The sequence below is a fragment of the Gracilinanus agilis genome, chromosome 1 (assembly GCF_016433145.1).
Source record: "Gracilinanus agilis isolate LMUSP501 chromosome 1, AgileGrace, whole genome shotgun sequence".
NCBI lineage: Eukaryota > Metazoa > Chordata > Mammalia > Didelphimorphia > Didelphidae > Gracilinanus > Gracilinanus agilis.
The window spans coordinates 87,755,012-87,827,100 of record NC_058130.1 but is presented as its reverse complement, the minus strand read 5'-3'; the positions used below and the strand labels follow the sequence as shown (position 1 = coordinate 87,827,100).

Sequence of the window (72,089 nt, the reverse complement as noted above, 5' to 3'; positions counted from 1 at the left end):
TTTTTGAAATGCATACTCCTTTGTAAAATTTTAAAACAAAAAAACAAACTCTTGCTAAAATATTTTTAAAGAAATAATGAAATCCAATGGAAGAGACTATTAGCTAATTTTAATAGAGCACAAATCTGTTTAATAGAACACTTAAAGCACTGTCAGTGACAATTGGGGATAGGTATCAGATGGAGAGTAACCAAGAAACTATGGCAAGTATATATTGATGGAGCAATATGACTGGACAAAAGATGTTCCCAAAAGTCTAAGTGTAGTTTTAAGATTGAACAACTACAGAACTATATAATGGGTTATATAAGGTGGCACAGTGGATAGCCTGCCAGAACTGGAGTCAGGAAGATTAGGTTCATATTTAGCCTCAGATATGTCCTGGCTGTGTAACGATGGGCAAGCTTGTTACTGAGACAGAAGGTAAGGTTTTTGTTTTTTAAACCAACTATATAAATGCAATATTTACAAAAAGCAACATTTAAAAGCTTAAATATTTAAAATACCAAATACATTGCTGCTTAGTGACAGAGATTGTATCTATAATCCTAACCTCAAGATCATCCAAAAGTATGAGGTATTTCTTTTTAACCCTTACTTTGCCTTAGAACCAATACCATGTATTGGTTTCCAAGGCAGAAGAGCAGTAAGGGCTAGATAATTAGGATTAAGTTACTTACCCAGAGTCACACAGCTAGGAACCGTTAAATTTGTTCTGATGTTAATAGGTCTGATGTTAAATTTGAACTCAGGTCCTCATGACTCCAGGTCTGGCTCTCTTCATTGAATCACCTAGCTGCCTCCAAAGAATGAGGACTTAATACATACATGACAGTTTTGATGTGACACCCTAGCCCCCCAATGAAAAAAAAAAAGTCTAATGGAAATAGGTCTAGATTGCATGAGTGAGATGGACACACAGAAGACCTCTTCCATCTATCTACCAGTTTGAGAAACTGTCATCCAAATACTGATGAAACACAAGTGTATGTGTCAGAAAAGAAGGAGTACCCCACTCTGTTAAAATGAAAAAAAACATTATTCAAAATTTGCAGAGCCAAATAAATATAAAACAAATATAAACAACTAAACTTTCAAATGATGTTTTTTGGAAATTTGTGGCATTTAGATTTTTGAAGTTACTAAAGCTTAAAGTTGAACTAAAAGCCTTTTGCATGCACCATAGAAATACACATTAGCTTCTGCTGTTGCAGTTTCATTCTAGAATGACTGTGATTATAAGAAATCCTGGTCTCTGTTATGTCACTGGCTTTACTTCCATGATTATAGACTCTCAAATTTCTTTATTCACTTAGAAGTGTGCTGGAACCAACTCAAACTGGTTTTTGAGAGCTGGTTGTTGACTTTATAGTGAGCATTTGCACCTCCAAATTTGACAAATGCTGCAAATCATGGTTTGGTGTATTTTTTTCTTCATTATCTAGACTTAAGAAAGCAATAGAGAAAATGTTAATGATGCAGATTAAACTTGAAAGTATGTCATGGGTACATTTTTTTCCCCTTGGGAGCCAGTTGCTAAATACTTACCAGCATACCCGTGCCTCTCTCCCCTGATAATTTCCTGTGCCGTTATTTCTGCTCTGGTTTGACTTTCACCCCCTTGTGAGTCTTGACCCTTTATTTGCCCAGTTCAACTCTATATTATGCTCTACTCTTAAATCTATTATTTCCTTGTCTTGACATATTCCTTCCAAACCTCAACCCTGGATTACTCCCATCGTCTTTTTCCTCCTGTGTTGATGAACCCAGCTAGAGAATTCAAATTTATATTCTCTATCCTCAATTGCAACAAGGTTATTTTACTTTTCTCTAGTGCTTTACCCCACTTTCCAGAGCAGCTATTTAAACTTGTCTCTTGCCTTCAGATTCCCTTAATATCTTCTACCCCACCCCCAACTAAAGATTAAAGATAAAACCTCATACTTTACTGAGAAAACAGAGACCTTTTATTATGAGTTTTGTCCTTTCTCTTCCTTTTATTTAACAACCCCTTGACATTGTCCCTCTTCTTTTCTCTTTTTTAAAAATTGATTTATTTTTCAGTTACATGTAGAAACAATTTTTGACAATTGTTTTCTGACATTTTAGGTTCTGTTTTTTCTCCTCTTCTTTCCCCTGCCCCTCCCAGAGGTGGCAAATAATCTAATATAATTTTTATCAGTACTTTCATGCAATGCATATTACCATATTGCTCATATGACATAAGACATATCACACATACAATAGAAATCTCTTGAAGGAATTAAAATGGAACATGGCAGGTTTTGATCTGGCTCAGACTCCAACAGTTCCTTATTTAGCTGTGAATAGCATTTTCTTTCTCTTTGTACAATTATTTAAAAAGGCAAAAGAGTTAGTCACAGAGCTAGGAAGTGTCTGAGGCCAGATATGAACCCAGGACCTCTCATCTCCAGGCTTCGTTTTCTATTTTGGATAGTATTTTCATCATGAGTCCCTTGTGACTATCTTGAAAGCTTTATTGATAATGGTTTAGTTCTATATCATTGATCATTTTATAATATTTTTGTTACTGTATACATTATTCTGCTTACTTCACTTTGCATCAGTTTATATAAATCTTTCCAGGTTTTTCTGAACTCATTCTGTTTGTCATTTCTTATGGCACAATAGTATTCCATTATGATCACATACCACAATTTGTTCATCCATTCTCCAGATAATGGATGATCCCTTAGTTTCTAATTCTTTGCCACTAAAAAAAGAGCTGCTAAAAATATTTTAGTACAGGTAGGTCCTTTCCCCTTGTCTCTTTGTGATACAGTCCCAGGAGCATTATTCGAGCATCAAAGGGTATGCATAGTTTTATGGCCCATTGATTCTGGTTCCTTATTTCTCCAGAATGGTGGTATCAGTTTACAGTACTACTAATGGTGTATTAGTGTCCCAGTTTTATCATATCCCCTCCAACATTTATCATTTCCAATCTGATGGGGGTGAAGTGGTATCTCAAAGTTGTTTTAATTTGCATTTCTCTAATCAATAGTGATTTGGAGCATTTTTTCGTATAATTTCTTCCTCTGAGAGCTATCTGTTCATATCCTTTGGCCATTTTCATATTGGAGAATGCATTGTATTCTTATAAATTTGACTCTATTCTCTCTATTTTGAGAAATGAGGCTTTCGTTAGACACTTGCTACAAATTATTTCCCCAAATGTGTTGATTCCCTTCTAATCTTGATTGCATTGGTTTATTTGTACAAAATCTTTTTAACTTAACATAATCAAAAAAACATCCAATTTTTCATAATGTTCCCTATGTCTTCTTTGGTCATAAATTCTTCCCTTATCCATAAGTCTGAGAGGTAATTTTTTCCATATTTCCCTAATTTGTTTATAGTGTTACCCTTTATTTCTAGATCAGGTATCCATTCTGATTTCATCCTGGTGTATAGTGTGAGATGTTGGTCTATGCCTAATTTCTGCCATATTTTTTCCCCCAGTTTTCCCAGCAGTTTTTGCCAGACACTGAGTTCTTTTCCCCAAAGTTTGGATCTTTGGGTTTATTGAATGCTAAGTTATAAGTGATGTTAAATGTCATGTTGTGATTACCTAATCTATTCCATTGATCCACTTCTCTATTTCTTAGCCAGTACCAGATTGATCATCACTGCTTTATAGTATAGTTTGGAGAATTGGTATGGCTAGGTCTCCTTCCTTCATATTAAAAAAAAAAATCTCTTGACATTCTTGGCTTTTTGTCAATAAAGGTGAATTTGGTTAGTTTTTCCTAGCTTTATGAAATAAACTTTTGGGTAGTTTGATTGGTATGGCACTAAATAGGTAAATTAATTTAGGTAAGATTGTCCTTTTTATTATATTGACTCATCCTATCCATTAGCAATTTTTTTAATTGTGTAGGTCTGATTTTATTTGTATCATTGCATAATTTCTAAGCGTTCTAAGGAACACAAATAAGATAAACAAAGTCTCCAAGTCATAAGGAAATAGGTTTATTGGGAGATGGCTAGTCTCACAATAAAGCCGAACTTCTGGTCAATATCGAAAGTCCCCAAGCCTTGTGAGAGGACTTCTTTTTTACCCCAAGAATCATTGGTAGAAGTCACTTGATGATGACTTGAAAGTCAGTTGATAGACAAGGGGGAAGAGAGGGAACCTGAACCCTACTTTCTAAGCCTAATGATGTCAAGGATGATGTATACACAAAAGCCTCATGATGTATACTAAGGTATATACAAAGGTGAAGGGGTGTCACCAGGCTTCTAACAGAGGCAAAAGTCTCTATGCTAATGAAGCCCCGGTCACAAGTTCAAGACCATAATTGCTGAGGGAGCAATTTAAAGGCTAAGGCTAAAACTGAGGCCTATGTTAACAATGACTAGCTATGTTAAAGCAGCTCTCTTACATAATTTTGAAACCTTAGAACTTATACTAAAATAGTCTCAAAAGGCATACTAAAATCATTACTTATGCTAACATTTAACTATCCTAAAATTATGATTATGATTGACTCAATAGTACTGCTAACATTAAAATCTAATCCTCATATATAGGAGGGTAGGGGATTTTTCACTCACACTATGAAGAGTGTTTTGTAATTATGTTCACATAGTTGTTGGGTTTGTTTTGGTAGGTATACCCTGAGGTATTTTAAATTGTCTTGAAGTTTTTTTAATTTGTAAAGATATTTTATTTTACCAATCATATGTAATATAACACATTTCTATAGAGGTTTTCTGAAGTTATATGATCCAAATTGTCTCTTTCTCTTCCCCACTGAGAGCCAACAAGTAATTGGATCTGGGTTATTTATTACATGTATTATCATGCAAAACATATTTCCATGTTGCTTATTTTTTGTTAAGAGAAAAATCATATAAAACCCAAACCCCCCAATAAAAGCTCAAACTGAAGTGAAAAGTAGTACGCTTTGTCCTGCATTCTGACTCTAACTGTTCTTTGGAGGTGGACAGCATTCTTTGTTATAAATCCCTCAGAACTGCCCTGGATCATTATATTGATGAAAGTAGCTATGTCTTGAGTTATTTCAAATGGAATTTCCTTTTCTGTCTCTTGCTGTTGGACTTTGTTGGTGGTAAATAGAAATGCTGGTGATGTATCCTGTGATTTTGCTAATGTTAATGATTTCTAAATGCCATCATATCATCTGCAAGGAGCGATAACTTTTGTTTCTTCATTGCTTATTCTAATTCCTTCTATTTCTTTTTCTGTTCCTTCTCCCTTCTGTAAAGGTGAGATTGTTTATTTGATTTAGAAAGAAGTGTCTAGTTCTCAAGTTCCAGTTCTATATTACTGCCTAGTAGACATTTGGCTGTCTGTCAGGCATCTCAAACTCAGTATGTCCAGGACAGACATCATTTCCCCTCCTCAAGGACACAATCATCTTTTTTTTTTAACCCTCACCTTCTGTCTTAGAACTGAGAGTATTAGTTCCAAGGTAAAAGAAAGGTAAGAGCTAGGTAGCTGGGTTTAAGTGATTTGCCCACACAGCTAGAAAGAAGTGTGAGGTCAAATTTGATTCCAGGACCTCCTGACTTCAGACCAGCACTCTAGCCATTATGTTACCTAACTGCCCCTGGGCAACATCATCCTTCCAATCACCAAGGTATGTAACTTTTGTTTTTCTTCTTAACTTCACTTATATTCCTCCCACACAGTTCATTTCAAATCTTCTCACTTCTTTCTCAAGCTTTTTTGCATCTGTCATCTCATGACTTTCACTGCCCCTACTCTAATTTAGATCCTTATCATTGCATTGTTCAGTCATTTCAGACATGTCTGACTCTTCATGACTTCTTTTGGGGTTTTCTTGGCAAAGATACCAGAATGTTTTGCCATTTCCTTCTCCCGTTTATTTTATGAATGAGGGTTAAGTGACTTGCCTAGGGTCACTCAGCTAGTGTCAGATAGGAACTGAAGAAGATGGGGCTTCCTGACTCCAGGCTTAGTGATCTATGTATTATGCCACCTAGCTACCCCTTCTCACTTTTAGCCTAGATTACTAGAATATTCTAATTGGTTTCTCCATCTCTAGCCTCACCCCACTCTTATCTTTCACACAGTTGCCAAAATAATTTTCCTAAAGTTTAGATCTGACCATTTCACTCATCTACTCAATAAATAGTAGTGGCTCACTATTCCTCCTTCCTTCCTCCTTCCTCCTCTATTACTTTCTATCTTAGTAACAATTGTAAGACAAAGGGCAAGGGCTAAGCAAACATGGTTAAGTGACTTGCCCAGGGTCACACAGCAAGGAAGTATCTGAGGTCAGTTTTTAATCTGGTTTCTCCCAACTCCAGGCCTGGTACTCTATCCACTGTGCCACCTGGCTGCCCAATTTATGATTACTTTTAAGATTAAATATAAACTACTTTGTTCGGCATTAAAAATCCTTTACAACCTGACTCCAACAATACTTTTCAAATCTTATTGCACAATATCTTCCTGAATACTGTTCTCCAGTCAAAGTGACCTTGTTTTTCCTTTAACACAAGGAGCATTTCCAGCTGGGCAGCAAGCACATGATTAAGTATTTGAATCACAATTACATAGACTATAGAGTTTGGAAACATCCATCTCTCAAGATTGCTTTTTGACTATCACCTGTGCCCAGGGAAAGAAGCAGAGCAGAAAAGGCATCCAGGGACTAGAGATCTGGTTTCATGCTCACCTTACAAACACATGTTTTCATTTCCATGTCTGTGTAGCTGCCATATCTGCTATGGAAGGATGAGCCATCCCTTCTCCCCATTGGGAAGTCCAAGAGAAAGTTGTTGGCATCCCAGGCCACACATTCAAAAGGAAGGAAGAAAGACAGAAACAGAGAGTTTGACTTTTCCTGCTGAGTGATGGCTTTTCTTGACCGGGTCACCAATCCTCTTTGTCATAACCCCATCTCACAGGGATCAAGTAATCAAGTGCTGGTAGAAAGATGATAATACATGTGTCATTCTCTTCATCTCTGTTACATTTATTAATATGTTGTATACTCCAGCTAAAAGCCTCAAGAGCTGGTTTTTGTTTTTGTCTTTGTATCTCTAGCACCTAGAACAATGTAGAGGGGCATAGAGTAGGTGCTTAGGAAATTATTTTTAATTGAATGTATTTATTTATTTAGAATCTGGAGGCCACGAAAGAACTAGAAGTGCTGAGTCCAAGCCTTGCTTCAGCTCCCTTTGGGCCCCCTTTCCCCACTGTTGAATTCCTCCTAGAACCTCCCATTTTATTTGTTTATTTTCTTTATTTTATTCTGGTAATAAGTTTACACATAAGTTTTCCAATTCGCATTGTTTCATTCGCCTCTTTTCTCCTCCCTCCTGGAGTTGACAAGCAATTCCAAATTATATATGTAATATACATGTATTTTCACTCAATCTATTTCCATATTATTCATTTTTGTAAGAGAGTAATCTTATAAAACCCAAACCCAAATCATATATCCAAATAAACAAGTGATAAATCATGTTCTTTCTCTATATGTAGATAGCATTCTTTTTCACATATTCCTCAGAATTATCCTGGATCATTGTAATGCTGTTAGTAGCCAAATCTATTACATTTGATTGTCCCACAATGTTTCAGTTACTCTGTATAACGTTCTCCTGCTTCTGCTTATTTCACTCTCCATCAGTATCAATTCATGTAGTTCTTTCTAGTTTTTTTCTCAAATCATCGGTTCCTCTTTCCTTATAGCACAAAAGTATTCCATCACCCTCATATATAACAATTTGTTCAGTCATTCCCCATTGCGGAATATCCCCTCAGTTTCTAATTTTTTGCCACCACAAAAAACACAGCTATAAATATTTTTGTACACACAGATCTATTCCCATTTTTCAAAAATCTCTTTGGGATATAGACCTAGTAGTGGTATTTCTGGATCAAAAGATATGCATTTTAAATGCCCTTTGGGCATAATTTCAAATTGCCTTCCAGAATGGTTGGATCAATTTACTGCTCCACCAGCAATTTCAGCCTTCCAGTGAATCTCTAGGTCCTCCTACTTTTCTCTCACTGCAATCCAGAAGAACGGAAAAGTTAAAAAAATAAAAATTAAAAGTATGTGAATGATCTCTTCACTTTCTTTTATAGACCATCATAGAAAGGCAGATTCTTCAATAAAAACCTGTCCTCTCTGGAATTCTAGCCAATGTGATCATCTTAGGCAACCCTGGTTCCTGAAACTTAAATAGGAGATATCCTCTTTTCTTAACCAGGTGCCATGAGCATGCCCACACTCTTCATTGGGAAATGATCATGGGATGCCTCAGAGGCTTACCACTTTGTAAGCTAATTAAGTTGACCCCCTCCCCCCCTAGGCTCAACCATCTTTTATGTTATTTACAAAGACAAAGTTGTGGGCAGCTAGGTGCTTCAGGAGATAGAGAGCTTCACCTGGAGATGAGAGGTCTTGGGTTCAAATATGACTTCAGACATGTCCTAGCTGTGTGACCCTGGGCAAGTCACTTAACCTCAATTGCCTAGCTCTTACTGTTCTTCTGTCTTGGAGATGATTCTTATATTGATTCTAAGACAGAAGGTAAGGGATTTTTAAAAGAGAGAGAAAAGAAGACATATTTGAATGAAACCTTTAATCAGAGATCATTAGCTTCTAATTGCTCAATTCTTGCCTTTAGGGACTGGTTTTCTTTTTCAATCTGATCATTTTTGGTCTTCAGTTGACTTGCCTCACTTTCCAGTTGTGAAATTCTGCCTTTTAAACTGTTATTTTCTTGCCAGATCTCTTCCATCTTTCTTATCATCTCAGATTTGAACTCTTCAATAGCTTGTGACCAGTTTTCATTATTTTGGGAAGGTTTGGATATGATTACTTGTTTGTTCTCTGTTGTCTGGATTTTCTCTGTGTAAAAGTTGTACAGAGTTCTTCTTGGTAGCCTTTCTCTTCTGGGGTTGTCGATTTTGGCTTGCCATTGTTGTTAGACCTGCGCCTTCTGCGCTTTATCCTCACACTCAGGGTCTGTCTGCGCTCTCTAGGCTCCTGAGGTCTCAAGTATGGTTGTTCTCGGGGTTGAGCCTCCTGACTGTCCCTGGTCTGCCCCTCTGCCCGAGGCTCCTTCAGCAGTCTCAGGGGCTGCTTCCACAGCTGTGCTCCCCTTTGCACAGGGTCCCCACTAGAGGTCCAAGCCTGCGCTGGAGATCCTAGTCACGCCTAGGGCAATGCCTTCACCCACGCTAGCGCTCAGGAAAGTCCTTGCGTGGTCTTTAGCCATTTGGGGTCCTAAGTCTTGCTGCTCTCAGGAACAAGCCCTGGAGCTGCCAGTGACTTAATGGGTGCCCCAAACCTGCTTTCACTCTTGTGCGCTGGCCGCTGAGTTGTACGTGGTGTGGGGGATGGGGGTGGGGCTTCTTCCTTTCCCGTTTTAGTGAGAGCTGTTTCACCCCTTTATAGTGTGGAAACGCCCCAATTCCATGTACCTTCAATGCTGCACCCTGTTGTGGGGTCCCTTTGTTCATGTGGATTTGTTTTTATGTCCCCTTGAGGAGTCCTGTATGCTTCGGTTAGGAGAGATCAAGCTCCTGCTCCTTACTCTGCCGCCATCTTAACCAGAAGTCCTGAAACCTTTAATCAGAATGGTGATGAAACATCAAAGCACTTTGATATAATAGCACCCAGTATAATATTCATTCAGTTCTCCCAGCTTTCAAGTTTATAAGTGACAGGCAGGGCAAATTTCCAGCAACTAGATGTTAATTCTTAATCACTCTCTCTTGCTTAGTCCATTAGAGGAAGCTCAATCAATTGCCAAATCTTGTAATTCCTTTATAATGTATCTCCTCTCTACTCACTTACTCACTACCCTAGTTCAAAACTCTTGCTTTTTTGCAATAGTCTTCTAATTGGTTTATCTCTGTCTCAAGTCTTCTTACCATTCCTTCTACTCTGGAGGCAAAGTAATTTAGGCCTGACTTTATCAATTCAATTTAATCAACTGCAGCAGGTCCCTATTGTGTCCAGAATCAAATACAAAGTCCTTTGGCATTGAAAGCTCTTTTACAACTGGTCCTTTCCTGTATTTCTGTGTTTAGAAGTTCTTCCAAACACTCTATATTTCAGCCATACTGACTTGAAGCTGTTCATTCACATCATTTCAAACCCTGTGTGCCTGAAATACATCCCTGTACTCTTTTTAAAACTCATTTCAAGTACTATTTCCTCCAGGAGGTCTCCCTCTCTTTCTGAGGTTACTTACTATCTATCCTGTATATTCTGATCTATACATGTTGCCTTTCCTATTAGAATGTAAACTCCATAAAGAAGGGACAGTTTGTACTTTTTCTTTTTATCTCCAGAATTTAGCAAAGTGTTTTGCACAGTAAGCATCAAATCCATGCTTGGTGATTGGTTCATTTCCTATGGTCCAATAATATGCCATTACATCCATATATTACAAATTGTTCAGCCTTACATCCACTTTGTTTCCAATTCTTTGCTACTTCAGAAATTTCTGTTATTCTGGTATAGAGGGGACCTTTTTTCCTCCACTAGGAATATGCCTAATTGTGAGATTTTTTTTTTTCCTTTTTTTTTTAGTCAATGGGTATTATCAGTATAATGACTTTATTCCCAAAATTCCAAAAGTTTTCTGGAAAAGTTGGAGACATGTATACCCCCCACCAAGAGAGTATTAGAATAGCTATCTTCTCATAAGTCCTCCAACATACACTATTTCCATTTTCCACTATATTTGCTAGTTACCTGTGGAAGGGACCCCTGAGTGATATTTTAATTTGTGTGTCTCCTTAAATTGTGATTTGGAACTTATTTTCATGTAGTGGCTAATAGATTACCATTATTCTCTTGAAAACTTCATATCCATTGATCATTTATTGGTGGAAAACTCTTGGTATATAGTCACACACATATACATGGTTATATAAGTCCAAGAGTTTTCACCAATAAGTGATTAGAGGCTATTATAGACAAACACTTGTGTACATATACACATAAAATGCACATATGTATACAATCATGCATGTGCGTATACACATATACAAATATTTTGCTAAGCCTCTTCTATGTATATATATGCAAATATGTGTTGAGTCTTAGTTTCTTGTTTGTGTGTATATATGCATATATACATAGCTTCAGTTTCCTGTGTGTATACATACACACATATATAAAAATATACTGCTGAGCCTGTTTTCTCCGTATATATATTTAATAAAGAAATATATGAATTATATATGTATAGTATACACATTGTATAGTCTCAATTTCCCCTGTGTGTATATATATACATATATGTGAATACACAAATGTAGAGAGACACCATGCCTCAGATTCTTGTATGTATATTTATAACTGAGCTTGTTTCCTCTCTCTGCATATATATGTATGTATATTTATATATACATAGATATCAAGAAGAGTCTGTTAACTCTTCATATATATTTTGTGTATATATAGACATATATGTAGAGATAGTTACTTCTTTGTGTACATACATATGAACACATAAACACATGTACACATACATACTGGGCACAGTTTCAGTTTCCTCTGTGTGTGTGTATATATACCCATCTATGCGTATCCTGAATAGATATCTATATGTACACCAACCACCTGTTTCCTGTGGGTATACATACATATGCCTATATATGTATCCTGCATACACACATATACATGGGAAAATGTTTCTTCTACATGCATGCATGCACACACAATACACATGTACATATATCTATGTATGTTTCCTATATAGACACATACATAATTAGATTAGGAGCCTTTTTCCTCTGTGTGTGTATATATAATCTGTATCCTGTATAGATTATACATATATACACAGAATTTCCATTTCTTCTGCATACATACACACACATACATTTGTGTATGGTGTATAGACATATACCGAATTATACGTGAAGCTTGTTTCCTCTGTGTGCATTTATTTTAATAAATATATATGTATAGACACACACGAGCAGGGCCTCTGGAGGTTCCTGGGCGGTGAGGTGGGTCTAGGGGCGTCCTTGGGACCCCCAAGTCCAGCAATGCGGGATATTGTTTGCGCCGCCGCCTCCTTCACCAAGGCCAGCCCGAGCCTGGATCGCTGCGCTGGGCACCAGAGAATAGGCTCGAGGCCCCGCACTGAGGCCGGCGCGGGGAGGCCGCCCCTCGGAGCCGGACTGCGCTGCTGCGCGTCCCCGGCCAGGCTGCTCCCTGGAGCCCTTGGAGCCCCCTCCTCCTCCCGTTCTCTCTGGGCCTCCCCCTCCTTTTCCTCCCCTTTTCTCCCCTGGCGGGGGAGCGCTGAGTTTTCTCAGCGGAACCTTCCTGTCGGAGGTTCCTGTTTCCCGCCCGGGGGGCCCTGGCGGTCACGCCGGCCAGGAGGGGGAAGCTTTCTGGCGCGGACCCCGAGCGGAGGCTGTGAGTGCCGCCGACTGAGGAGAGGCGCCGCGCGGCCAGAGGGAGCTAGCCAGCAGCGCCCGGGCCCGGCGGGCCTCCTCCCGCCGCTGCCGCCGCCGCCCCTCGCCGCCCTCCTCGGCCTGAGCAGCTCCGCGCGGCGCGGCCCGGCTCGGCCCGGCCCTGCCCGGCCCTGCCCAGCCCAGCCCGGCTTACCCGTCCCGGCCTGGTCCTTCGCGGCCCAGCCCGGCCGGGGACAGCTCAGCCCCGGCGCAGGGAGGTGAGATGGGGTCCGGACCACCCGGGCGAGGGGCGGGGGGCACCGCTGCGAGTCACCGGAGGCTGCAGGCGCCGGACACCTCAGCGGTTCTACCCGGGGCGGGGGTTCTGCCCGGGGCTCGGGTCCTCGGGACGCCTCCAGATCCCGGGGTCCAGGCGGGGAGACGAGGGGAGTGGGAGCTATGTCCGGGCTGCGCTGGCGGGTGGAGATTTGAGAGATTCGGCCAGGGCACGGGGACCCTAGCTGCTCCTACTTGAGAAGGGGACTTGGTTTCCAGGGACCCTGCGGACTTGAGACCTAGGGGTTGAGGGAAACTAGGGGTTGAGGGAAACGGAGAGGCAGGAATGAAGGCCACCGTGAATCCGTTGTGGAGAGAAAGGACTGAGTTGGAACCCAGAGAATGGTGGGTCCCAGAGCAAAGTTCTTGGGGGCTCCCCTAGGTCAAAGGAAAGTCAACTTGGCTTGAAGTGGTGGAGAGAGAGTAGGTATGGAAGCTGTGAAGGGAGACCATAGCCATCCTGCCAGGGAAAATAAGAATGGGGGAAATGTGAAGTTGTTTTTGTTTTGTGGGGTAGGGTGGGGAGGGCCATGCTAAGGCAGGTTGTGGAGGTTGGGGGTAGTCTGGGCGAAGGCCCAAGACCTAGGCAGGAGGAAATTTGCAGAATTAGCATCTTGGTATACTGAATTGACCTCAAAGTGAAGTAGATAATTCCAAACCTGTTGGAGTCACTGAAGCTCAGAAAACCACTTGGAGAAAAATCTATTGATGGATTGTTAGGGAAATGAATACTGAGGAACTGTAGATTGAAGTGTTACAGCTCTTGATGAGATGTAGAAGTAGAATGAATTGCTTATCATAAATTGGAGGATGAACTTGGGCTGAAAACAGGATGCTCTCCATTTAACTTTATGTCCCAAATTAAAGGTATTGATATTTGTATCATTTTTCGTAACTCATTTCTCTTATGGATTTGAAAGCCTCTTTCTGAGGATGGTATTTGGCTGTTTTCTTTCCTCCTTTGTTCTGGAGTTGAATGACTCATAATTTCTGTTCACTGATGCAGCCATTGTTTGTTATTGAAGGATGACGATCAAAACTGGTCACTGTGTATCCATGAATTCCAGGGAGTTCAGTCTCTACATGAATTTGTTTGATTCTTCAGAATCTAAACTTTAATTTAAAATCCTATCTTCACAGTAGCTGGGTGTCATTATTAAGTTTTTCTGGTCCTGGACTGGAGACAATCACTGTCAAAAAATTCTTTGCAGGCAGAAGGACTTGAAACTTCATTTTCCCATCAGTCATCTCTGGGATGGCAACTTTGAATCATGCTGATGATCATTTTAGTTCCACAGGGTAACTCTTTCACAGTAGGTTGTCAATACCAGAAATATTACATGTTTTTATATGATGTAGTTGGTTTGTGTCTGATACTTTGTCCTTTTAGAGAATATTTCACAAGAAATAGTTTGCAAGTTCCAAATTTGATTTTTCTAAATTTGTTCCAAAGTAGTTGTACTGCTTTCTCTGAGACACTATCTCATCAGAATTTCTGGCCTAAGTAATTTAAAGTGTAGTTCTATGTGTGGATTTGTACTTAAAGGGAAACAAACTCCTGAAGAGAGGGGAAGGGAAGGAGAAAGGAATAAGCATTCACAGAGTTCCTGCTGCATGCCATACATAAGAACTTTACAAATGTTCATTTGATCCTCACAACACTGTGAGGTAGGTATTCTTACCTATTTTACTTTTGATGAATCTGAGGTGGAGAGGGGTTAAGTCACTTGCCCGGGTCAGACAGCCAATAAGTGTCTTGAGACTGGATTTAAACTCAGATCTTCCTGAAAAAAGTAATGTTTTGTGAGTGCAGCTGGCTTCTTTGTATTTTCTAAATTAATTCTGTGTCAATATCTCCTAGAACTTGGGTTATTGTTTAATGGGAATTGTGAATATATTATCAACTGAAATAAGATCACTGATCACAGGGGGGGGGAGGGGAGAGGGGGACAACAGATCTGTTGAGGCACTAAGAATAAACATTTAGTAAGAACCTATTGTTTGCTGGGCATTGTGCTAAGCTTTTTACAAATTATCATCTCATTTGATCTTGCCTACAATCCAGAGGTAGATGTTTTTTAAAAAATTCCCATTTGTAAGATACAGTTAAGGAAACTGAGGCATACAGGTTAAATTACTTGTTCAGAGTTACACAGCTAGCTGATTGCAACTCAGATCTTCTCAACTTCAGTCTTAGTGTTCTATTCTTTCATATATAAACTGCCTCTATTGAGCTAATGCTTTGGTAAAAGTAAAACTATTCTAGCTATTTTATTTTTCCTGACTTTCAAAAAGCAATTCTCATCTTATTTCACTTTTCCAAGATAGTTGCTGGTCATTAAGTAGTGAAGTGATTCTGGTAGTAGGCTTTTTATCTATTTTTTATTTTTTTTTATAAAACCTTTACCTTCCGTCTTGGAGTCAATACTGTATATTGGCTCCAAGGCAGAAGAGTGTTAAGGGCTAGACAATGGGGGTCAAGTGACTTGCCCAGGATCACACAGCTGGGAAGTGTCTGAGGTCAGATTTGAACCTAGGATCTTCCATCTCTAGGCCTGGCTCTCAATCCACTGAGCTACCCAGCTGCCCCCAGTAGTGGGCTTTTTAAAAGAAATAGATTTTGAAATTTATTGAGAGTAGGAAGTTTGTCATTGTAGTAGACTATTAATTTGATTAGTTAAAATTGGTTATTCAAAATCATCTATGTACAAAATATGTAGTCTTAATTCCCTGCTTATGTGAACACATTATTGTTTTTGCACTGTTGTAATTCACTCTACCTATTTGCTTTAATACATAATCTCATATATATGCTAGTATCTTAAACAGACACTTCATGCGATTTATATATATATGTCTCTGAGCAGTGGTTTACAGTGTTCACAGGCTCTTTTAGTACATTTTAATGCTATCTTTTCTTGTGTCTCCTTAAGAATTTGAAGGTACAATTGTTGCCTTTGTTACTTTCTTTTACCAATGTGACTCCAAAATACTCTTGGTCACTTTGAATAGTTATTTTAAAATGATGGGGAGTAAAACTAAATTTTTTGAAGATCACTTGCATTGTGTTACATATAATGTAAGCCTGAATCTTTTGTTGTTGTTGTTGTATCAACTGACCAATATTCTGATAGAGCAAAATGAAAATTGTACTTTTTAACTGTATATAGTTATTACAATGGAAGAAATTGAAAATCTGTGTTTGAGGGCCATAAGTTGTTTAAAACATCTTTCATTTTCCATCTGGAATGTTCATTCTCTCTGAAAAGTTCCAAATGTTGGTTTATTTGTTGCATTATTATCTGGGAAAATTGCCTTGCTAAAAGAAAAAGGCACTGGTGGAATGGATTAAAAAGCTTCAATATTCTTGTTAGAAAAAATGTTTGTGCTTTTTTTAGTTGTGTTGAAAGTAAAAAAAAAAGTAATGCTACAATATTTATGGTTTCATGGTAATCAAATATACAAGTATGAGGAGATAACTGATTGAAAAATTTTTTTTATAGTATAGCTGCCTAATTCTGGATTAATAATGTTTAATCGTATCTGGCTTTGGAATTTTCTTGGAAAAAATACCATTTCCTTCTTCAGCTCATTTTCCAGATGAGGAAACCGAGGCAAACAGGACTAAGTGACATACCCAAGGTTAACCCAACTGTTTAGTGTCTATGGGCAGGTTTGAACTCAGGAAGACAAATCTTCCTTACTCCAGGCCTGGCACTCTATCCACAGTGCTACTTAAGCTGCCTTAATTCTAGATTAGGGCACATAAAAAATGTCAACCATTTGATTGGTAAGAGTATTATTTTTAGTGCTACCTTCTAATTCTTGTGCAGCTAGGTGGGGTAGTGGAGAGCACTGGTCCTAGAGGCAGGAAGAACCTGAGTTCAAATCTGGCCTCAGATACTTATTAGTTATGTGATCCTGGGCAAGTCACTTAACCCCGTTTGCTTCAGTTCCTCATCTGTAAAAAGAGCTAGAGAAGGAAATGGCAAACCATTGCATTATCTTTGCCAAGAAAATACCAAATAGGATCACAGAGTCTGCAAACGATTGAACAACAATCTAATTCTTGGTGGGCAGTAATCCACATGGAAATATCTGTTTTCACTCTTGGCACTTGTGGATCCTTTATTGATGGTTTTTGTGTCAGCATTTGAATACCATGTAGATTCTGTCTAGGAGGAGTGGGCATCCCCACTGGCAAATCATCACTGAAGTGTCATGCAGCAACATGTTCTGTATAGCCCTTTTTTCTGATACTTCTCCAATTTAGCTCTGTTGGTAAATGTTCTAGCTTTCATCTTATTTGGAAAAACTCCGTATTGGGCAGATTTCCCATCCTCCTTATGTGCTAATTTGATTCTTCACCTTGTTCTTTGATGGATAATACATTTGTGGAGAACAGAACATACACATACTTCATCAGAGAATTAATACTTTCTTTCATAAAACAAAGAATTGTCCACATTAGGGATATCAGTAGCACTAGAGATGAAAATGATACATGAATAGGAGTTTGAAATGGTTTTCAAGGAACGATCCTATTTCTTAGATATACATCAGACTTGCTCTCTGGTGAACTTTATATGTGAAATGAATAATAACTCACATTTATATAATGCTTTAAGTTTTATAAATAACTTAGCACGGTGACAAAAGTAGTATAAACATTATTCCCATTTTGCAGATTAGAAAGCTGAATCTCAGATGAAGTAATTTGTTCATGTTTACACAGTTTGTAAATGTTGAACCTGGGATTTGAATTTATGTCTCTACTGATTTTAAACCTAGTACTCTTTCCACCATTCCACAATACCTTCTAACATGAAAGGAAACTTAAATTTAAGATATTACAACATAAAAATAGCTCATTCTTGAAATTATTGCCATTTCTGGAATCCTAATTTAGTCACAAATGGCATTTGTGCCCTTTTTTTCCAGGTGGGTTAGATTACTACATCCTTATTGTCACAGTGAAAATGCTATTGTCATGGTTGACTCACATGTTCTTAGTGTCAACAAGGTCAGGAAAGTTAGGTGAGTTTATGGAGAGGTGTAAATGCCAGATTGAGGATTTTTGTTTCATACTAAAGGCATTAGGGAGCCACTGAAAATTTTGAAGAGAGTAATGACATGGACTGACTTTTGACTTAAGATTGTTTCATTTTAAACATTTTGCCAATACTTTTTTTAAAATCACATTTCCCTGTTTTGCCCCTGCCCTATCTTATATATTCACTTGTAACAGATAAGTACAAACAAAACAAATGAATGCATTGGCTGTATCTAAAAATATAAACTTCATTCTCTGTCTATAAAAATCTTCAACCTTTTCTTCTCTCTAAGTTTTTTTTTTAAACCTTTACCTTCTGTCTTAGAATCATATATTTTTTATAACCCTTTCCTTCTCTCCTAGAATCAATACTCTGTTTTTGTTCCAAGCAGAAGAGTGTTAAGGGCTAGGCAATTGGAATTGAGTGTGACTTGCCTAGGCTCGCACAGCTGGGAAGTGTCTGAGTTCAGATTTGAACCCAGGACCTCCCGTCTCCAGGCCTGGCTCTTTATCCACTGAGCCACCTAGTTGCTCCCTTGTCTTTGTATTTGTAGGGCCTTTCACAGTGACAAACACACGGTAGGCACTAAAATGTTTGTCAGTTGGTTATGCTTCATTATTTTCATAGGTTTGAGAGGAGAGACTAGCTGATATTTTAGACTCTAAGCAAAGATCAATTGCATTGTTCTGTCATTTTAGTCATGTCTGACTCTATGACCCCATTTGCTTTCTTGGCAAAGGTACTGGGGTGATTTGCTATTTCCTCTACAGCTCATTTTTCAGATGAGGAAACTGAGGTAAATAGGGTTAAACCACTTGTCTATGGTAACATAGTTGCTAAGTGTCTAAGGCTAGATTTCAACTCAAGAAGATGAGTTTTCCTGAGTCCAGACCCAGTGCTCTACCCACTAAGCCACCTAGCTGCCCAAAGACTAAATAGGATTCTCATAGGTTCATTATCATTTCCCTGAATCAGATTCTATCTAGCCCTTCCACTGTGTCCTCTGGAATGTGTATTCCATAGGTAACAAACATCCCTTCATTTTAAATCTGTCTCCCACTCCTTCCATTGCTAGCTCTTATAGAAACCTCACTTCCCTCCAGTGATAGAGCCTTCTTGGCTACTTATTCTAAGTATTGGCTGCACCTTCACTCATTTTCCTCATTTCACTTAACAAATTAGGGGGAGTTGGAATAAACTTTGTTTCCCATTGCCACTTCTTGGTTCTTCTTCCTCCATCACTCGGTAACCTTTTTTCCTTTTGAAGTTTATGGTATTCATATCTACCAAGAACTCTGAAATCCCCTTATCTAACCCTAATGTATTGGCTTTTACTTCTCCCCCTCCCTTCCCTGACAAAACTGTACTCAAATCTGCACTATGACCTCGAATCACTTGACTCCTCAATTTTCTCCCAGGTCATCTCTCCTTCATTATGCACTTTTCTTGACTCCTTGATGAACTGTCCTTTCAGTCTCTTTGTCTCCCTTAATCATATTTCTTAGCTAAGCCTCAGCTTTGGATCACTTCCACCATTCATTTGCTCTTAGAAATGTGCTGCTGAATGAAGGCAGAGAAAATCACACAACTGTTTGGGTCCACTACAGATTTGTGCTGTACAACATCAACTGGGCCCTTAATGCTGCTAGGCAATTCTACTCTAGTTCCCTTGTCAGTTCACTATTCCCACTTTCCATAGCTCCTCTAAACCACCTAATCTCTTTTTTTAAAAAAAAATTATTTTTTTCTATCATATGTAGACCACCTAATCTCTTTTTAAAAAAAGTTATTTTTTCTATTATATGTAGAAACAACTTTTGACAATTGTTTTCTGACATTTTAGCATTCAGATTTTCTCCCTCTTTCCCTCTCTCCCCCTCCTTGCCCAGGTGGTAAATAGTCTAATATAAGTTATACCATACCAGTGCTTTCATGCAATACATATTTCCATATTGCTCACGTTGTGACAGAAAACATCACATATACAATAAAAAAAATCATGAAGGAAATAAAGTGGAAAATGGCATGCTTTGATCTGTAATCAGATTCTAACAGATTCTTCTTTGGCTGTGGATAGCATTTTTCATCATGGATCCCTTCTGGACATCTTGGGAACTTACTCTGCTGATAATAGTTTAGTCCACAGTTGATTATCATATAATATTTTTATTATTCTATACATTATTCTCCTGGTTCTGCTCACTTCACTTTGCATCAGTTCATATAAGTTTTTCCAGGCTTTTTTTTTTTTTAAACCCTTACCTTCCATCTTGGAATCAATACTATGTATTGGTTCCAAGGCAGAAGAGTGGTAAGGGCTAGGCAATGGGGGTTAAGTGACTTGCCCAGGGTCTCACAGCTGGGAAGTGTCTGAGGCCAGATTTGAACCTAGGACTTCCTGGCTCTCAATCCACTGAGCTACCCAGCTGCCCATTTCCAGGTTTTTCTGAACTCATCCTGTTTATCATTTTTTTATGGCATAGTAATATTATGATATTATACCAAAATTTATTCATCCATTCTTCAAGTGATGAACAGCCTCTCCATTTCTAATTCTTTGCCATTACAAAAAGAGCTGTTAAAAATATTTTTGTAGAGGTAGGTAATTTTCTCTTATTTTTGATTTCTTTGAAATACAGATCTAGTAGTGGTTTTGCTGGGTTAAAATGCATAGTTTTATGTCCATTTGGACATAGTTCCATGTCGTTCTCCAAAATGGTTGTGTCAGTTCACAGTTCTACCAACTATGTATCAGTTTCTCAATTTGTATTCTTTTTTTTTTTTTTTTTTTTTTAAACCCTTAACTTCTGTGTATTGACTTATAGGTGGAAGAGTGGCAAGGGTAGGCAATGGGGGTCAAGTGACTTGCCCAGGGTCACACAGCTGGGAAGTGTCTGAGGCCAGATTTGAACCTAGGACCTCCTGTCTCTAGGCCTGGCTCTCAATCCACTGAGCTACCCAGCTGCCCCTCAATTTGTATTCTTATAAATTTGATTCAATTCTCTGTATATTTCCTTCTCATCCTTTCTTAAGCCTTTGATAGCTCTCCTTCCCTCTATTTTCTCAGCAGAGAACTTTGCCTCATATTACAGAAAAAAAATTGAGGCCACTTGTGTGAACACCCTCTTCTCTTTTCTTCATCTCCTATTATTCTGGTGCCCTTCTGCCATTCTCTCCTCCTCAACCCATCTCATGATGAAATGGTCTTATACCAAGGCTAACTCCCCTATTTATATAGTAGAGTCAAGCTATTTGTTTAAGTGATCCCATGCTATCTGGTCTCCTCCAACGATTGTCTCTTTTGTCATCCCTTCTCTATTGTTTTTTAAACTCTCCACATCAATTGACTCCTTCCCTTCTGCCTAGAAATATGTGTGTCTCTTCATCCTGAAAAAACACTCAATTGAATCTTCTCCCCTTACTAATCATCCTGTACAAATTTGGACCTTTTTAGCTAAACTCAAAAAGACCATCTATAATAGGTGCCTCCACTTTCTCTCCTTCCACTCTTTGCAACTTTCTTATAGTTTAGCTTATTATTCCAATGAAACTGCTCTCTCCAAAGTTATTAATAACTCCTTAGTTGGAGAATCCAGTGACCTTTTTCACTCATTCTTTTTGACCTCTCTGTAGCCTTTGACACTATTACTCTCTCCTCCTTGATACACCCTTTTTCTTGGGGAATAGAAGAATATGTGATTTTTTTTTTTCATTTTTATTTCTTTATAACCTCCTCCCCTCATAGAACCTTCCATTATAACAAAGTATAGTTAAGCAAACCAGTCAACACATACTCAAGTATGTTTGAAAATGTATGCTTCATTTTACAGCAGTAATTGAGAGAATGATAGTCTGTTGGTCTTCTGAAGTCATGATTTTATCAATAGGTTTTTTTTTTCATAGCCACACTTTTTATTTTTATTATTTTTTTTCCTCAGAGTTACAACAGCCTAGGGAAATTCTTCTCTCTTTTTTTTAATAGCTAGTTTAAATTTAAATTTTAAAATTTCTTCCATGGTATATGATTCTTATCTCCCTCTCCTCTTCCCTCCCCCCTCTTGTGTGTATTTGGAATTCAGGAGATGCCATTTAAAAGTATCTTACAAACTTCCTGTGGACACGTGGGGACTTTGAGACTACATTCCCCGTGATCCAATGGGTTTCCGGTTTTTGGATGTGGGGACATCTATATAGGGCAGCTTAAATTCGGAGGGCGACCGGGAGACGGCCTCTTGGTTACCTGAGTGGGCTGGCTGGCATATGAGAGAGAGACAGGATGGGCACTGTTGGTAAGTTTAAAAGATAGTCAGGCGTGGGCATATATATTTTACCAACATGGCCATGGCAATTAAAATATTAATTTCTCTTATAATATCAGTCTTTATCACTTTTAATCGTAACACCTGGAGTTGACAAACAATTTCACTGAGTTATACATATATTAACACTCATCCTATTTCCTTATTAATTTTTATAATAGAGTAATCTTTTAAAATCAAAACCTCAAATCACTTACCCATACAAACAAATAATAAATCATGTTTTTCTTCTGTATTTCTACTCCCACAATTCTTTATCTTGATATGGATAGTGTTCTTTCTCAGTCCCTCAGTTATCCTGGATCATTGCATTGCTTTTAGTAGCAAAATCAATTACAATGTTTCAGTTACCATGTACAGTGTACTCCTGGTTCTGCACATTTCACTCCATATCAATTCATGTAGATCTTTCCAGTTCTTATAGAAATCAAGCAGTTCATCATTCCCTATAGTACAATATATTCCATCATCAACATATATCACAATTTGTTTAGCCATCCCCAATTGAGGGACATCCCTCATATTCCAATTTTTTGCCACCACGAAAAGCTCAACTATAAATGTTTTTGTACAAACAGAATCTTCCCCATTTCAAAAAAAATCTGAGATACAAACTCAGTAGTGGTATTGCTAGATCAAAGGACTTGCAGTCTTTTAAAGCCCTTAGGACATAATTCCAAATTGCCTTCCAGAATAGTTTGATTAATTCACAACTCAACCAGCAATTCATCAGTATCCCAATTTGCTCAATAGATTTTAATGTAATTCACACTAGGATACTTAAACAGTTTGAGATCTTTGGATATGACTGATTGTTTTCAGAGGCCAAACTTGAGTAATATTCTGCCACCTTTTGAAGGGCCTTTTTTGGTCCAAGCTCATACTAGAAATACCAACTCAGTGATTCAGAAAATACCATTTTACTATAGTACTTCTCAACCAGATATTGAATAAAATAATACAGTTGTCTTTAGTATCTGAAAATGATACTTTCTATAAGACATGCTTTTTGAACTTATTATTTTTAGAATTGATAGTATTACACTAATTTATTCATATGCTTTTATCCAGTTCTCCTTTGAGGTTAGGCAACTTGAGAGAATATCTTCCCTATAATAATCATGTTGGAAGTCAGTAAAGTGATAATTATTGAATTGAATTAAAAAACATAGAATGGGTTAGACAATTATAATGATAACAAACATAGTGCTTTAAGGTTTGTAAAGTGCTTTACATATTTTATCTCATTTAATCTACACAACCACCCTAAGATAGGTATTCTTACCCATGAAGAAACAAAGGCAGAAAGAGGTTAAGTGACTTCCCCCAGAGCTACAGGGCTAGTAAGTGTTTGAAGCAAAATATCAACTTGAGTCTTCCTTTCTTATCTACTATGACATCTACCTGCCCTCCAAGATAGCTTTGTGGAAAGTGTAGCCTTAAAAGTCCTTAGTCACATTGCTGACCTGATCCTTAGACCTACTCTGTCAAGGAGCTTATATCTTAATGGGGGATACAACAAATATAAAAATACTTATATCATAATAATGTAATCAAACAACAAGGATTTATTAAGCTTTTGCTATGTGCTAGGCTCTTTGTTCAAGGCTGAGAATATAAATAAAAAACAAAAACAGATCCTGCCATCAGGAAGCTTACATTCCAATGGAGGAGATAACATAAATCAAAATACAGTATGCAAGACGAATGGAGAATTGATGAATATTACCCTTAAAATGAATGGTACCAGCAGCATGAGGGGACCAGGAAAGGTTCTCTAGAGGAAGTGACTTGTAAGCTGAGTAGTAAACAGAGGTAGGGATTGGGACACTATATTAGGGCTATACAAAAGTGAAAGTTGGTGGATGTGTAAGTATAAATCTTTTTAAAAAGTTCAGGGCTGTTTTTAGAAGACAGAAAAAAAATCTGAACTCACATGGCTGCAAGAATTCTTTTGTTTCCAAAGCCTAAATTATATTTTCATATATATATATATATATTCATTTTTAGGGTAATATTCATCAATTCTCCATTCGTCTTGCATACTGTATATATATATATGTTGTGTAGGTATGTGTGTGTGTGTGTGTGTGTGTGTGTGTGTGTGTGTGTGTACATTTAAAGAAACAACGATTCGACTAACTACATGGTTCATTATATTTCCCTCTTTAGTATGAATGTTTGGTGTTGAGTTTAATAGTTGTCCTGGCAGAAGGCTTATCTCATTTCACTCAGATGGTGAATTCTCTGGTATTGCTTAAACTGCGCATTCACCCATAGAATGCCTTCCTGTGTCTCCCCAGTATAAATACTCTGATACCAAGTAAGCATGCCTTTCTATTAGGAGACCCTTCCACTTTTATTGCATTCATAAAGTTTCTTGAATATGAATTCTGTGATGTCAGGTAAGCTGTGCACATATATGGAAAGGCTTTCCAAATATATACAAAGTTGTTAATTATAAGGTAGTTTGGGAGGGGAGGGTATTAAGGAATTGTGAGGATTGTGCCTTAATGGAAAGGAAGTACACTGTGTAATTTGAATCTGTTACCCTAAAAATTATGATCCCTAGCAAAACTACTATTCCCAGCACCCTACTCACTTCCTGTCGTTATATGCTGATGTAGACAGGATTTAAATTGGGTGGTGTTTCATATCTAGCCCTCTTTTCTTCCTGTCCATGGCTTTGGTGAAATGGGGATTTTGAGCAGGTAGAAAAACTTAGTCATGTGGTTCTATTTTGTCAGATAATAAACTTTATAAAAAATAATACTTTAAGTATTGGAGATTAATTTTAAATCCTATGAGGTAGAATCAAAAAGAGAGTGCATTCCAAGCAAATATGATGGCAGGAGCAAAAAGCATGGCGATGAGAGATGGAGATATTTGAGGAACAGAGAGAAAGCCAGTTTGGCTAGATCACAGAGTGCAAGACAGGGAGTAATGTTCACTGAGGCTAGAAAGACAGGTTAAGGTCAGGTTATGGAGTGCTTGAAAAGCTAAACAGGAGAGGGCAGCAGTGTGGCTCAGTTGATTGAGAGCCAGACCTAGAGATGGGAGGTCCTAGGTTCAAATCCGGCCTCAGACAACTTCCCAGCTGTGTGACCCTGGGTAAGTTTGCCTAGCCCATACCACTCTTCTGCCTTGGAACCAATACACAGTATTGATTCTAAGATGGAAGGTAAGGGTAAAAAAAAACAAGAATTTTTTATTCCAAATTCAGTAGGAAGGCACTGGAGTTGATGAAGTGATGGAGTCACATGGCCACATCTTAACTTACTTTACATGTGTTTAGTACTTAAACATGTATTTAAGGTAAATTACGTTGGTGCAGGGTTTAAGATGTTGACTTCTAATATTAAATCATAATAAAATAACTTAAAATAATATAAAGTTTTATAATAGTTTACACTTAAGTTAATTTCAACACAATGTTATAACAACTATTAGATCATTCTTTGTCTTAAGACTTTAGATCAGTTAAGTCATTCTCATTCTTTTTTCCTCTTATGATTAACTTTGTCCTTAATACTGAAGAGGGAAATATGATGAACCATGTAGTTAGAAGTTGAACCTGTTCTTAAACACCTAATCCTTGTTTTGTCCTTTTTCATTGTCCACCAATGCTTACCTTTTAAATTTTTCTCTTCATTCATGTATTTGTACTTTAAAGTTTCTCCACAACTCTAGTCATTTTGTCAGGAATGCTTAAAAATCCTTTCATTACAAATCCACCTTTTTCCCTCTAGTATTATTATACTTTTGCTGGGTAAGTTATTTTTGATTGCAAGTCATATCCTTTGCCTTTTGGAATGTCATTCCAAGTTTTCTACTCCTTTATAATAGTGGTGGCTGTGAAATTTTATTTGATATTGACTAGCTCCTTGGCGCGTGAATTTAATTCTTTCTGGATTCTTGCACTATTTTGCTTTGATAGAAATACTGGTGTTTTGTCTTTGATTTTGCTGGGATTTTTCATTAGGGGACTTCTTTAGGGAGTGACTTGTAAATTATTTCTCTGTTGCCTCTGGTTCTAAGAGATCTGCACAGTTTCATTTTATAATTCTTGAAATATAACGTCTCAGTCAGCATTGGCGAACCCTTTAAGGCATGTTCAAACTGCCTGTGAACTCCCTGCATTACCCCGAGAGTGGAGGGAAGAAGTGCTTGTATTGTCTGCTGGGGAGAGGGATGGGGCATACAAAAAATATCCTCAGGTGCAGTAGAGAAGGGGCACTGTGTCATGCCTTTGCCATCATGGGTCTAGGCCAGTGATCATCAAATTACGGCCCAGATGCGGCCCCCTGAAAATGTTCTATCCTGCTGTGCTACATTATTCCTAATCTGACGAATACAGTGAGTAGGATATAATACAATGAAACTTTGAAAGAGTTGCCTTAGAAACAGACTGACAGATGAGCATTTCCTTTCCTTTGGCCCCCTCTTTAAAAAGTTTGCCCATCACTGGTCTAGGCTCTTCATTGTGGTTTTCCAGTGATGCTTACATTTATTTTTTTCCTGGTCTGTTTTGCTATGAAAGATACCTTACATTTTTTTTCTTTTCTTTTCTTTTCTTTTTTTTTTTTTTAAGATTTTTGACTTTTAAAAAATATTTCTTGATGCATTATGGAGCTATTGACCTCTCTTTGGTCCATTTGAATTTTCAAGGAGCATGTTGTTTAGGCAAGGTTTTGTACTTTTACCAAGCTATTAATTTCCTTTCCAGTTGTTTCTTCCAGAATTCTCATTTCTTTTCATTTTTTCCCCCTTGAACTTTATCATTTCATTTGTAAAAACATTGTTTAACTCTTTTTTAAAACTCTTGCTTCATCTCTTCCAGGAATTCTAGTTGAGTTTGTGCCCAAGTTGTTTTTTTTTTTAGCTGTGAGGCAATGCTTGTAGGTGTTTGTGTTGAGTTTTCCTGACACTGTTATATCTTATTATGGTAGGGTTTTGTTTGCTCATTCTCCCAACCTGCTTCTTAACTTTGGACTTGTTGTTAGGGCTGAGTTCTGCAGCATTTCTGATGGGAAGATCTGAGCTGGTCCTGTTGCTGCTTTATAGGGGTATTGAATGTTGTTATTTCAGTATCTAAGGGACAGGCTGGGTTCTTGTGAATTTTTAGTGCTTCTATAGTAGTCTGATCCATTGCTGGTCACTATACAGCTCCACATTCCCTCCCTCCTCCAACCCCCTTTCCTGTACTCTGCAAATTTCTGATTAAAGTTTAGTTCTGAGCAACAATAGACAGCTGCTGGACTTGCCCCATCAGGTAAAACTTGAAACTTCTTTTGGTTCAAAGAAGCAGAATTTCAGACTCATTTGGGCTGGGATTTTGGCCCTGGTCATTTGTCTGCGTACTGGGCTAGACATTGGAAATTAAGCCATACTTTGTACCTAGGGTCTGAGCTACATCTGTTTATTTATATTTGTTATCTTTAAGCTTATTATGTTTCTTTTTTTAAACCCTTACCTTCCTTAGAATCAATGCTGTGTATTGGTTCCAAGGCAGAAGAGTGGTAAGGGTTAGGCAGTGGGGGTTAAACAAATTGCCTCGGGTCACACAGCTAGTGTATTAATTAGAAATCTTGAACCATTGGACTCCATCTTCCAGAATTCCTTTTCATCTCCCTCCATTCCTTTCCCTGGGTCCCCATGTTTTGTGTTTCCATGTGTTGTTTGTAAGTTTGCTGTAAGCCTTGCCCAAATCTTCCTCTCTTTTCCTGCAACTGCGACTTGGTTGGCTGCTTTTTTACTCTAGCTTTTAAATTTTAGTTATTATTAATAAATCTTATTAAATATAATGCTGTCTATCAGCCAAGCCACTTAGCTGACCCGGATCACATTTCTTTTTTATTTCTATGGCTGCTGTGGTCATGGCCTTTATTGGCCAAAGTCCATTGTAAGGAACATGATTGCCTACATCCTATTGTTTGCCTTTTCCCACCACATCCTCTTTTTTTTTTTTCTTCTTCCTATCCTTTAGGATTTTGTAGGGAGAGAAACTGGTGGGGATTTTTGTTTGATTTGATGTTTGTTTGATCATTGTGATTTATTTCCTGCTACTTATTTATATAGATACTAGGGGAAAACTGCAAACTGAATTAATTTTCTTGAATCCTCCCAATCTGTATTAACTTTTTGTTTGGGCAGGGGCATGGGAATAGTAGAAATTGGATAACACATGAAGACTTTCTGGCAACATGAAGTGGAAAACAAAGAAATGCTTAAGTCACTAAGACCTTTAAGAGTTTTCCTTTCCCATTCGCTGTTGAGCTTCTTGCTATTTTTCCTATTACAAAGTATGCCCCCTCCCTCTCCAATTCCTCCTCTTCCTCTGGGAGCAATAATCCAAATAGTACTATCTATCATTGCTTCTGGAAAGAACAGATCATATAACTTCTCAGACCAAAACACCTTTCTCTGGCCACCATTCCTCTTAAGTATCCTTTTCTCAATATAGAATATAAAGCTCTCTGAGGTCTACACTTAATAAATATTTTAATTAATTCATTTATTAAACTAGAATTTCTTGAGGTATATGGCATAAGAAAATCCTTTGACTGGCATTGCATTAAATGAAAGGAAGCATGGCATAGTGCAGAGGCTTTCCCCCCAAAATAATTAATTTTTAGGATATTTTTCCACGGTTACATGATTCCTGTTCTTTCCCTCCCCTCTTCCAAAGCCAAAATCCCCAATCATGTACCTATCAAACCATGTGATCAGTCATGTTTTTTTTCTGCATTTCTACTCCCACAGTTCTTTCTCTGGATGTGAATAGAGTTCTTTCTCCTAGGTCCCTTGGGATTGCCCCCATCATTACATTGATACTAGTAAAGAAGTCCATTACATTTGATTATGCCATAATATTTCACTTTCTGTGTACAATGTTCTCCTGGTTCTAATGCAGAGGTTCTTAACCTTTTCTGTAATCCATTTGTTGATTTAGGGAAATTTATGGATGGCCTCTCACATTAATGGACTTTTAAGAAAACTCATAATTGAAGGAAATGCTAATTTTTAGTTAGCATTTAGTGAAAATAAAGTGTAATTTTTTTCTCATCAGAGTTCACAGAACCCCCTGTAATTTATCCATGGGCCTCTTAGGGGTCAGTGGACTCAACATTAAGAATCACTGGCATAGTAGATAGCCAGACATGAAGCCAGGAAGACTTAAGTTCAAGTCCCACCTCTCACATATATTGACTATCTAAACCCTGAGCAAGTCACTTAATCATATAGTGCTCTAGACAACTCAGTCAACCATCAACAAACATTAAATATCCCCAAAATGTTAGCTGGGTAAATTCCAGAATGATTTGCTGATGCCTGGGCAGAGTTCCAGAACAAGCATTTATTAAACTTTTATGAGTGTTAGGCAATGTACTAAGAGCTAAGGATGGATACAAAGAAAGAAAGACACAGTCCTTGACCTCTGTTTTTGTTGTTCAGTCATTTTCATATGTATCTCTCTTTGTGGCCTCATTTGGTATTTGTTTTTTATTTGAAAATTTTTATTTAATTAATTGATTTGGAATATTTTCCCATGGTTATATGATTCATGTTCTTTCCCTCTCCTCCTCCCAGCCCCCTCCCGTAGCCAGTTGACAGGAACATTGACTAGAAGGTTTTTGCAATAGTCTAGGTGAAGAAGGCTTGACCTACATTTGTGGCTGTGCAGTTGAAGAGAAAGGAACTATATGAGAGAATTCACAAGTTGGTGTTGGACTGGATATGCTTGAGTAAGAGTTGCATAGAGGATGTGAACTGAGTGACTGGGAAGGATAGCAGTGGGAGGGATTGTGGGGAAAGATAAATTTTTTTTTAGGACATGTTAAGTTTTTGAGATGCCCTGTAATAACTATTTGAGAAATCATGAGAATAGAACTAGACTTGGATACTTATTAGATGTGTGACCCTGGGCAAGTCACTTACTATATTTTAGCCTCAATTTCCTCATCTGCAAAACATTAGGATATTAGTGTCTACCTCACAGGGTTGTGAGTAACAAGTGAGGTAACATGTAAAATGCTTTGCAAATCTTTAAGCACTATATTGTGTGTATTCAAAAAAAAATTTATTTCTATTATTCACCAGACTGCCAAAGGAGTCCATGACATAAAAAAAAAAGTTTAGAATCTGGTATAGAGAGAAGAAAAGGCCAGCCTTGGTTCACCCATGATGGTTATGTAATGCTCACAGATGGGCTAAGGGCTAAGTCAATACAGTAAAAATGACTACTTCAAAAATTAAATCATATATGTGTGTGTATGCATATATACATATATGTGCATATAAAATGCAGTTAGGGATAGAGACCAGACCTATGATTTTGGTGGTAACTAGAACTCCTGGGTGAAGAAATTCTTTCCAATGGAGCTTATTATACTAGTTTTGAATGTAACATTTATAAAATGTTTCCATAAAATCTTATGGAAAAGGGGTACTAATATTATGTCATAAAACATGTAGAAGCAATGGAGGTAGAGAAAAAGGTTAAAGAAAGCTTGGCAAGAGACTCAATTAGTCAACCTAAGGGTAATTAAGGATGAAATTGGAAGATCTTATGGTAAAAACTGCATTCCATTCAGAATGTCCATGACTTCCAGCAAAGGTTTTCCCTAATATGCTTGCAAAAATCTGCTTTTATACCTATTACAAAGGGCAGCAAACTAATTAAAAAAAATTTGAAAAGATCCCTAAAGATTTTGATACTCTTCACCACAGACTGTGGAGCAATCACATTTGTATTCTAGTAACACAGTCCTGCTTTTACTGTATGAGAAAGTGGAAATGACACTGAAGAAAACAAGAATAGGAAAAGCAGCTGAACCAGTCCAAGTAGACACACAGAGTAGGTCCATGCTGGAGGTCACATGAGTTGAGTGTTTTGAGGGGTCTCAAAGGCTCAGGGCAATTGAAAGAGAAGATACCAAAGGTATGGGAAAGAAAATCTTGGACTTTGTTATTTAAAGAAGATAATTGAAAGAACATCAGTAACCATTTAATTTAGTTAAATACAGTAATTTATCAAGTGCCTACTATGTTTAAACCTCTTTGGTAGGTGTTAGGGATATAAAGATAAAAATTAAGCAGTGACCTCAAGGACCTTAAATTTAAATTGTGATACATGGGGAAAAACATGTACACAGAAATATACAAATTATATTTAATAGTAATTTTCAGAGGGTAAATTACTAATAATTGGGAGGTTAGGAAAGACTTTGTGTAAGAGGGGGCACTTGAGGTGTGCTTTGAATAACACTGGAGACTCTAGGCAGCAGAGGTGAGGAGGGAGCACATTCTAGACAAGGAGACCATTTGTGCAGTGCCACAGAGGGCAGGAGATAAAATGTTGTGTTGGGAACAGCTGGCCAGCCAGATTGACTGAAATGGAAAATTGTGAAGGGGAGCAATTTGAAATTGATCTGAAAAGGTAGGTGGAAGCTAGATTGAGGAGGGCTTTAAATGCCGTGGTGAAGATTTTGTATTTTAGTCTAGAGATGGCAGAGAAACAGAAGATTTTAGACATGAAAAGGTCTCAACTGTGTTTTAGGATGTCACTGGAGGCAGGGAGACCACTTGCTACTTATTTCAGTAATTCAGAGATACAAAATCGGGAAGACCTTGATTAATGTACTACTGGGAGGAATAGAAGAGAAGGAATGTGTGAGATACATTTTGAAGGAAGCCCTGACAGGGCTCGCTGACTGATCTTGTAAAAGGAAAAGTGAAAACTAGGAATGACTACAAGGTTTAAAGCTTGACAGCTAGGAGAATAAAGGGATTACTGCCAGAGACATAGAATGTTAAAGGAAAATCTTTTTTCAGTGTTGGCCTGTATGAAGGGGGTGAACCTTATATATGATGGAGAAGTAAGTGTAGGAAAAGAACAATGAGAAGAATTTGTGTATTAAAGAGAGATATAAAGCAAGAGACTTTAAAGTATTCACATAAGGAGAAAGTTGCTAAGTTTGCCTTGAGGAAGCTAAAACTTGATACCCTAAAACAGAACCTGAACAACTTCCTAATTTTGTGGACATAGAAGATTTCTTAAAATTGGTGAAGTTTTTGAACCACGATAGCATCATCTCCATAAAACAAGACCTTTCTTTTTATCTGCCAACATAATCAATTTTTTAGTACAACCTAGGTTTTTGAAAAAAATCCCTAAACTACACACATGATATTGTACAAGATAAAAACTGTATATAATAAATGGTCCTTGCTTTAGGAAGAAATAAGAGATGATCAGAAATATATACTGTTAAAGAACATGGGTAATTAGTGCTATGAATACTTTAAACTAGAGTTCTATATATCCAAAGGGCTTTAAAAGACTGCCTGCCCTTTGATCCTGCCATACCACTACTGGGTTTATGCCCCAAAGAGATAATAAAGAAAAAGACTTATGCAAAAATATTTATAGCTGCACTCTTTGTGGTGGCAAAAAGTTGGAAAATGAGGTAATGTCCTTCAATTGGGGAATGGCTGAACAAATTGTGGTATCTGTTCTGTTGGTGATGGAATACTATTGTGCTAAAAGGAATAAAAATGGACTGGAGGAATTCCACGTGACCTGGAATGACCTCCAGGAATTGATGCAGAGCGAAAGGAGCAGAGCCAGAAGAACATTATACACAGAGACAGGATACACTGTGGCACAATCAAATGTAATGGGCTTCTGTACTAGCAACAGTGCAGTGATCCAGGACAATTCTGAGGGATTCTTTCAATCCTCATATCCAAAGAGTTTGTCAAGTCTTGTCTGGCCTACACAGAGCATCTCTTTAATCCATCCCCGTCTCTCTACTCACACAGCCTCTAACTCAGATTTAGCCTTTCTTGCCTCTCACTTGGACTCCTTTTAATTCGCCTTCCTCCTTCTAGTTTCATCCCTTTCTGTTCCCTATTTATGACCACCCCGGCTTAAAAATTTTCAGTGGCCCTCTACTGAATATAGTATAAAATTTCACTTGGCCTGGCGTTCAGATTCTTCTTGGCTCTTTGTAACCTTTCATTCCTACACGCATACTCTCTTTTAGCCAAACTAGTCTGTTGTTCTGTCCAGGCCGTATATAACCCTACCTCTTCTAGTTTGCTCGAGTCCAAGGTGTTCTTGTCTGGAATGTACATTGTATTCTTTGCTTGTCTAAGCCCTTCTCTTCCTTCAAGACTTAGGCTAAAGTCCCACTTCCTTCATGAAGCCTTCTTTGCCCCAACCAAGCTCTGACCCTCATCTGTTGCTGCTTCCTCTGAACTCCAGGACTTAGTCTTTGTACAACTGCAGCCTGTAAAGTGCTGTTCCAACCAGTATTTGAGATCGCATAACCAAACTCATCATAAGAACGTCTGTGTCCTGATCTTTGCTTTGACAAATTTAGTTAATCATCTGACAACTGTCAGGTTCTACTTCAATTTCCCTTCCTTCAGACTCCTCCATTTCCCACTTATGGCTTTTACTTGCTCTATCCCAAATTGGAAACTTATCTTTGCTACAATCCCATGGAACCATTTCTACTCCCTTCCGTGTGCAAACTGTGTTGTTTCATCTGAGGCAGCTGGTGGCCTAGTAGAATGCTGGGTCTAGAATCAGTAAGACAAGTTCAATCTTGCTCCCATGGTGTGACCCTGGGCAAGTTGCTTAACTAACTTTTGTTTGTCCTGATTTCCTTAATTGTAAAATGGGATAATAACAACACCTACCTCCCAAGTTTGTTTTGAGGCTCACATGAGATATTTGTAAAAGTGCTTAAAATGCTTATTCCCTTCCTCTTGTTCTCTGACAGTCAGGCAAGCTATGCCTTTATTATTCTTCATTGGGAATCAGGAGACTAGAATTTGAGTCCTGATTCCCCCTGACAGATTATGTGACTAATTTCTTTGAAGTCATCCATAAATTAGGGCTGCAAATATTATATATTCCACAGGGTTGTTGTGAGTATCAAATAAGGAAGTATATGGAAAAGATTGTGTTAAACACTATAATAAAGTTCAGATGTTATTTAATATTGATAGTAATAGTGTTGCAACCACGCTGGTGCAGTTGTTTATCATTTTTATATGTAACTTAAAATGCTCAGTCCACTCAGATTGTCTGAGTCCCTTTGGGGCATGAACTCACTTACATTTCTTTGATTGTCTTATCATTTGTGTTCTCAGAGTCTGGAAGAGTGCCCTACCTGTAGTCAGTATTCAGAAAATATTTATTGACAATGACCCTCCTCTTGAATGAGATTGGAAGGAAAGCTGCTGAATAGTTTGCCCTTGAACCTGTTCACTATGCTGTCTATCCTTTGGATAGCACCGTGTCCCTGTCCCATTTTCTTAACTTTGGACTCTACCCTTGGAACAATTGCTTTTGATATGTGGATTTTCACCTTATGTTGCCAGGACCCCAGCTTTATGTGTCCCACTTCCTGGCCATCTATCTCCACATCACGCATCCTGGGATACAATTTCCCTTTCCCACTTTCCAGCTTCCTTTTATGTGTTTTCATTTATTGCAATGTAAGCTACTTTTAACAACCTGTTTCAAAGTTTTTGTTCCAGTAGTTAGGTTAGCTTAATTATTTATAATGTATTTATTATAATATTATATTATAATATTATGTATTTGTTGTATACTGTACTGTGTTCTCTCCTCTCTCTCTTCTCTCTCTCTCTCTCTCTCTCTCTCACACACACACACACACACACACACACACACACACACACACACACACATACACTGTTTTACTTGGATTAGATATCTAGATTTTAGTGCAAGTAGGAGCAATCACTCTTTGAAAAATGTAATTTGAAAGGAAAGGTTTGAGTCTGGATAGATGGTCATGCTTTATCGATGGCTTGACGTTTTAGCTGTCTTTTTAATGAACAACTTGAATAGTAGAAAATTGTCTTTAAAAATCCCAGTGTTTCTGACAGTATCTATCTCATGCTGTCAGCAATGCTACTTTTCTAAAAGGACAAAGGATTCTTTGGAGATGTTTGAAATACTGGTAGATTTTGCTAGAAGCACCATAGATCAGGCTAGCAATGGCTGGTTTGGGTAAGGCAGAGTTCACAGACAAATTCAGTAACACTGTTAGCATCAATTAATCCTCAAGAAACATTGGGACTTGATGACATCTATCAGAAGACAGAAGACAATTGATTGTTTCAGATTTCTCTGTTAGATGAAATAGTTGTTTAATTTGGATGTTTGCAAGGAATTTTGATTGTTTTTCTATGATAACCATGTGCTTTTGGCAGCATCTTAAAGAGCAACCAGTCATGCTTTAAGGGCATTTTGGCAGCCTTTCCTGTCCAGGAGTATTGTCTCATTTTACTATGGTTATAATCAGAGGTTATAAAAAAGTGTCAAGTACATTCTTTATAAATAATGAAGCTAACCTAACTACTGGAACAAAAATTTTGAAACAGGTTGTTGAAAGTAGTAAGGATGAGGCACTGTGTTTCAAGGGGTTACAAAGATTTCTTTATTTTTCCAAATATAATTCCTAGGACCCTGACTTCTCATTTGAGAACGTTTTAGAACTCATTGCTATTGTTTCTTAGAGAAGCACTAGAAAAATACTGGTAAGGGGGCAGCTCGGTAGCTCAGTGGATTGAGAGCCAGGCCTAGAGACAGGAGGTCCTAGGTTCAAATCCGGCCTCAGACACTTCCCAGCTGTGTGACCCTGGGCAAGTCACTTGACCCCCATTGCCTACCCTTACCAATCCTCCACCTATAAGTCAATACACAGAAGTTAAGGGTTTAAAATAAAAAAAAAAAAAAAAAGAAAAGAAAAATACTGGTAATATGGTCTCAATATGAGACAAGATAGAGCATGTTTTTTAAAACCTTAGAATTAACCTGTCATCTTAGAATCAGTACTATGGATTGCTTCCAAAGCAGATCAGTAAGGAGTATTCAGTCAAGATTAAATGACTTACCCAGGGTCACACAGGTAGGGAATGTCAGAAGGCTGGACTTGCACCCAGGATCTCCCATCTCTAGGTCTAGTTCTCAATCCACTGAGCCTTCTAGCTGCCCCCCCCAATAGAGCATTTTTAAGCCCCTATTATGTGTCGAGTACCATGCTAAGACCTGGGAATACTAGTACAAGCAAAAAGATAGTTATGTTTAGTGTGGAGATGACCAGGAAGTAGACCGGACTTATGGTACCTGGGTCCTAGAAGCATTGTCTATCAGAGGCAGGTGTTCTGGAGTAGAATTCAAGGTTGATTTCTATTCTCAGACAAATTTGTAGCAGATATAATTCCTGAGCTCAAACTACAGTTCCAGTAGCCTGCAAGATGTTACCGCAAATAATTTCACTCTTCTTATTAATAAACCTGTATTATAAAGAATTATGCTGAATTATTACATTTTAAATTTCTTGAATAAAAACTTTGTGGAAATTTTATTTTTCTCTTGTTATATGTTATATGTTTCTGCATACTCTTGATTTTGCCTCTGGACCTATAAGACCTAAAATATTTACTATCTAGCCCTTTGCAGAAAAAGTTTTTCAATACTTGAATTAGAGAATGTTGTGTTCAATTTTTTTAGTCGTGTCTGATTTTTTATGACCCCATTTGGAGGGTTTTGACTTTTTTTGGCAAGGATACTGGAATACTTTGTCATTTCCTTCACCAACTTATTTAACAGATGAGGAACTGAGGCAAACAGAGTTAAGTGATTTGTGCTATACTTATATCCTGGAAGCCCTTTGGGGTTAGCTGTTTGAATTTTATTGGAGTACTGGCTTCTGCCTTATCCTCACAGGCTCTCGCTCCCTTTGCCCTTCCCTCATATCCAGTACTGCACTAAACTTTAACTACTCTGCTTGGGAAGAATACTTATTATCTGGTTTTGGGGCTTAAATTTTGGGTCAGGTGTGTTTTTTTTTTAAATTTAAAATTTTTTATTTAATTAATTTAGAACATTTTCCTGTGGTTAATAGGATTCATGTTCTATCCCTTCCCTCCTCCCACCCCCTGCCATAGCTGATGAACAATTCCATTGGGTTTTACATGTGTCATTGATTAAGACCTATTTCCATATTATTGATATTTGTGCTAGAGTGCTCATTTTGAGTCAATATCTCTAATTATATCCCCATCTTCCCATGTGATCAGGCAGTTGTTTTTCTTTTGTGTTTTTACTCCCACAGTTCTTCCTTTGAATGTGGATAGCATTCTTTCTCATAGGTCAGTGATGGGCAACCTTTTGAGCTTGGTGTGTCAAAATTCACCAAAAAAAAAAAAAAACAAAACAAGCATAACTCGGGTGGTGTGTCACTTCAAGAAAAAAACCATAATTTCATGATATTTATAGTTTAAATAACAAAAATGTATAATTGTAATATATCTGTATTTAATAAACCAAAATAGGTAAATTAATATAGGTAGAATTTTCATCTATAGTGCACAGAGTGTCTACACTACACTACAGCAAATATTTCATCCTCAGCATGCAGTCCCATACTTCTCTGTATGCAGCTGCATGAGGCTACATGTCATCAAAAATGGCTACGCATGTCAATGCTGACGCACGTGTCATAGGTTTGCCATCATCCCTCAGAATTGTCCTGGATCTTTGCGTTGCTGCTAATACAGAAGTCCATTACATTCGATTGTGCCACAGTGTATCTGCTCTGTGTATAAGGTTCTCCTGGTTCTGCCCTTTTTACTCTGCATTAATTCCTGGAGATCTTTCCAGTTCACATGGAACTCCTCCAGTTAATTATTCCTTTGAGCACAATAGTATTCCATCACCAGCATATACCACAATTTGTTCAGTCATTCCCCAATTGAAGAGCATACCATCGTTTTCCAGTTTTTTGCTACCACAGAGAGTGCAGCTATCAATATTTTTGTACAAGTCTTTTCCCTTATCTCTTTGGGGTACAAACACAGCAGTGGTATGGCTGGATCAAAGAGCAGGCAGTCTTTTAGCACTCTTTGGACATAGTTTGGATCAGGTTTAATAGAGTTCCAATGATACCTCCAAAAATGAGGTCTCTTAACCAATATAGAAGTTATTTAAGTTTTTTTAAAAGGACTAATTTATATTCTATTTCTTACATGAAACCTTTCCTCTTTCCCATCCCTTATTTCTACTTCCAGTTGAAAATGATCTCTTCTTTTTCCCATTTTCCTAAAACACTTTCAATCTTTCCTTTGGCTTTATCCTATTCAACCAAATATTTGTCAGTTCCTTCTTTTTAGATAGTAAGCTTCTTGAGGCCAGGATTATTTTATCAGAAATCTTAATGTAGACCTAGAAGGAACCTGAAAGGTCTTCTAGTCTAATTGCCTTTGTTTACAGATAAGGAAACTGAATTCTGGGAATGTTAAAGGGCCTGCCTACTTAAGGTCAAGAGGTAAAAAAAAAGTTAAAAGGTAGGATTTTAAACCCAGGGCTTCTCACTTCAGAACCAATGTTTCTTTCATTATACTTTGAATCCCCAGTTCCTTAGTTGAATGCAATTCATGTAGTGGAATTAAATATTAATATGTATTACCTGATTTCTAGCACCATAGCTCTTTTGTAGGAAGGAAAGAAATGGGTTACATGCCTCCAAATCAGGGGTAACACTTTAATAATAATGATAGTAATAATATTAATTATCTTCTTTGTAAAACTGGAAAGCAGGCTAAGTAAGTTCTCTAATTTCTGACTCAAAACACGTCACTGTAGTTTATAAATTGCAAAAAGATCATACTCAGGATGAGGATACCAGTGACTCTCTGAACATAGTCCAATTTGTATTACTAAAAGTCTGTAAACACATAAAAAGTTATGCATTGCCTGAGGAGCTAAAGGGATGTGCCAGAAAGTTCTAGGAGGTATAAAAGGTCTAATTATTATCCATTTGATAATTATTGAAAAGCCCCATTATATTTATACTGCCTTTGTTGATCAGCACGAAGTCCTTGATTCAGTTCAGCACTTAATGAGTTATTCACATATTTTATATATCTATCTATGATATCTATCTATCTATCTATCTGTCTATCTATCTATCTATCTATCTATCATCTATCTATCCATCCCCAAAGTATAGTGAGAACATTAGGGTATTTAATGTTTACATTGTTGAAAAAAATTGATATACTGTACATTTTAATCTTCAAGAAACAATTTTATTTAATTCATCACAAATTGAGTATCAAGGCATTTCTAGTGGGGAGAGAGATACAAATTGACATCATTCTCTCATTTTCTCTGACATATCTCTAACCTATGAATTGAGGTAACATTTATAGAAAATTTGAATAGGGAAAAGATCACAATATATTAAAATAAAGTTAAATTTCTTTTAAAAATTTTAAAATATTTTTTCCAATTATATACAATTTTAAAATATTTAAAAAATATTTTTTTAAAATTTGAGTTCTAAATTTTCTCCCTCCTCTCCTTGGGGATGCAAGCACTTTGATGTAGATTATACATGTGCAGTCATACAAAACATATTTCCATATTAGCTGTGCAGTGAAAGAAAACACCCTCTCCCCAAAAAAACCCTCAAGAAAAATAAAGTAAAAAATAATATGCTTCAATACACATTCAGCCTCCATTAATTCTTTCACTGGAGGTGAATAGCATTTTTTTTTTTCCATAAGTCCCTCAGAGTTGTCATGGATCATTGTATTGCTGAGAATAGTTCACAGTTGATCATCATGCAGTTCATGTAGGTCTTTTCAGGTCTTTCTGAAACCATCCTGTTCATCATTTCATATAGCACAATAGTATTCCATCACAATCATATACCACAATTTGTCCCTAATTGATGGACATCCCTTCAATTTTCAGTTCTTTCACACCACAAAAAGAAATGCTATAAATATTTTTATACATAGGTCTTTTTCTTTTTTTCTTTGAAGGATATAGATCTAGTAGTGGTATAATTGTTGGTTTAAAGAGTGGGCATAGTTTTACAAAGCCTTTTGGGTTCTTTACATTGCTCTTCAGAATGTTTGGATCAGTTCATAACTCCACCAACAGTGTGTTAGTGTTGCAGTTTTTCTATATTCCCTCCAATATTGTTATTTTTGGTTTTGGTCATTTTAACCAATATGATAGGTGTGAGGTGGTACATCAGAGTTGTCTTAATTTAGTGATTTAGAACTTTTTTTCCTTATGAATCTAAATAGCTTTTGATTTCTTCTGAAAACTGACTGTTTATATCCTTTGACCATTTATGAGTCAGGGCATAACTGGTATTCTTATAAACTTGACTTGCTTCTCTATATATTTGAAAAATGAGGCCTTTATCAGAGAAATTTGCTGTAAACATTTCACCCTAGTTTTCTAGGAGGATTTCCTTCTTGTATAAGTTTTGTTTTTACAATAAATTGTAATTTAGTGTAATCAAAATTATCCATTTCATATCCCACAATGCTCTTTCTTGTTTGGTCATAAATTCTTCCCCCATCCATAGATCAAAATCAGGTAAACTATCCCATGGTTCCCTAATTTGGTTATGATATCATCCTTTCTGTCTAAATATGTTCCCATTTTTATTGTGATATATAGTGAGATGTTGATTTGAACCTAATTTCTGCCGAATTGCTTTCCAGGTTTCCCCAGCTATTTTTGTCATATGCTAAATTCTCTCAAAACTTTGTGTTTATCAAACAATAGATTACTATTGTTATTTACTATTGGGTATTATGTGCTTAATCTATTCCACTGACCGACCACTCCATTTCTTTGCAATACCAGGTTGTTCTGATGATTATTGCTTTGCAGCACAATTTGAGATCTAGTACTGCTATACCATCTTTCTTCAATTTTTTTTATTGATTCCTTGATATTCTTTTCCTTTTGTTCTTCCAGATGAGTTTTGTTAGGTTTTTTCTAGCCCTATAAAACAATTTTTTGAATGAGTAAATTAGTTTAGATAGAATGTCATTTTTATTATATTCATTTGGCATACCCATAAGCAATTAATATTATTCCATTTGTATGACCTGACTTTGTGTGTCAGGTCAGACTCCAAAATATTTCATTCTTTCTATAGTTATTTGAAATACAATTTCTCTTTCTCTTCTTGCTGGACTTTGTTAGTAGTATATAGAAATCCTGATTGTTTTTATTTTTTGTTTTTTTATGTCTTTCAACTTTGCTGAAATTATTTAATTCAACTAATTTTTTAGCTGGTTCTCTAGGAGTCTAAGTATTGTTTTCAAGAGTGATAATTTTATTTCTTTGCCTATTCTTTCAATTTCCTTTTCTTATTACTATAGCTAACTTTTTAGTACAATATTGAGTAATTGTGATAATGGGCCTTCTTGCTTCACCCTTGATTTTATTAGGAAGGTTTCTAGCTTATCCCCCATTACAGATAATGATTGCTGATGGTCTATTTAGATATTACATCATTTTAAGCTTTCTAATTGTTTTAACATGAGTGTTGCAATTTGTCAAAAGCTTTTTCCTACACCTATTGAGATAATCACGTGATTTTTTTTTTTTTTTTTGGTTATTAAGATGGCCATTTATGCTGATTTCCTCATATTAGACCTTTCTTCCATTCCTGGTATAAATCCCACCTGGTCATAGTGTATGATCCTTGTGATATATTGCTGTTATCTCTTTACTGGTATTTTATTTAAAATTTTTGCATCAATACTCATTAGGGAAATTGGTTTATAGTTTCCTTTCTCTGTTTTTGCCCTTCTTGGATTAGGTTTCATTGTGTTGTAAAAGGAATTTGATAAGATTCTTTCTTTGCCCATTTTTCCAAATAGTTTATATAGTATTGGAATAAATTGTTCCATAAGTGTTTGATAGAGGTAGCTGGGTTGCTCAGTGGATTGAGAGCCAGGCCTAGAGACAGGAGGTCCTAGGTCCATGATGGCGGATCAATGGCACGGGTGCCAGGGAAGGCACACAGAGTGCTCTCTGTGGGCACACCCCACCTTCAGTCTCAAGAGTTCATTACTAGAAAGGCAGGGGGATTTGGGGGTAGTTGTTCCCTTGCCCCTCTCCACAGTGCTTTTTTCATATCATCTGCCCCTCTGCCCAGCAGCCCAGTGGGAGGGCACAGCGGATATAGTGGAGCTTGAGGGGAGTGGAGCACTTGGGCCATTCCCCTTCCCCTCTCTACACATGCTGAGGATATTCCTCACTTCACCTACCACTGTGCCCAGCAGCATAGTGGGAGTCCTTTCTCCCAACCCAGTGTGGGGCAAGGGAGTGGGGTGGGGTGCATGCCACTAGGTCTGGAGGCCTGGGGGTGTGCCACATAGCACTTTGTTTCTGGGGGGGACAGGGTATAAAGGCACAGGACACCGTCTCTAAAAGTATCATCATCACTGCTAGGTTCAAATTTGACCCTAGATACTTCCTTGCTGTGTGATCCTGGGGAAGTCACTCAATCCCTATTGCCTAACCCTTACCACTCTTCTGCCTTGGAACCGATACACAGTATTGATTCTAAGATGGAAGGTAAGAGTTTAAAAAAATTTATTAAACTGTATTGTCCTGGTGACTTTTTCTTAGGGAATTCATTGATGGCTTGCTCAGTTTAATTTTCAGATATAATTATTCAAATATTCTATTTCATCTTCTGTTAATCTGGAAAATTTATATTTTTGTATATATTCATGCTAGCAGATAATTGTGTAAAAGAGCTCATAATGGTTTTTAAATTTTCTTTTCATTGGTGGTAAATTCATCCTATTCATTTAAAAAAGATTTTTTTTAAACCCTTACCTTCTATCTTGGAGTCAATACATAGTATTGACTCTAAGGCAGAAGAGTGGTAAGGGTAGGCAATGGGGGTCAAGTGACTTGCTCAGCATCACACAGCTGGGAAGTGTCTGAGGCCAGATTTGAACCTAGGACCTCCCGTCTCTAGGCCTGACTCTCAGTCCACTGAGCTACCCAGCTGCCCCCATCCAATTCATTTGTTACATTGGCAATTTGATTTTCTTTCTTTTTCATTTTTTAAACCCTTACCTTCTGTCTGATAGAAGTATCACTTCTAAGGTAAAAGGGCAGTAAGGGCTAGATATTGGGGTTAAGTGACTTCCCCAGTGTCACAGAGCTAGGATGTGTTTGAGGCCTGATTTGAACCAGGTCTCTTCTCCAGGCCTGGCTCTCTATCCACTGTCACCTAGGTGTCTAAAAGGGACTTTTTTTTGTTCATGATCCTGTCCTTGAGATTTTCTTGGCAAAGATAATGAAGTGGTTTGCCATTTTCTTTTCCAATGGCAAATGGGTTAAGTAACTTACCCACAAACTGGATTTGAATTCAGGTCTTCCTAAATCTATAGGCCTAGCATATTCTATCCATTGTGGTAACTTAGCTGCCCTGGAAGGAACTTTACTTGACTGTTATCTAGACCAGTGGTGTCAAACTCACAGCTCAAGGCAGAACAATTACATATTAAAATATAATTGGAAAATGTTTTTAAAAATACAAATACAACATAAAAATATAAATTTGTGGTTTTTTGAGACAATATATGGACTTCAGGGATCCATTTCTATTTGAGTTGGACACCACTGATCAAGACCAGCCCTGTTATTTTAAAGTGACTTGCCTATAGTATATACAGAGCTGGCACTAGAACCCAGTTTCTTGCCTCCTGGTCCAGTGTTCTTTACTATCCATAGATAAATATCTAGAATAGCAAGGAATGCCCAGAGTTGCTGTCCTGGTCTATTTTATTGAGCTAGTTTGGTGTTGGAGAAATTTCTTTTGTCCATTACAAATTAGGGATAGAATATTATTCATTGAGCCTCAGTGAGTATTGAAAAGATTAGTGGACCAGGAGAATGTGATGGAGACTTAAGCCCTCTTAGATAAAGAACTCAAATTCAAGGGTAAAGTAGGGATGTAGCCATATTAGTAGAAATCAGCTGTGCCACAGAAAATTTATGTTAAATAGATTGATATTGTGTGCATCAGACTGGAGAAAAAGTCTAGTACTTTGCTTTTTCTGCTCTATACAGGGTATTGACAAGTTAATTCTTCTTATTCTTAGTTTGAGGAAAAGGCCTAATGTGAATATATAGAGTCTTTGCTAACTAGTCTGAAACCAATCATGATTCCTTTCTAGTCACTAATGACTTAGTATGAGATGCTCTCAGATGATTCCTGAAACTCAGTATTATTTCCAGATTATTGTAAAGGCATCTATTTCTTGTCATGCATAGATAGTCCTGAGTGGTTTGACTTTTGGAAAATGAAATAATTGAATCAAGAACTAGTTTTATGGTGCCATTTGTAAGTCTTGATTTCTCCAGCTGTCATACTCCTTATGTTCCTATCACAGATTTCTCCAGGTATAAATTATGAAGATAAATTCATGTGAGGTTTTTGAGGTTGCTGAGAAGTGCCAGGGTAGTAAGTAACGTCTGGTTTTAGAAGTCCTACAAGTCTGTGGACAAGAATAGCTTCAAAAGTATTGAAACCATTTGTTTCAGCATTACATAAGGAAATAGTTAACACAGCACTTTGTTTTCGTGTAGACAGAGCTCATTAGCATTAAATTTTTTGGTTAGATGTAACTAAAAATTTAAAATTTGTTACCCCCTAATTTTTTAATCCCAAAATAAATACCTTTCTAGAGGATTAAACAGCAGGGCCCCAAGTTAAGAGCCAAGCATAGAGGGAATGTGTAAGAACTAATGTCATATGTGAAACTTTTCTGATGTGACTCAGCTTTTCTCTCTTTTTTTCTGGGTCTATGAGGAAAAGGCAGTTTGATCACCACAGCATTATGGAGGCACCCTGAAACACTTAATTTATTGAGTAAAACAGAATGTAATGAGCTAAAAATAATGGCTAGATTTTATCTTAATAGAAAAGAAGATAAATGAGGCAATTATTAGCATTCTAGGACTTTACTGTGGGCATTACTTTGAATTTATATGTTGTGATATTGATTTACATTTACTTTTTACATCAAGCTAGGCAGCTAAGGTAGCAGAGTTGATGGGGTGCTGGAACCGAAGCCAGGAAGACATGAGTTTAAGTTCAGCTTTAGATACTTACATGATCTTGGGTAAGACACAACTTCTGACTCAATACCAATCTCCCTGGTTTATTAATGAGTATAAATTGGGATAATATTTGTAAAGTGCCTGGCAGTCCTTAAAATTATATGATTTCTTCGGGAAAATATAAATGATTTCTTTGGGAAAGGTATCCTTCCTGTAGCCACATGGAAAAGGCAGTCCTGCCTTTCCTCCTCACTCTACTCCTCTCCACACCCTCCCCCCCCCCTCCTCCCCCTTTACTCTTGCCAAGGCATTCAAAGACACTGGCAAGGGACCTCTGAAGTCTGAAGTGGACATTCACCAGATTTGAATTACCCTCTGGCCAGAACATTAAATCTCTCAAGAAGATGTGCACTGACCCAATTAGAGGAACCAAAGAAAAAGAATTTAAAAGTGTAAGGACCTGTTCTAATGACCTCTAAGACACTTCAGATCACAACTAAGAAACTTCTTGCAATGAAGGTTCAAAGACTTAGGAATAGTTTTAAATGAGAATCCACAAATGCCTCATTGATTTTGCATAGTCCTTTTGAAATTGTTAAGCAGATTACTTTTATCAGCATTGAACCAGGTGTAGAAGTTGAAGTCAACATTGGAAATGCCTAATTAGTCATCTCCCAGTCTCTGAAATAGGTTTAAATAAGTTCTAGTCATGTGAATAAGTAGAAATAGATCAAGGATCAAGCTAAGAATACAGAACCAAAGTAACCTTTGTATTTTCATACTCCTATCTTCATCTTGTTACCAAGCCTGCAGGTGCTTTGCAGAACATAGTATGAGTCATCAGGATTTCTAGCTTGATGAAGATGTGTATTTTTAAAGAACAGCATTAATTTTTCTTAGTGAAAGGTGACTTGTTTTAAATAGAGTTTTGAATCACAAAAGAATCCTGTTCATATTCTCTCCTTTTGTTTTCTGGTAGTTGGAATAGTTTGTGTTGCTTTCTTCAGTCTTTTTATGTTTGGTTTAAGAAAGATAGCTTTGGAATACTGAATAATTTGATAAATACCGATGACTCTCCCCTCCCCCCAGGAGTTAACTTGGTTTGCCATGTAGCGTAATTACTATGAAGCAATTTCTTCTGTTCTTCACTTAGCCTCTCATGCTCAGTTTCCTCAATGAGTCTAGATGACTTACTAAATTTCTTAAAGCTCTAAATATATGAATCTAAATCTTCCATACTTCAAAGTTTCTCTATATAAATATAAACATTTATATATATATGTATATATATATATATATATACACCTATATATGTAATTCAGAAGTTCATTCTGTATAGATGCCTTTCCTTTTGTTTTGTAAGAGGGTTGAGTTTTCCTCCAAGCATTGTTCTTTTTGGTGGAAGCCTATACAGTGATCCCATACCTATCACAGGAGTTATGTTCCAGAGACCCACGCAATAGGTGAAAATCCAGAAATAGCAGCATTATATATATATATATATATATATATATATATATATATATATATATACATATATATATTAAGACTTTATAAACCCTTCCCCCTCTCCTGTAAACCTCTTCCAAATCTTATTAACCTACAGTAACTGAGCCAATCAGCACCCAGGATACAGAACACCGTGCTGTGGTTGGTTTCCTTTCATTTCATCAGCCAATACTGTGCTGCGAAAGTGTAACTCCTCAACACAGGCTCCTTTATCTATCTATCTATCTATCTATCTATCTATCTATCTATCTATCTATCTATCTATCTATCTATCTATCTACCTACCTACCTACCTACCTACCTACCTACCTATCCACTTATTTATTTATTTATTTATCCGTCCACTCATCTATTTATTTATTTATTCGCTCATTTATTTGTTTATTTGCTTGCTTACTCATTTATTCATTCATTCGTTCGTTCGTTTGTTCGTTTGTTTGTTTATTTTAAGATCTGCAATAAGTGAGCCAGTATATAGTGAGGGACCCTATGGGTGAAGTTGATATGGGAACTCTTTCTGTTGGCCTCCTTTTCTTATGACTGTCATTAAGTTTAGAATTACTTTTGGGGGACAGCTAGGTTGCTCAGTGGATAGAGAACCAGGCCCAGAGATGGGAGGTCCTCGTTCAAATCTGACCTCAGACACCTCCTAGCTATGTGACCCTGGGCAAGTCAGTACACACAGTAGTATACGTATTCTAAGACGTAAGAGTTAAAAAAAAATTACTTTATATAGATTTCAAAGCCTTTCACTATAATTGCAGAATCATTGGGAAAAACCTTAATGATTACATAATAAATTCTTGTGCACCTTAGTGTGTGCACAAAAAAATGCTTTTTGTCATAAATATATTTGAAATGGTACTAGTAGCGATGGGGGGAATTATGAATTTGTGTGGCTAATTCTCACCATCTTATGTGAGTAGCATACTCAAAGCACGTAAAATTTTCAAAATGCAATTCTTTCAGTAATCCATGTATCTGATCAATTGTACAAATAAAGCTTTATCATACCCTTAATTAGATTTCAGCTTTTTTGTTATATGCCATCTAAATAAGAGTCAAATAATATTTGTATGAATTCAACTAAAAGTTGACACTTAAAAATCAGTGGTAGTGAATACTGATAGAACCTCTTATTGGAATTGTTTGTTATGGTTTTTTTTTTTGTGTTTCTAAACTTTTGTTAAATGGTGTTATGAAGAAGAAGATTGAACACAGAATAAATGCTATGGAGTGTCCTGATGTTGAGGAATTAATAAGGATTAGCTGCAGCTGCCAGTCCTTGTTGCATAATTATCTACAGGTGTTTCCACTATGCTAGTTTCTTTTGTTCATCTTCACAGTGAGAGTGGTTCTTATGTAACATTGAATGGAGCTCTCCTTTTCTGTATTGTCTTCTTAGTAGAAGAATTAGCTCCTATCCTCCCCACCCCCCCCCCCTTTTTTTTTTTTTGCTATCATTTATCTCTTTCTATTTTTTGGATAGACATTTATATTATGTATGTAGCCCTAGGGAAAATATTTGCTTGAGAATGAGTCAAGGTGCTTAGTAAATATTTGTTGACTGACTGATCAGAATATTTGAATTTTATTAATTCTCCAATAAATGCCAGTCCAGGTTTGAATTAATTTTCCATGAAATTGTTATTTATATTAGGTGGTTCTGGTTCATTTTCATAACTCCTAGTAAACAAAACTGTCTTGGCAGCATAGTCAGAAACACTGTACATTGACCTCGATGTTACCCTATCTTGCAAGGTAATCTTTAGAATCTTCTAAAGAAGGGTTAAATGGAAGTGATTCAGTTTCCAGGCTTGGGATTGGTTGATTGTACAGTTTCATAGGCATATGACAATGAAGTCTGCACAATAGCTGTGTAGACTTTTTTTTTTTTTTTTTTTAACCCTTGTCTTCCGTCTTGGAATCAATACTGGGTATTGGCTCCAAGGCAGAATAGTGGTAAGGGTAGGCAATGGGGGTCAAGTGACTTGCCCGGGGTCACACAGGTGAGAAGTGTCTGAGGCCAGATTTGAACCTAGGACCTCCTGTCTCTAGGCCTGACTCTCATTCCACTAAGCTACTCAGCCGCCCCCTGTGTAGACTTTTAGTTTGAGAGGCAGTCTACTTTTCTCTCCCACCTTCCCAAACACTGAGCTAGCTCTGGCAATGTGTGCTTCAATCTCATCCTCTGTGAGTTTATCCCTGGAAAGAATACTGCCAAGATAAATGAACTTACCACTCATAGAACTGAAAATGTCTCCATTTCCTGTAATTGATGGTTTTGTGTATGGTTGGTGTGATGCTGGCTGGTGGAGAACTTCTGTTTTTTTTGGTGTTAATTGTCAGGCTAAAATTAGCCTAAGTGACAGAGAATCTCTGTTGTGTCTTAGTCTCAGAGACTGCATTGGGTGCATAATCACCTTTAAACAAAAAGTTACACACTAATTTTCCTTCCATTTTAATCTGGTATAGCCTTTTTAAGTTAAATAATTTACTGTTAGTACAGTAGTTGATCTTGATGCCATTTTCATTCTTGTTGAAGGCATCTAAAACATGAGAGCAAACACACAGCCCCACTTCACTCCTCTGGTGACTGGGAAAACTCAGGATCATCATCCATTATCCAGGATCCATACAAAATGTTGTGTCATGGAGATGTACAATACTGATGAAGTTATTCAGGTAGCCAAAATTTACCATGATCTTACACGTCCTCTTGACTAATGGTATCAAAGGCCTTGATCAGATTGACAAATGTTGTGTATAGATCTTTGATCTGCTCCTGGGAGTTATCCTGGAGTTGTCAGGCAGCACTATATCAACTGTTCCTCAGCCTTTTCTGAATCACATTTGCTCTCAGGTGAAGTTTAAGGAGGACTCAGGCAAGAATCTTGCTGGCAGTGTTTAAGAGACAGCCCCCTCTACCCCCAAAATCCCATGATTGTCACAGGACAACCTATTTCCTTTTCCTTTATAGAGATGGAAAACATAAGCATCTCTGACCTCCTGGAGGATAACCTCCTTTTGTCATGTAATCTGAAAGATATCAGTCAACTTTTGTATGAGCAATGGATCCTATGCCTTGTAATTCTCTGTTGGAATGGAATTTGTACCAGGTGCTTTGCTGCACAAGAAGAGCTTATTGGCATTCAAAGCCTCTTCTTCGGTTAGTTAGGCTAGAGAAGTATATACTTTAATATGAGGGATATGTTCAGTGGCTTTAGCACTGATTAATATTAGTCTGTTGAAAACACTATGCTAGCCAACTATAGAAACCTGCTCACTCTCATGTGGCAGCAGAGTGACTGAAGCAGTAGATGCCAGAGCAGAGATCAGCCCAGCTCAAGAAACAAAAGGGGAGCTGGTAATAGGGTGCTGAATCTAGCTGGTCAAAACAGCTACATGTCTATCTGAATAGATAATAGTCATCCCCTTGACAGGCACATGGGAAACAAAGGCAGCTGGGCCTACCTTAAGTACCAGCTCTATAAGCTTGGGGCAGTGTTTCCTCTACTGTAGGAATAGAGAAGAACCTCAGAAGCTAACAGGGTAGGGGTGGGGGAGAAACAGCCTAGAAAAATGAGCAAAAGACCTAAAAATCTCAACCTAAGAAAGTTACTTTAATGTCAGGGACAATAAAATATGAACTTAGAAGAAGATAACACCAAATAGGAGACATGTGAAGCCTCTAAGGAAAGTGTGAAAGAATGTCAGGCCACAAAAGAACCCCTAGAATAACTTAAAAAGAAAACCAAACAAGAGAACTGATAGAAAAACTCAACACCTAAGGAAAATTCACTGAAGAAATCAACTCCCTGAAGACCAGAATAGGACAAAAGAAACTAGAGGAACAAAAATACATTAATGAAAACAACTTCCTAAAGAATAGAATGTATTAAATGGAAATGAAAGCCAAAAAAAACCCAAACCCCCCAAAACCAAAAAAACCACCTAAGAAAATAACTCTTTGAAGAATAGAATTGGCCAAATGGAAAGGAAAGCAAAAAAAAGTAATGAAGAAAATAATTTCCTAAAAATTAGAATTGTTCAAATAAAAACTCAATAATTCAATAAGACAAAATTTACAAAATGAAAAAAAATAGAAGAAAATTTAACTCACTGGATAAATAACTGACCCAGAAAATAGAACCAGGAGAGATCATCTGAAAGCCATGATTAAAAAAAAAAGGGTGTGGACATTTTCAAGGAAAACTGCCCTGATATTCTTGAACTAAGGGGAAAACAGACATTGAGAGAACCCTCCAATCACCTCCTTAAAGGGACTCGAAAATAAAATACCCCAAGGTTATTATAGTCAAATTCCTTAACTTCTAGGCCAAGGAAAAAGTACTATGAGCATTCAGAAGAAAATAATTCAAATATTGTTGAGCCACAGTCAAGATTACACAGAACTAGCAGTTTCTACATTAAAGGACCAGAAGGAATAGAATATGATGTTCTCAAAGGCAAAAATCTAGGACTGCAACTAAAAATTACATACCCAGAAAAACTGAGTATAATCTTCTGGAGGTGAGAGGGATTGCTATTTAATGAAATGGTGAAATTTTAGACTTTAACGACCAAAAAAATCAGAGCTGAAAATAAAATTAGTTGAGCAAATTTGACACTCAAGCATAAAAAGGTAAAGCGAAAACTTAAGGGTTTTGATAAAGCTGAATTGAGTACATTCAAACAAAGGAAGGTGATAATTGAAATAATTAAGATATGTATTATACTTGAGACATTTAAAGTACTTAAAGTATGAAAGAAACTTTAAGATAAATACTTAAGAACTTTATCATAGAGCAGTAAAGAGGAGTATACAGAGAAAGAAGGAAGGAAGATAAATAAGATGGGCTGATATCAATCCTCCTCCCTACCCTTACCCCCAACAAATACAAGGTATGAGAAAGAGGAACACATGGGGAGAAGAGAAAAAGAGAGCTAGAAGGGAGTAATCTATCTCTCATAAAGAGGCACATAAGAGGCAAATAGAATGGAAAAGATTGGGGGTGTGGGATATGGTTGAACCTTACTCTTATCAAAATTAGCTCAAAGAGAATGGACAAAAAAGGATGAATTGGGGGAGATGGTTATCAAAAACAAAACATCTGTGAATGTGGAAGGGCTAAAAGGAAAAAGAGAGTAAGCAGGGAGAATAACATTAAGGGAAACACAATTCGTAATCATAACTATGAATGTGAATGGGATGAACTCACCTATAAAACTGAAAAGGAGATTGCAGAATGGATTAAAATCCTGAATCCCACAATATGATGTCTATAAGAAACACATTTAAAGCAGGAGGACACACATAGGAAAAGTAAGGAGCTGAAGCAGAACCTACTATACCTTAGCTAAAATTAAAAAGAGCAACAGTAGCAATCATAATCTCATGAATCAAAAGTAAAAATCAATTTAATTAAACAAGATAAGGGTAGAAATTACATCAGGATAAATGGTACCAGAGACAGTGAAATAATATTAATACTAAAAAATATATGTACCAAATGGCATAGCATCCAAATTCCTAAAGAATTACATGATTTATAGGAGGAAATAGTAAAACATTACTAGTGGGTGACTTTACTTTCCCTTTCAGAGGTAGATAAATCCAACCAAGAAATAAATAAGAAAGAAGTTAAAACAGAACATTTGAAGTTTGATATGATAGACCTCTGGAAAAAACTAAATGGGAATAGAAGGAAGTATACCTTTTTCTCAATAGTACATGGCACATTCACAAAAGTTGACGATATAATAGGGCATAAACTCCAAACAATCGAGTATAGAAAAGCAGAAATTTTAAATGCATACTTTTCATACCACAATGCAATAGAAATTACACTCAACAAAAGGCAGCAGAAAGACTTAAAAGTTAGTTGGAAACTAAATAATCTTATCCTGAAGATCAAGTGGTCAAAGAACAAATCAAAGAAATGATTATCAGTTTCATGAAAGAAAATGATAATGAGGAGAAAACATCAAAATTTATGGGATTCAGCCAAAGTGGTACTTAGGGGGAAATTTATATCTCTAAATGCTTACTTACATCAATAAAATAGAGAGATTAATGAATTAGGCATGCAACCAAAAAAAAAAAAACTAGAAAAAGGACAAATTTAAAATTGTCAATTAAATACCAAAAATTGGAAATCCTGAAGATAAAGGGAGAAATCACTAATTGAAAGTGAGAAAATCACTGAACTAATAAGACAAGGAGTTGGTTTTGTGACAAATAAAATAGGTACACTATTGGTTAACTTGATTAAAAATAAGAAAACCAAATTACCAGTATCAAAAATGAAAAAGACAAAATCACAACTGTTGAAGAAAATAAAGCAATTATTGGATGTTATGTTGCCTAATTATATGCCAATAAATGTAACATTATGTGAAATACGTGAATACTTACAAAAATAATTAGGTTAACTAATTAGATTAACAAAAGAGATAAAATACTTGATCACAGAAAAAGAAATTGAATAACATCAAAGAACTCACAGGGACAGATGGACTCACAAGTGAATTCTACCAAACATTCCAAGTATAATTAACTCCAATACTACATAAACTTTTTGGAAAAATAGAAGAGGGAACCCTTTCAAAATGTTTATGATACAAATATGATACTGATACCTAAACCAAGAATTATTTAAGCAAAGAAACCTCCCTAATGAACATCGATACAGAAATTTTACATACACCAAAAGGGTCAGCTGGGGTGGCTCCTTTGATTAAGAACCAGGTCTAGAGATGAGAGGTCCTAAGTTCAAATATAACCTCAAACCAAAGCAGATGAGTGGCAAGGACTAGGCAATGGGGGTTGAGTTACTTGCCCAGGGTCACACAGCTAGGAATCCTGGATTCAAATCTGTCTTCAGATACTTCCTAGCTGTGTGACCCTGGGCAAGTAACTCAACCCCCATTGCCTAGTCCTTGCCACTCATCTGCTTTGGAAACAATACACAGTATTGATTTTTTCATCAAACCAAACCCGATGCTTGCAAGTGTTCTGGCCCAGATGAGTAAATATGATATGGTACACCAATAATCTCTGAAAGCTGCCTATTCCTTTTTTTACCCATATAGAATATTGCTAACTGTGTGTAGGTTTGGCTTTCCCTCCAAGTCAACAATAATCTGTCAATGCATGGTAAAGTCCTCCAATCTGTTGATATTAATTTTTCTGGCCTGCCCCTTCCCTCCCTTTTGTTTATAAATTTTTAACTTGTGAAGGAAAAGTCTATGGTTGATCCAACACCCTGCACCACACATTATTTTTGTCACTCACATCCTGTATTTCTTTTCCTTACAATAACATTCATCTATTAAAAGCCAGTGTTTGCTGACTCCACATTTTTTTTGTATTTAGGTTAGCAGAAGACAGAGTTGGTGATAAGAGGGTTATGAGACTACAGGTCTTCAGTAGTAAGTGACCATAGCTGTTTCTGATTCCATTCCTCCCAAGGACTCCCTGTTATGTCTGATAGTCTTTGCCTACTCTGGCATTAAAGTCACCCAGGATTTTGAGCTTATGCTTTTTTGGCATATTGATGCCATGATGAGGTTTTCCAAGTCTTCTGTTGGGAGCATATGTACTGATGATGGTAACATGATACTTTCCTGCAAGTGGTAATCCCATTGTCATGAACCTGTTGTTTACTCTTTTTGGGAGACATTTGCCAGCTTTGTTTCACTCAGGCCTGGCCTGCTGTTTAGATGCGATATCTACTGAATTCTTAAACAAGGACTATTTTTCTTTCCTTTCCTTTTTTTTTTTAAACCCAAGTATTGATAGGCAATTGGAGTTAAATGACATAGCTAAGACATGTCTGAGGCCAGATTTGAATCCAGGTCCTTCCAACTCCCAAGTCTGGTGCTCTATCCACTGTGCTACCTACTGCCCCTTATAAAAATTTTTTTAAACTTCTCATTTTACACTCTTGTTTCATTTCCTCCAGGAATTCAAGTTTAACTTTTACCCAGGCTCTATTTTTCTCTGAATCTTTGCTTGCATTTGTTTTGGAGTTGTACTCTTCTTTTGGATTTGTATTTTGAGATTCCCTTAACAATAGTAGGGCTATTTATTATTTATTCATTCTTTCAGTCTTATTCTTAACTTGGGAATCGATATTAAAGCTGGGCTCTGTGCACTTCTGTAGGGAAGGTCTGGGCTGGGCCTGTTGTTGCTTTCTTGAGGCCTTGAATAATGTGTTATTCCAGAATTTCCGGCTAGGGACCTACAAGCTTCCAGTGATCCCCATGCTTCAGGGCAAAGTCTGATTGCTGTCCTCCTTGTCTGAGCTCTGCAATTTCCTGACCTGGGTTTGGGTCTGAGCAATAGTAGACTGCTGCTAGACTGTGCTATTATTAGTGAGGTAGGAAGTTCTGAATACAACTTCAACTTCTCATTGGTCTAAGATTCTTGTCCTGATTATTCCTCTCTAGGCTTCAGGCTGAGTTAATAGGTAGAAGTTGGACCCTATTCTGATTTTGGGATCTGAGCCACACCACACTGTTGATTACTTCTGAAACTTCTGCTCCTGGAAGGTGAAACAAAATGAGTGAGTACAGGTTTACTTTAAAAAGTCCACCCTTGATCTGTGACCTAGACCTCAGTGTGGACCACAAACTTTGAGTTTTCACTTGTCCTGTACATCTTTATGGGTCTGGAGGTGCCCTGGTATAGGTGTGGACCTTCTGTCCTGCTACATAGTCTTTCCTTGCACAAGATGTGCTCATTGCCTTCCTATATTCCAACTATTGTTAGACCTGTCGTATCTCTGTTTCTGTACTGACTGAGGCTGGCAGAATCCCTCATTGTATCTTTTTATAAATGAAACTTCTTCCTCTGTGGTTATCAAAGATTTCTTAATCATCAAATCTAATGACCTTTTCCTAGTCCTCATTCTTCATATTCACACATTCACACACTCACATCTTTCCTTTATTACCAACTTCAATGGATTTAATGATCTCTGTGCAGCTGACTCTCAGACTTCTAGATCTATCTCTAATCTCTACCTCAAACTTTAGTCTAGTAAAACTAAGTGCTTTTTGGATATCTTGAATTGGATCTCAAATTAATGATGACTAGAAAAAAATCCTCCTCCATTCTTTTTCTCTCTTCTGAACTTCCCTATTTCCATTGCAAGCACCAGTCTCACACAGGTTAGCAACCTTGTAATTATACTTGACTCTTGACCCTCCATTAACCCTTCACATAATCAGTTAATTGCCACATTATGTCAATTCTTCCTCCACAGTATTTCACATGTCACCCTTTCCCTTCACTCAGACAACCCCATGTTATCACCTCTTGACTGGATTATTGAAATAACCTCTGGACTGGTCTTCTTGCTTCTAGTCTCTCTCCTCTCCATATAGCTGTCAAAGTGATCTTTCCTAAAGCACAGATTGCCTTTCATTTCTTTGCTCAGTAAATTCCATTGGCTTCCTATTAATTCTAGGATCAAATATAAACTCTGCTTCCCTCTCAAAGCTCTTTTCAGCCTAGTTGCCATACCAGCTTGATTATCCATATATTACTCCATTTATCACATTCTGTGATCTAGCCAAATTGGCCCTCTAGCAGATACAGATGATACTGTTTCCTGTCTTCTTGCTTTTGTGCTGCCTGACCCTAATTCCTAGAATGTACTCTGTTCTTATCTCCTTTACCTTGAGAATCCTTAGAGCTCCTGCACCAGGTTTTACATAGATGCTTTTTTGACACCCCCCCCTCCCAACTGCTAATGCCTTCATTCCACTAAATTACCTTGCATTTATTTTGCATATATTTATTCCACATATACAGACTTTCTTACTCTAGTTTGAAAGCACAAACTGTTCACTTTTTTTTCTTTCTATCTTCATTGACTAGCATAGCAGAGTGCCTGGTTCATAGTAGATATTCAGAAGCACATGCTGATTGATTGAATTTTAGAGCTTTTACAAATGAAAGGATCCTTAGTGATAATCACCCAGCCACCTTATTTTTATCATTTTAGTTCATATTTTACTGTATTGCCTTTTATTAAAGCTCTCATTCTCTTTTCTGGTTCTCTTAGCTTATATTCATGCCACTTTTATAAAATAAATAATTGAGATCAATTATTTGATCAATATCAAATTGTATATGAGACTCAAGATCAGCTTGAGTCTCATATACAGTCTATACAGTGGTTTTATATGTTTATAAGAGAGAGAAATGGGATAGATTTGTGCACCTACCCACAAAATATATAGATATAGTCTGGATAGATTATATAACTTTCTTTGATAGAATGTCTAAATTTGGGTCAGAGCTCCATGAGGAAGCTGGGCAGGCTAGTTTTCTATTTTCTGTCAGCTTGCTGTTCATTTTTCTGTCATTGATCTCAGCCTCAACAGTGAGACATGAATTCTGTCCAGTGGGAGCACAAATGAGACTTAGTCAACAAATTCCTATTCTAGGAAACTCCAGGGAAGGGAAAGAAAATCAGCTATAAGCTCAAATACAGAACACTGTTGTGCATCATTTCTCTGCATGTAGTCCTAGGGTCTCAATCAGCCCTCTTCATGGTTTAACTCCATGCTGTTGTTTCTAACTGAATATAGAGTTTACAAAATTATTTGCTACTAATTAACTGTGGCGCTACATAGTAAGTACTTTTTCAATGTAAAATTTCTTATTCATTCTTCGAATGAGATGCTTTTTGTTGGGTGTTTTCTTGGTAGGTTGATGACCAGGAAGGGTTTGTTATCATCCCTTCCAGCCATAACTATTTTACAATTTTGACCTAGGCCTAGACCTCAGGAGTGCTGGCATTCTCCTTTTCTCTTCTGTTGGCCTCTTTGAGGCAGCTAGGAGGCACCACAGTGTACAGAACTCTGAAGACCTGAGTTTAAATCCAGCCGCAGACACTTACTAATTCAACTCTGGCCAATTCTCTTTACCCTTCCCTGCCTTGGTTTTTTCATCTGAAAATGGGGATCATATCTTCTAGAGCTGTTGGGAGGATCAAGTGAGATATTTATAAAGCTTTTAGCAAAATACCTGGCATGTAACACTTAATAAATGCCTATTCCCATCTTTTTCTCCCCTGCTCCTTTGACTTCTTAATTTGTCTGTGGAAGATCAATAGAATCCCTTAATTATAGTTCTTTCCAGTTAATAACAACTGTTAATAGAACATGTAGCTTGAGCAATTGAGTCAAAGGAGAGTATAGGTGTTTAACAGTTATAAAAATGAGGTTAGAATCAATGCCTATTTTGAAGTGCTTAGCCCACTACTCATCATCACTGGTCCTGTTTGCTTTCTTGCAATTCATATTATCAGCTGCTACTAAGAGGCAACCCCTCCCCACTTCAATATCCTAGTGTCTAAAACAATTTGTCTACCAGAGATTCTTTTTTTTGTGAATAAAAAAATGCTACATGGCTTCTCAGTTTTAAGCCTTCAAAGCATTTGATAAATCAATTGCAAAAGTGCATTGTATTGTTTAAAGGTTGGGTTAAGTTGTTGCTTTAAAGTAATTGGCAGGCATTCTTTGTGGTGGCAAAAAATTGGAAAATAAGAGGATGCCTTTCAATTGGGGAATGGCTGAACAAATTGTGGTATCTGTTGGTGATGGAATACTATTGTGCCAAAAGGAATAATGAACTGGAGGAATTCTATATGAACTGAAAGACCTCCAGGAATTGAGGCAGAGCAGAAGGAGCAGATCCAGGAGAACATTGTACACAGAGACCAATACACTGTGGTACAATCTAAGGTAATGGACTTCCCTACTAGCAAAAATGCAAGGATCCAGGACAATTTATGAAACTACAGATGGCCTAGGTTTTTACAGTTTATATGCTGATTTGAGAAAACTTAATGTAGGAATATCCAAATTTATAGATCAGAAACTTGAGTTAATTAGTTGCATTCTAAAACATTCATATGTTATAAAAAGAAAGTATTCTCTTTACTGGAAAAGTGTTCTTTAGGAGTGAGTTGAAGCCAAACCACTAATTTTACAGATTGCAAGCTGTGATGATTTGGTATATTTATGTTTTTAAAAATACATTTCTTATCAAGAGGTATGCATATATCAACTATAGGTAGTTCATTATCATTGTTTTTGTTCATGCTAAAGGGGCTACTGTTCTATGTATATATAATTCACTGATTTGGGTACTCCCTTTATAGAAGGGATTCTTAATCTCTTTTGTGTCAGGGACCCTCTCTACCAGTGTGGTAAAACTTATGGACCCCTTCCAAGAATAATATTTTCAGATGCGTAAAATAAAATATATAATATTATAAAAGAACCATGATTAAAATATAGTTATAAGATATTAAAAAGAAGTTCATGCAGCTTAGGCTTCAGTGTTACAAGGTCAAATCACAAACTTATCTTAGCTCATCTTGCTTTGCAGTTATTCTGTTCTTTTTCAAAATATTTTTATTATAAACTTTTGTCTTAAAAAGTATAGGTAGACATAATTGTTTTTGTTAATTTTGATAATTTTGATAAAAAGTAGTTAATTTGAACAAATTAATTGTAATGCCTATTTCTTCTATACATAAATCTTGTTTATGTATACTAATAACATTTTGCTATTATTGTTTTTACATAATTAAAGCCAGTGTTTTCTGTTTTTTTTCTTTGCATCATTTCATCTAAACCATCTCATATTTCCTTGCACTCTTTATTTTTTCACAGTTCAATAATATTTTATTACATTTGATATACCATAATTTATTCAGTCTTTTCCCTATCACTGGACCTATTGACTGAGGTCAGCTTTTCTTATTAGAAATAAAACTACATTTTGTGGTTACAAAGAACTGGAAACAAAGTATATACCTATTGATTTGAAGAATGTCTTTAACAAAATGTGATACATGAACATAAAGGAATATTACTGTCTTAAAAGGAAAAAAAATGACTAGTGAATTAAGAGGAACAAGGAAAACTTATATGAACTGATATAAACTGATATGAACCCAAAGATGACAAAAATTAAATGGAAAGAACAATAACTACAAGACAATTGAAAATGAATGTTGTAAAATTAGAAAGAATAAGCATGACTTCAAAGTAGAGATACAAGATAACTTTCTATTCCTATACAGAGATAGGAGGTCTACAGGTGTGGAATATTGGAAATGTTTTCAATGTGATGATTGATTTTGCTGATTTTACTCTGACTCTTTTTCTCTTAAAAAAAAAATCCTTCATTATATGGTATGGCTCTGGGAAGTGGGAGGGGAGAATATAGAAGGCAATTAAAGTAATGTAAACAAAAGCTATCAATAAAAAATTTAAAAATTATAAAGAAGCATTATAGATTTAGAGCATGAAAAGATGTTTTAATTTCTTCAAGGCTATCAACCTTTTCTTACAAAGGAGAAACCCCCAGGTATCAGAATTACAGCTTCCAAATCTGGGCCCTTTTCTCTTTTCCCTTTATACTATCTTGCTTGGGGATCTCATTAGCTCCCATGAGTTCTATGTAGATGAGTTTTCTATCTGGCTCTATGGTCTCTTCAGTCTTCCATCATTAACTGCTTATTGATTACTTGGAACTGAAAATTATTTTAAAAACCTGTTCTCATACAAAATCAATCATTCTACACCTATAGATCCCTACCTCTCCAAGGAAAGCAAGTACATTGCTTTAGCTCTTTTCAGAGGGCCTAGATTGATCATTATAGTTACACAACATTCTATTTAGCTTTATTTTTTGTTTCATTTATACTGCTGTAGTAAGAGTGTGTTTACTGGTTTCTTTTTCACTCTGAATCAGTTCATACTAGTCTTCCTTTATTACTGTGAATTTCCTAAAAATTATTGCCTCTTATGGATAATACTATTCCATTTACAAAGGATAAAAAGAAATTAACTACAATACAAATGGGAAAAAAATTAGAAGTGAACAGTGAAAAATTATGAAGAACAAACATGGCTTCAAAGAAGAGATGAGAGGACACCCTACCCACCCCTTTGCAGAAATGGGATGGTCACAAATGTGGTTGAATATGCATATTTTCTACAGTTGCATACATTTATCGATTTTACCTATTTTTCTTCTTTGTCTTTAAAAAATCCAATTTGTTATGTAGGGTGGCTCTCTGGAGGTGGAAAGAGAGAAACTGGAGAAATTTGGGGTGTTATAAGAAAAAAGACATCAATTTAAAAATTTTTTTCAAGTGAATATTGGGGTAGCTGGGTGGCTCAGTGGATTGAGAGCCAGGCCTAGAGATAGAGGTCCTAGGTTCAAATCTAGCCTCAGACATTTCCTAGCTGTGTGACCCTGGGCAAGTCACTTAACCCCCATTGCCTAGCCCTTATCACTTTTCTGCCTTGGTACCAATACACAGCATTGGTTCTAATATGGAAAGTAAGGGTTTTTAAAAATTACCTATTAACAAGGGAATAAAGATAAGATAATTTCCTATATAAAATGAAATAGTTTTTTTGCAAGAACAAAATCAACATAAGATAAAGTAGTACACTCTACTTTCTTTTTTTTTTTATTGATGTGCCTTACCTTCACAAAAATTGTTACATCAATATCACTATTCATACATACATATTGCAAAAGATATGTATGAATAAAAGGCAAAATATATTTTCTAATGGTTGAGTGGTATTAAGAATATGAAAAAATAATTCTCAAAAGAACTGTAAGTTACTATGAAATATTTTTTGAATCTTTGATTAGATAAATAAAAATTAAAACAATTGTAAAGGTTTTACCTCACACCCTTGCAAATTATCAAAGATAAAAAAATGGAAAAAATCAATGTTGGAAGGACTGCAAAAAGGTATGCCAATATAAAGTTGAAACAGCTGTAAATTGGTTCAATCATTCAGGAATGCAATTTAGAATTGTGCTTTAGAAAAAGTTATAAAAATGTCCATATCTTTTGACGGAAAGGCTTTACTCCCAGACATACCTTAAAGAGGTCAAAGAAAAAAAGATCACGAATACACCAAAATAATTGCAGTAGATTCTGAAGGATTGTAAAAGCTAAAAAAGATTTTATGTTTGACCCTAGAGATAATAAGGAACCATTAGAATTTGCTGATTGGGCCAGGGTGGAGGAATAGGGAGGGAAAAAGGGGGTGGCATACTTAAAGTTGGGTTTTGGTGGCTGAATGAAGTACAGACTAGAATAGGGAGAGGGTTGGAACAAAAAAAAAACAACCAACAGTCAATTACACTAAAAGAAATGTGAGGTGATCACCATCTTATACTAGAGTAGCAATTGTGTGAGTGGAGAATGGGGCATATGAGAAATGTTGTAAAGACAGAAAGGGGAAAAACTTGGCAACAGAATTATGCTTGGTTTGAGTTCTAATAAGCCAAGGAGACAGATTTTAAACTTGAGCAACTGGGAGGATGGTGATACCTTTGACAAAAACAGTAAAGTTTAGAACAAGGTAAGGATATAAAAAGAAAATAAGAAAGAAAGAAAAAGAGATTTCAGGGGGTCTCTTTGCTGGCACTGGGTATAGCTGTTGCTGATTTGCAACTTTATTGCCTATACACAGTTCTGGGTGCTGATTTGCAACTTTATTGCCTATACACAGTTCTGGGTGGCAGGTCCAGGGCAGCAAGGAGTGCTAGTGATCTGTCATAAGGAAGCGGAGTCTCAGTTCATAGTTGAAGACAGAGAAGAGGACTAGAGCTTCTGACTTCAGGAAAGCAGTAAGAATTTAAATTTAAGTTTTATGCTAATATGAAAGTTCTAAAGTAATATTGTGGTTGTCCATTTAAAAACTTAACAAGTCTGTTAGCTGCTCTTAATTTAGTTTAATAGAGATATAGTAAAAGAGAGAAATGTAGGAAGAAAATGGAAAGTGTTACCTAGCTAGATACCCTATAATTTCTGTCCAGCTCACCACCCGGCATGGGCTCTCAAGTCCTGATCTCCATGCGGAATCATGGTAGTGTCTTAAGCCAGGAGTCTTGGTGGTGTCTTCAGCAAGGGTTCCACCATCGCAGCCTCCTCCAGATACGGAAGGCCTCTCCGGAATCAATCTCTCCAGAAGCCAGGAAAGGGAAAGCCAGCTACTCACCTACCAAGCCAACGTAGGTTGCAGGGAAAGAGTCTACTCCTTCAGTCCAGCTCATCGAATGCAGAGTCTCCAAAGACAAATTCCAAAAGGAGAAGTTTCCTGTACAAGAAGTTCAAGACTTTTTATAGTCCTTTTTCAACATCACTTCCTGTCTCTTCCTCACTTTAAAGGAACCAATTGCAGTCTTTCAATTTGCCTAGCATTGCCTAAGGTGGGTGGCAAGTATCCTTTTGGAGGTGTGAGCTTACTCTAGTAAGTGATTAGTAAGTGTTAAGTAGATGTACTTTATTTTTTTTACTGAGAAAAATTATTTAACTAATTAATTTGGAATATTTTCCCATGGTTACATGATTTATGTTCTTTCCCTCCTCTCCAATCAACCCTCCCCCCCAGCTGGCATTCAGTTCCACTGGGTTTTACATGTGTCATTGATCAAGACCTATTTCCATATTATTGATTATTGCACTAGGGTGATCACTTAGAATCTGTATCCCCAGTCATATCCCAATTGAACTATGTGTTCAAGCAAATGTTTTTCCTCTGTGTTTCTACTCCCACAATTCCTCTGAAGTCCTCTAAATATGGTTAGCATTCTTTCTCATAAGTGCCTCAGAATTGTCCTGGATCATTGCATTGCTGCTAGTAGAGAAGTTAAGTAGATGTACTTTAAGTTCTTGATTTGATTAGCTAAAAATAAGCAAGGATAGAGTTAATCCTATCTTCACACTGAGGACCTGGTCATAGATCCAGGGCCAAGAGAAGTATAGGTGCTTGTGGATACAGGGAAGCAAAGGCCTTTACTGGGTAAAAACCAAAGTACAGACCAGGAAAGGAATGACTACACCTTATCCCATATCAGCCATTACTTTGGAGGCAATGGAAACTTGCAGACTCCCAGAACTAGCTCCAAAAATTGCAGAAAAAATTGTGAAACTTGAGACAGTGGAGCTCAACTTTCATATAATTTTCAAAATGAAGGAATAAAGTGTAAAAATGAGCAGAGAACAAATTAAGAACTTGGCTATAAATAGTTATTACCATGGCAAAGAAGACCAAGACATAAACCTGGAGCAAGATAATAATATGGGATGGTAGAAGAACAGAAAAGATGGATGGAAGAAAATTATGAAAAGAGAATTAACAGCTTTATAAAAGACATACAAAAAATGCTGAAGAAATTAACACTTTAAAAAACAGGATTGACCTAGTGGTAAAAGGAGCACAAAAATTCACTGAAGAAAAAAATTATTTAAAAAGTAGATTTGAGTAAGTGGGAATAGAGGTACAGAAATTCACTAAAGAAATAATTCCTTAAAAATTGAAATTTTCAAGCAGAAACCAATGACTCCATGAGACATCAAGAAACGAAACACAATCAAAAGAATTTTTTAAAAATAGAAGAAAATGTGATTTCATTGGAAAAAACTGACATGGAAAATAGATAAAGGAGAAATAATTTAAGAATTGTTAGGTACCAGAAAGCCTAGGTATTTTTCAAGAAATTGTCAAGGAAAACTGCCCTGATATCTTAGATCCAGAGAGTAGAATAGAAATTGAAAGAGCCCACTAATCATTTCCTCAATGAGACCCCAAAATAAAAACTTCCAGGAATATCATAGCCAGATTCAAAAACTTTTAGGTCAAGGAAAAAACATTACAAGTCACCAGAAATAATTCAAATATGATGCCACAGTCAGGATCACATAAAATTTAGTGGCTTCCATATTAAGGGATCTTAATATGACTTAGAACATGATTATTTTTGAGGGGCAGCTGGGTGGCTCAGTGGATTGAGAACCAGGCCTAGAGATGGGAGGTCCTAGGTTCAAATTTGGCCTCAGCCATTTCCTAGCTATGTGACCCTGGATGCATTGGGAAATTTGACAATTTCTTGAAATATGATGGTTAGGCTTTTTTATTTATCATGGTTTCTGGTAGTCTGAAGAGAGAGATAGAATGGGGAAAAATCTCACAAAGAGAGTTGTTAAAGAAAGAACTTTTACAGTGGAGGGGAACATGGGTAGGTAGGCAATGATAGGACCTCTCACTCTCATTGGAATTGGTTTAAAAGGGAAGAATTCTCTGTCTCCCTCCCTCCCTCTTCCTCTTTCCCCTCCCTGCTCTCATTCTTATCCAATAGAAAAATAAGAGAAGGAGATAAGAGAAAAAGAGAAAGTACAGGGTAATAAAAGGAAAGGAAGATAAAAGAAGGCAGTGGTCAGAAATAACAGATTTTTGAGAACAAGGACATGATAAAAAAGATCAAGAGAAGAAGAAACAGAAGAAAATAGGATGGAAGGAAATACAGAGTAATCAAAACTTTCTGGCTGGATAGCATAAGCTCATATATAAAACAGAAGCAGATACCGGAATGGATTAGCAACAAGAATCCAGCAATATATTGTCTAAAAGAAAAAGATAGATCCACCAATTTTAAAAATAAAAGTCTGGAGTACAATCTAATATGCTTCAGCTGAAGTAAAAAAGACAAGGGTACAATCATGATCTCAGATAAAGCAAAGGCAAAAATTGACCTAATTAAAAGAGATAATCAGGGAAACTACATTTTGCTAAAAGGTACTAATGACAATGAAGTAAAAATCAGAATTTTTCATGTCAGGTTCTCAGGTATGCCTTATTTCTTAAATAAGTCAAATTTTTAAAATGAGAGCCATTCCCTAACTGATAAATGGTCAAAGAATATGAACAGGTAGTTTTCAATAGAATTTGAATAGTCATAAAAATTCTCTAAATCACTTAATTAAAAAATGCAAGTAAAAATAATTCTGAGGTATCATCCCGCACCTATCAGAAATGACACATGTTCTTGGAGATGAGGGAAAATAGGTACATTAATCAACTATTGGTGTAGTTGTGAAATAGTCCAGGCAGTTTTTTTTTTTTTTTAAGACACTCACCTTCTGTCTAAGAATCAATATTGTGTATTGGTTCTAAGTAGAAGAGATGTAAAGGCAAGTCACTGGGGATTAAGTGACTTGCCCAGGGTCACATAACCTGAGGTCATATAACCAGTGAACTCAGGACATCCCATCTTTACGTCTGGCTCTTAATCCATGGAGCTCACCTATTTTCCCTCAAGGCCAGGCACTTTGGAGAACAATTTGGAACTGTTCCCAAAGGACTATAGAGTACTGTGCATGCCCTTTGCTGCAGAAATACCAACAGACCCCAAAAAAGCTGAACGGGAAAGGAAAAGGAAAAGGAAAACTGTTACATACAAAAAGATTTGTAGTAGCTCTCATTGTGGTGGCAAAGAATTGGAAATTGAGGAGATGCTCATAAATTGAAGTATAGCTGAACAAATTGTGGCATATGATTGCGATGGAATACAATTGTGCTGGAAGAAATGATGAGGAGGTTGTTGTTTCAGAAGAAAAAAATCACAAGACCTATGTGAACTGATGCAGATTGATGTGAGAAGTACTGTAACAGGAATGTTGTAATGATGAACTGTTAAAGAGTTGGTTAATTTGATTGATACAGTGATCCAAGACAATTCCAAAGGACTCATGATGAATAAATGCTAGAAAGAGAACTCCAGAAACCTCCAGAAAGAGAACTGTGAATTGAAGTATAACTTTTCTCACTTTATTTTTCTAGCTTTATTTATTTATTTCAGTATAGCTAATGGGGAGATATACCTTGCATGATGATTTCACATCTATAATTGATAGCATATCACTTGCTTTCTCAGTGGGTGGGGGAGGTGGTAGGAGGAAGAGAATTTGGAGCTCAAAATTTTAAATGAAAAGAATGTTAAAAATAAGTGAAAAAATGAAGGAAAATGAATATAAAAAGATCAAACAGTACAATATTTATAAAGCACTTTACATAGTGTGACACATATGAGATGCCTAATAATTGGTTGTTTCCATCCTTCCAAAAAAAAAAAAACCAAAACAAACCCCAACAAACTCAGACTTTAACAGGATAGAATATTGGAATGTTTGACTAAAATAAAGCTTTAGATTATAATTTTTTGAATTTCTAAAGTTTAATTATTTTAGAATATTTTTTCCATAATTACATGAATCATGTTCTTTCCCTCCCTTTCTCCCACCCCCTTCACATAGCCAAAGAGCAATTCTACTGGGTTTTATGTGTGTCATTGATCAAGACCTATTTTCATATTATTAGTATTTGCACTAGGGTGATTGTTTAGAGTCTACATCCCCAATAATATCCTCATCGACCCATGGGATCAAGCAGTTTTTTTAAAACATTCATTTTTTTTAGAATTAAATAGAAATTTAGTAGAATTAAGGGTCAGTATTAGACTTCAAATGTCTAGGTGATGTTATTCTTTTTTTTTAAACATTTATTAATATTCATTTTTAACATGTTTACATGCTTTATACCCCTACTTTCCCCTTTGCTCTCCCCCCACCCATGGCCGATGCACATTTCCACTGGTTGTAACATGTGTCCTTGTTCATGGCCTATTTCCAAATTGTTGGTAGTTGCATTGGTGTCGTCATTTCGAGTCTACATCCCCAATCATGTCCACCCCAACCCATGGGTTTAAGCAATTGTTTATCTTCTATGTTTCCTCTCCTGTAGTCCTTCCTCTGAATGTGGGTAGCGTCTTTACAATAAATCCCTCAGAGCTGTCCTGTGTCATTGCATTGCTGCTGGTACAGGAGCCCATTGCATTTGATTTTACCATAGTATATCAGTCTCTGTGTACACTGTTCTTCTGGCTCTGCTCCTTTCGCTCTGCATCACTTCCTGGAGGTCTCTCCAATTTGCATGGAATTCCTCCAGTTTATTATTCCTTTTAGCACAATAGTATTCCATCACCAGCATATACCACAATTTGTTCAGCCATTCCCCAATTGAAGGACATACCCTCCTTTTCCAGTTTTTTGCCACCATAAAAAGCGCAGCTATAAATACTTTCATATAAGTCTGTTTATTTATGATCTCTTTGGGATACAAACCCAACAATGGTATGGCTGGATCAAAGGGCAGGCAGTCTTTTATAGCCCTTTGAGCAGAGTTCCAAATTGCCAGCCAGAATGGTTGGATCATTTCACAACTCCACCAGCAATGCATCAATGTCCCAATTTTGCCACATCCCCTCCAACATTCATTACTCTCCCCTTCTTTCATTTTAGCCAATCTGCTAGGTGTGAGGTGATACCTCAGAGTTGTTTTGATTTGCATTTCTCTAATTATTAGAGATTTAGAACACTTTCTCATGTGCTTATTGATACTTTTGATTTCTTTACCTGAAAATTGCCTATTCATGTCTCTTGCCCATTTTTCAATTGGGGAATGGCTTGATTTTTTATACAATTGCTTTAACTCCTTGTATATTTGAGTAATTAGACCCCTGTCAGAGTTTTTCGTTATAAAGATTTTTTCCCAATTTGTTGTTTCCCTTCTGATTTTGACTACATTGTTTTTGTTTGTACAAAAGCTTTTTAGCTTAATATAATCAAAACCATTAAATTTACATTTTGTAATTTTCTCTAACTCTTGCTTGGTTTTAAAATCTTTCCTTTCCCAGAGATCTGACAAGTATACTATTTTGTGTTCACTTAATTTATTTATAGTTTCCCTCTTTATATTCAAGTCATTCACCCATTCTGAATTTATCTTGGTGTAGGGTGTGAGATGTTGATCTAAACCTAATCTCTCCCATATTGTTTTCCAAATTTCCCAGCAGTTTTTGTCAAATAGTGGATTCATGTCCCAAAAGTTAGGCTCTTTGGGTTTATCATACACTGTCTTGCTGTTGTCATTAACCCCAAGTCTATTCCACTGATCCTCATCTCTGTCTCTTAGCCAGTACCATTTTGTTTTGATGACTGCTGCTTTATAGTATAGTTTAATATCTGGTACTGCTAGGCTCCCTTCCTTCACATTTTTTTTCATTATTCCTCTTGATATTCTTGATCTTTTGTTATTCCAAATGAAATTTGTTATAGTTTTTCCTAATTCAGCAAGGAAGTTTTTTGGTAATTTGATAGGCATGGCTCTAAATAGGTAAATTAATTTGGGTAGATTGGTCATTTTTATTATGTTATCTTGTCCTATCCATGAACAATTAATGGCCTTCCAATTGTTGAGCTCCAGTTTTATTTGTTTGGAAAGTGTTTTGTAGTTATTTTTGTATAATTGCTGTGTTTGTTTTGGTAGATAGATTCCCAAGTATTTTATATTGTCTAGGGTGATTTTAAATGGTGTTTCTCTTTCTACCTCTTGCTGCTCTAATGTGTTGGAAATATATAGAAATGCTGATGATTTATGTGCATTTATTTTGTATCCTGCAACTTTGCTAAAGTTGTTGATTATTTCTACCAGCTTCTTAGTTGATTCTCTAGGATTTTTTAAGTATACCATCATATCATCTGCAAAGAGTGATAGCTTAGTCTCCTCATTGCCTATTTTGATACCTTCAATTTCTTTTTCTTCTCTAAAGTTTTTTCCTCATAAGTCCCTCAGAATTGTCCTGGATCATTGCATTGCTGCTAGTAGAGAAGTCCATTACATTGGATTGTACCACAGTGTATCCTTCTCTGTGTATAATGTTTTCCTCGATCTGCTTCTTTCACTCTGCATCAATTCCTGGAGGTCTTTCCAGTTTGCATGCAATTCCTCCAGTTCTTTATTCCTTTCAGCACAATAGTATTCCATCACCAACAGATATACCACAATTTGTTCAGCCATTCCCCAATTGAAGGGCGTCCCCTCATTTTCCAATTTTTTGCCACCACAAAGAATGCACCTTTAAATATTTTTGCATAAATCTTTTTCCTTATTATCTTTTTGGGGTATAAACCTGGTATTGGTATGACTGGATTAAAGGGCAAGCAGTCTTTTAACACCCTTTGGGCCCAGTTCCAAATTGCCTTCCAGAATGTTTCACATAATTTTTTTTTTTTTTAATGAGAGGCAGTATGGTGTAGTGAAACAAGATCCAGCCTCAGAGCCAAGAACCCTTAGGTTCAAGTCCTTCTCCTGACAAATACTTGTTATATAACTCTGATCAAGTGACTTCACTCCTTCATCCTCTTATATTGCAGAGAAGAGGCTGTCCTACATTAGTAGAAGTTCCTCACCAGAAGTTGTTCATATGAATGGAATCCCTGTTCCTTTCTTAATTTTTTATAAACTCAGTTTTATTTCGAAATTTTTAGTTTTTCAGTTTTCCCCTATGAATTGCAGAATGTTTCTTTAACTAGCAATCTCTCATAGTACGTTTGATCTTATTGAATTCACATAATTTTGTTGAGAAATAAGTGGGTTTTTTTAAACATGTGTTTTTTAAAGTGAGGTACATCAATGATCACTTACAGTTTTTTAAGTTGAAGGGATATCTCTAGAAGAGTTGGAGCTATTTGGCATGTGACTAGTGGAAACTTGATTTTTTTGCTACTCAAGAGTTAGAGGAGGCATAGTTCTGCCTTTTTGGGTATAATTGGCTAGATCTAAGGAATCAGGCTCTAACTTTTTAGAACTTTTTTTAATGGAGGAGGGACTAAATGCTATTTTGTTCAAATTGTTATTAATATAAAGAGGTATCTGGTGGTACAGTGGATAGAGCTCTGGTTCTGGAGTTAGGAAGACCACAGTCAAAACTGATGTCATATATTCAGTAAATGTGTGACTCTGGGCAAGTAACGTAACCACCGTTTGTTTTGCCTTCTTCAGTTAACAATAGCACCTTCCTTTGAAAATGAAAATGAGGATCAAATGAGATATTTGTAAAACGTGCTTAGTATCGTACTTCGAATATACTTTATATAAATTCTTCTTTCCTTTCCCCTTTTCCATAAATCCCATTTTCCTATTTTTTAAATGTCTTGGAGAGCAGCATCTACAAACTCCATCTTTTCTAACATGTGATCTAGGGAAAACAATCTTAGTTGAATATGACAGTAGTAAGATGCAGAAGGAACTGATGGAATGAATTTAAAGGTCCTAATGGTTTGGATATTTCCACTGTTTTCAGAAAAATTAGCTTTTTCTTTGTGAGCATTGAGAGCTGTAAGCCCAAGCTAGTGAGCAAAGCTATTAGTCATTTTGTTTGTGTTTTTTAGTCTGCCTCATATGTTCTAGATAATCAAATGTTTATTAATAATGTGAAAAAAATTACTTGCATCTATGTAAAAGGGGTCTTGGGCTTGGAGTTTTAAAACACATTTTGTCATTTGTGGAGTATGTAGAAGTCTTGGTCTTCTTGGTTCATAAGTTTTAAAGCTGGTAGGGATCTGCAACATTATCTAATTCAACCAAGTTTCCTTTCTCTTACAAATGAAACTGAGGCCCAGAAAAAGAAAAGCTAAAGCATATGGCTTTTTCTGGACACCAATATGTCTCCTTCGATTTTATCTCTATTCAGATTATGTGTATATGAGGGCTAATTAAAACTTTACCTAAAATGTAGTCCACAATCACCTAACTCAGTCATTCTGAAAGCAAAATATTTATTCTTCCTTGGAGCAATTGCTGACAAAACATAGCAATTCATTTTGTTCCAAACATGCATCAGTTTATAGAAAATTCTTATCGTACAAATATTTTAGAAGTTAATTCCCTATCCAAATTGGTTAATATTTAATTTTTTTCTTTTCAGAACAGCCACAAATGCCAAGAGGTTTAAAATCTGTTTTGTAACTCTGAAAAGTAATAGGACATTAATTTATATTTGTAGATGAGTCTTTCATCTTTTTGACTAAATGCATTTTACATATGTTTTATGTAAGTAATTATTATTATATTTTATTACCAATTCACTTCATAGATGTTCTTTGCCTACTCCTCTTTAAAAACTAAATAAGTGTTCTTTCTGGCCAAACAATTCAATCTTATAATTGTAATTATTATGTTATTTTTATTTTTATCTTAGAGGTCTTAAACTTGTCTTTATTTTCCTAAAGTAATTATGTAACTCAAAAGTGTTGCCTCTAATTTCTCCATTTTTTCCTAAGGAAACCCAAAAGTTCTGTTTTAAATTTAATGAGAGCCTAAAATATTTCAACAATTTAGTATTTGTTGTGATAGGACTGCATACCTCAGCAGTTTTTTGCCTGGAAAAAAACCTTCAATAAAAGTAAAAGGTAATAAAAGGGGGAAAAAAAGGAAAGGAAGTCTGTATAATTAGGCAACTTGTTGTGATTTGAATACCAAGTAATTTTAGTATGGCTTTAATTTCCTGGCTCATGTAGCCTTACTATAGTAATTTTCTTAGGCTTCTTTGAAGATGCTAGAAAAGTGTACATCATTTTTAAAAAACCCCTATTTTCTGTCTTGGAATCAATACTATGTATTGACATCAAGGCAGAAGAGAGGTAAGGGTAGGCAATGGTGGTCAAGTGATTTGCCCAGGGTCACACAGCTAGGAAGTGTCTGAGGGCAGATTTGAACCCTGGACCTCCCATCTGTGGACCTGACTCTCAATCCATGGACCACCTATCTGCCCCCAAACT

At 36.7% G+C, this 72,089-nt stretch overlaps 1 pseudogene; it reads left to right on the top strand.

Moving 5' to 3' along the window:
* Nucleotides 1-12,677: 12,677 nt before the first annotated feature.
* On the top strand, nt 12,678-45,720 carry LOC123247696 (annotated as a pseudogene).
* Nucleotides 45,721-72,089: the final 26,369 nt, after the last annotated feature.